Source organism: Pelecanus crispus, chromosome 7 (genome assembly GCF_030463565.1).
Source record: "Pelecanus crispus isolate bPelCri1 chromosome 7, bPelCri1.pri, whole genome shotgun sequence".
Classification (NCBI taxonomy): domain Eukaryota; kingdom Metazoa; phylum Chordata; class Aves; order Pelecaniformes; family Pelecanidae; genus Pelecanus; species Pelecanus crispus.
The window spans coordinates 29,517,390-29,589,478 of NC_134649.1; the positions used below are offsets into that span (position 1 = coordinate 29,517,390).

Sequence of the window (72,089 nt, forward strand, 5' to 3'; positions counted from 1 at the left end):
ACCCTGTACAAAACTTATGGCCTGTTACTAGCACAGCTAACTACCCAAAAAACTAGTTCCTAAGCCCTCCTCTTGCTGGTGGAGATGACCATAATTTACATGGGCCAAACTGCCAGTGTATTTTCACAAGTTCCTTTTAAATCAGATCTAGAAGAGGCTTTTTGTACATACGCAGTTTGCACATACACATTCCTCATATTCCTTATATGCACATTGCATTTGTACATATGTTTTAGGGTTTTTCACACTTGAACAAGAAGCATCAAACAGTGTAGTTTTTCTAACAGGAAATTCCTGGACTTGAAATCATTAGAAACATCTCAGTCAAGCCCCATAGAAAAGCTGCACTCCCTTGCCCCAACATGACAGGCAGTTCATACTGGTACCTTCATAGAATCATAGAATGCTTTGGGTTGGAAGGGACCTTTAGAGATCATCTAGCCCAACCCCCCTGCAGTCAGCAGGGACATCTTTGACCAGATCAGGTTGCTCAGAGCCCCATCCAACCTAACTTTGAATGTTTCTAGGGATGGAGCCTCCACTACCTCTCTGGGCAACCTACGTTCCACTTTTTCAAATAGCTAAACATTCTTGACCAAATGAATCCTTGCCAGCTGTGCCCTTTTAGGACTCAATTCAACCAGAGCTCTGCCACCAGGCTGAATGCTATCATATGTGTGGTCTCACCATTAATGATCAAAACTGGAACATGCATGTGTCGATTCCAACAAGGAAATGGCCCAGAGAGTTCAAGCAAACTCTTGGCTACTGCCTGTATATTTGAGCAAGCACTATTCTGTCATATGCCCAGAGGAGGAAGGGACTTCAAGGATGCAGTCAATCAACACTATTTTGGTGTGAACTGAGACCAAAAGGAAACAAAAGTGTTTCTTTCAAAATTCAGAGGAAGGGTGGATCAAGGAAAAAAATTCAGAGCAATCTTCTTTAATTAGATGCAATTCAACCTAAGGAAACCTGTAACACAGTATTGCTTGCATATGGTCTCTGGGTACAAGATTGTTTATATGAATGACTAACATTTCCTCAGTGTTATCACTAGACAGGAGAACCCTTGAACAGATTTTCCTCCTACTCCATTGCTTTCTTGTTTTTCAAGTGGCTTTTTAAAAGATGATGCTCCCCTGTGTTTGTATTTAACTGTCATCATCTGCCCCCACAATGGATGTTTTTCATTTAGCAGAGAGAGAATTCTTACTCTGAATGGGGTAATTTTTGGCCCATTTGAATTCCTGCTCCTTGCTCTACCCTCAGAAGCTCTGTTTCACACAGGTGAAAATGTTCAGGTTTCAGCTTTGTCAAGAGAAGAGTTGCCACCAACTTCTAAACTAAGCCCTGCCTGATACTCTCCACTCTGTAACTGCATTTTTCCTTTAGCTTCTTTTCTTCAAACACCACTAGGATATTTTGTATCTCCAGAAGGACACCGTGCTCTGTTAGATAGTGCTTCAAATTGAGAATACACTTTTTGTTAATTAACAATTTCATAATGCTCCTTATTTCTAAGTGGAGAAGAAAATCCCACTGCTCCATCACATCTGAAGACTACTGGACCGTTTTTGTCCCCAACACACATTCACAGTGTAATAGGGATAAAAAATACTCTCGCAATTAGCATTGTCAAGCTCACTGCATGTGTACTCATGACTGCAGGTGGCTGACATGGAAGAGCCAAGCACTTGGCATAGCTCAAGACTGGATCATTGGAAGACTATGCTCTGTCAACTCCTTGGAGGCAAGAGTGGAGGGAGGCTCTTCTGGGCTGCTGGCCCAAGTGGTTGTGTCTGTGCTCACCTGACAGGGAATGGCTGTGCTCATTAGAACCATGGAGGTTGTGACAAGAACAGACTGTGGTTTGTTGATGATGGGTTTTAATTTTTTTAAAAGCTGTAAATAAACACAACCATCACTAGATCTGATGTCTGACTGGTTCATACTGTGCATAGCAGAGGTTGTTGCAAAGCATAACAGGTTCTCAAAAAAAAAAAAAAAAGAAAAAAAAAGACCCTAACAGTTTGACTTCATTGAAGGAAAAGTGGCTTAATGTTAGCACCTGCAATCGCCTCAGAGCACAACCTTTTCTCCCCACACCCCCCCCTCAAAGAACAGAAACGGATAGCAAAGCTTTGTCATAGGCCATTTCACACTAGTGGGTTCAGCAATCAGAGGGTTCCTTTGTTACCTGAAGTAATTTTTAACTTTGCAATGCATTCATGTGGATCAAAAGCATGTCTTACTCTGGTTCTTCAAGAGAAAAAATATGGGTTTTTAACCATGACTACATCTAAAAAAATTTATGTCATCTGAAATAATTTATTCACAATATTTTCATTCTAATTAATTTCTAAACTGTTACAGAGGAAATATTTGCATGAGAAAATCTTTGTAGTTTTGGCTTATTTAAAAATAAACCCACCCATTCATGGTGTAATAATTAGTAAGAAGTACAAAGTGATCTGATACGCATTCTTCTGTATCAAACTGGCTTTCATTTTTAATCATAAATGCTGCCATTCTTAGCTCTTGAATAAATACAATTTACATCAAGCTCCCTAGGGGATGTACTCAGCCTTGAGAGAAGGGACACGGATCACTACTTTGTTCTCTTTTCAAAGGCCAGACCAAAACTCTTGCACTAATAGGAGGAAAGGTGTTGAGAACCTCATCACATAAATGCAGCAGTGCTTCTCCCTAAGTCTTTGGCATGGCTACTTTGCATCCTTCTGTAGTACATGAGGGCTATTGACAAGTATTATGGGGCACTCATTAATAGAAAAAGTGAATGGGATTTTTCAGCCTCCTTGCCAGATCACTGGCATGCAGGCAAAGAAAGAAGTCAAACGAGATGGACCACACCTTTTGATGCAAGATCCTGAAACACATGCAATTACTTTGTCTGTATTTGTATTGCAAGATTTTGAAGGCATGTGAAGTCGCAGTAGAGTTAAATTTTGTTCAGTATCGTGAGGAAGCAGTGCCAATGTTTACTTAGAAGCTGATCTTGATCATCAAACTGCTATCAGTTTAGTGACACTAGGTTTTACAACTAAGAGATAAATATGGCTAACAATATGAAAAAAAAGACTTTTTCTTCCCCTCTTGCACTGTATATGAAAGGCCACTTTAAAATACAGAAAACATCCCTGGTGTGTTCAGTTCTCAAGATGAACATTAGTCCTTAGGAATAGGAACATGTGCTGTAAGTCTGTATCATTAACTACACAAGTACTAAATGCTTCTGTAAGATGATTACTCTTAAAGGCTCATAAACTCATATAGATGGACGTTACATCATCACAAGTTCAGTAGGTGCCTACAGGTTAAAAATCACCACAGTTGATCCAGAGATATTGCTGGCAACACCCATCTGATAATGACAACATGCTAGAGAACGTGTCCACCAGAATAAATTTATCTGCTTGTGATGTTTGATAGCTGAGTTTCTTATCCAGGAAACCCAGAACCATTCCACCCGGTTTTGTTTGTAAGCACTTACTGAAGGCACTAAGGCAAAAAAAGGAGATATGAAGGAAAGAAACATTCAAAGTTTAGCTGGTGAAGGGTCTGGAGCACAGGTCTTATGAGGAGTGGCTGAGGGAACTGGGATTGTTTAGTCTGGAAAAGAGGAGGCTGAAGGGAGCCCTTATTGCTCTCTATAACTACCTGAAAGGAGGTTGTAGTGAGGTGGGTGTTGGTCTCCTCTCCCACGTAGTTAGCGATAGGACGAGAGGAAATGGGCTCAAGCTGCATCAGGGGAGGTTTAGATTGGATATTATGAAAAATTTCTTCACGGAAAGGGTTGTCAAGCATTGGAACAGGCTGCCCAGAGAGTTGGTGGAGTCACCATCCCTGGAAATGTTCAAAAAACAGGTAGACGTGGCACTTTGGGACATGGTTTAGACTAGTCTACCCTTAATTGGTTTAGTGTGGACTTGGTAATGTTAGGTTAATGGTTGGACTGGATGATCTTAAAGGTCTTTTCCAACCTAAACAATTCTATGATTCTATGATTAAATTATTTTTAGCTGTAAATGAAAACTATTATGTTAACACTGTGTACGCTTTTTCTGGAAAGGGCAGCCGGGCTTTTAATACCATTTCTTCTTTCTTCAGCTTTCAACGTGCCATTAACATCCTGAGAGAGGTGATAGTTCTGCACATCGGAAATATCAGAGCTGCTATTTGGCAGGGTGAATGAGTTCTTGTGAGAAGTTTCATGTTTTCCAGCTTTATTATTTTCAGGACCAGATTACTTATCTGAAGCTAGCTTGGTGTCTCTAAGTTGCAGATAAATAAGAAACCTTTACTTCACAATTTTTAACCTTTTCAGATTCTGAACTGGACAGAGAGTATTTCCATTAAAAAAATCCGTTGCATACTTGCTCCAAACTTTATCTATAGGTTTTTAAAAATTATGTCCTTTTATCATTTCCGTGTTCTTTTAAAAGCTGTTAAGTGCTTTGCTTCAGTGTTGCCATGGTTTAACCCCAGTCAGCAGCTAAGCATCACACAGCTGCTCGCTCACCCTCCTCCCCCCAGTGGGATGTGGGAGAGAATCGGGGGAAAAAAAGTAAGAGACAAAGGCAGTTTAATAGGACAGCAGAGGAAGAGAAAATAATAATAATGATAAAAGAATACACAAAACAAGTGATGTGCAGTTTATATACTGAGCATGACGTCATATGGTATGGAATACCCCTTTGGCCAGTTTGGGTCAGCTGTCCTGGCTGTGCCCCCTCCCAGCTTCTTGTGCACCTGGCAGAGTGTGGGAAGCTAAAAAGTCCTTGACTAGTGTTAGCACTACTTAGCAACAACTAAAACATCAGTGTGTTATCAGCATTCTTCTCATACTAAATCCAAAACACAGCACTATACCAACACTATACCCATGTAGTTAGCGATAGGATGAGAGGAAATGGGCTCAAGCTGAGCCAAGGGTGGTTTATGTTGGAAATTAGGAAAAACTTCTTCACGGAAAGGGTTGTCAAGCATTGGAACAGGCTGCCCAGAGAGGCGGTGGAGTCACCATCCCTGGAAGCGTTCAAAAAAACGGGTAGACGAGGCACTTTGGGACATGGTTTAGCCTAGTCTACCCTTGATTGGTTTAATGTGGACTTGGTAGTGTAGGTTAATGGTTGGACTGGATGATCTTAAAGGTCTTTTCCAACCTAAACGATTCTATGATTCTATGTAACTACAGATGTTTTCAGCTAGAGATGGCCATTAGCAGAGTTGTTTACTCATTTTACTTTCATTAAGAAATAATCCAGCCACCAAGCCAGGAAACATGAAATTAATTATTACTCTACCGTTAATTGGTTTACTGGTGGACTTGGTAGTGTTAGGTTAATGGTTGGACTGGATGATCTTAAAGGTCTTTTCCAACCTAAACAAGTCTATGATTCTATACTAGGAAGAAAATTAACTCTGTCCCAGCCAAAACCAGGAGAAGTGCTTGCAAGGGTTCTGTGTCCTTTTGAAATGGTTCATCCAGTTATGACCAGTTGTGGTGACACAGAGAGACATTGAGATAGAGATGGTAAGAGGCAGAAGTGGAAGCCTCATCCAGCAAAATGAAAAAGATGTATTTTATTGTGACTTAATAACCTGTTTGACTTGAGCCATTTTCTCTTCTTGTAGGCATTTTACATTTGAATCTTATACCTCTCTAGAGGTTCACAAATGTTAGGAAGTATAACTGATGTTTGGAGATATATTATGTGATGTCTGCCTTTCTTCACTGCCTGTTCTTTCAAAAATTTCATACATATGTGGCTTAGCTAATACAAACCTAAAGTCCCATGTTTCATGTGGCTTTACTGTTAGCTTCATATGGAAGTTTATACCAGCTGAATTTTGTTCCCCACATTTGTTGATAAAAAGCATGGCCAAGCAGTTCTTTAAAAAAATAATAATTAAAAAAAAAGTGGTAATAGCTGTAACAGCAAATCTGGCACTGGCAGGCAGAAAAATGCAGTGGAGGACCTCTAATTCCTATGCTACATATTGTGCTACAGAAATGAAGATCAACTCTCCAGAGAAGATTCAACCAGTGAGAAATGATGTACTGTTCACTCATGTTCATCTCCCTCGAGTGCCAGGGCATTAAAGGGAAAGCACCTCTGGTATTGTGTAGACATCCATTTACTGGTCTTGACAGAGCTGAGCTTTGGATTTATGCTGGTTGGTTCTGGGCTGTCTCATGGCCCTGAAGCAGCTTTGTCTTGAAATAGAATCGTATCAAGTGGGCAACTGCTTGTGCATGGTGGTGTTACTTGTTGGCTACATCTACTCTAGTTCCCATAGCGTGCATTGCAAATCAGCAGTGCCAGGGTGTCTGCTTCTCACAAGAAAAAAATCCTCACGTGCCTTCTAAATTGCAGTTATGATGGTTTCAGTGTAAATCAGTAGGTGGTTGTCTCATCAGCCTGTGGGCTACAGACAGAAACAGTTTAAACTGCCTGTCTGCCTCAGGTATGTCCAGAGCACAGCCCAGCAATGTGCTGGTTGATGACTGGGGCTCCCAGCTGCTGTCAGAGTGCACGCAGAACATCCAGGCTGAATTTCTTATTTTTCTTCTGTTTTTACATAGGAAAATACTTCATAGCAACTTTGCTTCTGAAAAATACCAAATGTAATCTGAGTAAATGATTTCTAATGTACTCTTACTATTAAGCAGAATTCTGCTCCAAACCCAAATAATCTTGGACTCTAAAAAGGGAGCCTAACTTGATGTCTTTCAACTCTAGAAGGGCTGTCTTTTGCCTGTTAACTTTTTTAATGACCACATAATGTTTCTTTGAACATAATCTCTCTTGTCTTCTAAGGCAATTGTGCTTTATGTTCAGCAGCAAAGGAAATTTAGCATGTGAAAATCACAGCCTTGTCAGGTATACCTGGCATGTACAGATGGAAGACAGCGTAAAACATGCTAAAAGTCATAATAATGTTTTTAGCATGTGTCAATATTAGTGAGCTTCTGTTGCTTGTTTGATGGGAGAACAGCATGCTCCTAATTTCTTTATGACAGATTTCTTGACAATTTCTAAAATGGATTCTTTCTTTGCTTCTGTTTCTCAGCTTCTCAGTAAAGAAAACATTATCTGTCTTAAAAAATTAAGATAATTTTCTTGTGCTACCAAACCTCTTCATGTTGTATTTTTCAGAGAGGGGATGGATAGAGTAGTTATACTAGACTTTGGTGTTTTAGCTGTTATCTAATCAATAAGGCCACCTATAAATCATCTTTGCTGGAGGATACTAACATTATTCAAACAGACATGCCACACCTACTATTTCCTTTAGCAGAATTCCCATTGCTGTTCCTAAAGCCAATTTTTTTTATGTTGCATGTAAAATAATCAGGCTAGAGAGTCACTGTTAATTGCTGAATTTAGGGGCTAGATGTTGGTACCTTTTGATAAAGGTTGCTAGGCAGCCTTAGTAGGTAAATAGCTGCTTCTGCAGAAAGAACTGATACTCCTTTCAGAGTGATTGTAGGAAGGAAAAAGGAGCTAATTCAAGTTCAGTTGTCACAGGTGTGCTTCAACAGTGTCTGTAGAAAGGACATGTTACCCTGAATGTGGGAGGTGTGCAGTAATATTGTTTACCACATACAGTTGGCAATTCAAATCCTTTGAATTTTACAAATTTTATTGAAGTGGTGGTGTGTGAATATGATTTATTGTCTGTGAATTGCAAGTTTGTCCAGAAGTGAGTGACTGTTTGAAGGGAGAAGAAAAGTTATGGGGAAGATTCCTATGAAAAACAGACCTGGAAGCTGCATCTGGTGGGGCCCATTTTTAATAGATGCTGAGCACCTCCCATGTTAAGGATATTCCTTTCCTTTTCAGTTAGGATGCAGCCTTCCAGGAGGTGTAGTCAGTGGGTTGATTCCCACCTCTGGTTTCCTTGCAATGGCTGCAGTTAGGGGAACATTGTGCTGGAGTCAAATCTAAAGAAGTAGGTGATAGTGGATAGTGGGTTTAACTACTGGTCTACACTGAATGTTTATTTTAAGTGAGGGTTTTGTTTTTAAGATGAGTTTTCTTGGGGAAGATGGCGCATCCTTCATGCTCAGTGACTGACTACACTGTCTGATGGTCCTGAAAAGGAAACCGGGTCAGCATCTAAGTTTGCAGACAGAAAAACATTCATCAGATAACTGAGCTGCGGAAAGAGTTACTACCCAGGATCTTGTCTGGAGCTTTTCCAGTCCTTCTTATTTGCGAGCTGAACTGCTCATCTGAGTGCTCCCTTACATGCCTTAATGAAAATAAGACAGAATGCTTTAAAAAGTTGAGATTGAATTTCTTAACAAACTGCATCATTTCTCTTAGCTTGGGCAGTCCACCAGCACATCTGAAGCTGGGAAAGGGCAGATGCACCCGGTCAGAAGTGCTTGTCTTGGCTGTTAGAGGCAGATTGCTGAATTCTCCATGGCACTGTAAAAGAGCTGGATTCTGGTTTGCGTTACAGCTTTGGGCCCAGGTCCACTGAGTTACACCAACATAACAGGGGAGTCTTCCAGCACTGAGCCTGGTTTGAGGTGCTGTAAGTTAACACACCTCACAGAGGCATGTGAGGAATTACTGGAAGCTTGTAAGGAGTAGCTTGCAGCACAGGCTTGGGAAATTGTTACCTTAACCTCTCCTCCCACAGAGAGGGGTGTTGCACTGCCATGGCAATCCACTGGTCACTGCTGTTCCTCGGCTTGGATTTGTTATTCATAGCAGCAACAAATAGATGAATAGAGATCGGTGAATGAACCTTTTACCCTACCTTGAAAGCTAAGGTAATACGAAAAGTACTGCTCTTGGCTTTGTGTTTGTGCAGTGTTCAAAATAAAGAGATTTTGGCCTAGCCAAGGCCCTCAGGGCTGCTCTAGTAACAGTGAGAAATAATGACAAACTGCATTGAGCAGATACAAACAACTGCCTTAGTAATGAGAAATGATTGCAAAGTTAAAATATGTACGACTAATCATAGAATCAGTCATAGAATCATTTAGGTTGGAAAAGACCTTTAAGATCATCCAGTCCAACCTTTAACCTACACTACCAAGTCCACACTAAACCAATTAAGGGTAGACTAGACTAAACCATGTCCCAAAGTGCCACATCTACCCGTTTTTTGAACACTTCCAGGGATGGTGACTCCACCACCTCTCTGGGCAGCCTGTTCCAATGCTTGACAACCCTTTCCATGAAGAAATTTTTCATAATATCCAGCCTAAACCTTCCCCTGACGCAGCTTGAGCCCATTTCCTCTTGTCCTATCGCTAACTACGTGGGAGAGGAGACCAACACCCACCTCACTACAACCTCCTTTCAGGTAGTTGTAGAGAGCAATAAGGTCTCCCCTCAGCCTCCTCTTCTCCAGGCTAAACAATCCCAGTGCCCTCAGCTGCTCCTCATAAGGCCTGTGCTCCAGACCCTTCACCAGCTTTGTTGCCCTTCTCTGGACACGCTCCAGCACCTCATTGTCCTTCTTGTACTGAGGGGCCCGAAAGTGGACACAGTATTCCAGGTGTGGCCTCACCAGCGCCGAGTACAGGGGAACAGTCACCTCCCTGCTCCTGCTGGCCACACTATTCCTGATACAGGCCAGGATGCTGTTGGCCTTCTTGGCCACCTGGGCACACTGCTGGCTCATGTTCAGCCGGCTGTCGACCAACACCCCCAGGTCCTTTTCGGCCAGGCAGCTTTCCAGCCACTCTTCCCCAAGCCTGTAGTGTTGCATGGGGTTCTTGTGACTGAAGTGCAGGACCCAGCACTTGGCCTTGTTAAATCTCATCCAGTTGGCCTCGGCCCATCGGTCCAGCTTGTCCAGGTCCCTCTGCAGGGCCATCCTACCCTCCAGCAGATCGACACTCCCACCCAGTTTGGTGTCGTCTGCAAACTTACTGAAGGGTGCACTCAATCCCCTCATCCAGATCATTGATAAAGATATTAAACAAGGCTGGCCCCAAAACAGAGCCCTGGGGAACACCGCTCGTGACTGGCTGCCAACTGGACTTAACTCGATTTAAAACTACTCTCTGGGCTCGGCCACCCAACCAGTTTTTTACTCAGCGAAGACTACACCCGTCCAAGCCATGAGCTGCCAGCTTCCCAAGTAGAATATTATGGGAGACTGTGTCAAAGGCTTTGCTAAAGTCCAGGTAGATGACATCCACAGCCTTTCCTTCATCCACCAGGCGGGTCACCAGGTCATAAAAGGAGATCAGGTTGGTCAAGCAGGACCTGCCTTTCATGAACCCATGCTGGCTGGGCCTGATCCCCTGGCTGACCTGCACTTGCCTGTTGAGTTCACTCAATATGAACCTCTCCATAATCTTTCCCAGCACCGAGGTCAGGCTGACAGGCCTGTAGTTCCCCAGGTCCTCCTTCCGGCCCTTCTTGTAGATGGGCGTCACATTGGCAAGCCTCCAGTCATCAGGGACCTCCCCTGTTAACTAGGACTTCTGATAGATGATGGAAAGTGGCTTGGTGAGCTCCTCCACCAGCTCCCTCAGTACTCTCGGGTGGATCCCATCTGGCCCCATAGACTTGTGAGCATGCAGGTGGCATAGCAGGGCACTCACTGCTTCCTCCTGGACTATGAGGGCTCCATTCTGGTCCATGTCCCTGTCTTCTAGCTCAGGGGCCTGAGTACCCTGGGGATGACCGGTCTGGCTGTTAAACACAGAGGCAAAGAAGGCATTAAGTACCTCAGCCTTTTCCTTGTCCTCGGTGACAATGTCCCCCCTCCCCCATCCAGCAAAGGATGGAGATCCTCCTTGGCTCTCCTTTTATTGCTGATGTACTTATAAAAGCATTTTTTTATTATCTTTTACAACATTGGACAGATTGACATCTTGCTGGGCTTTTGCTTTTCTAATTTCCTCCCTGCATGACCTCACAAGATCCCTGTACTCCTCCTGAGTTGCCCGCCCCTTCTTCCAAAGGTGGTAGACTCTCTTTTTTTCCCTGAGTCCCTGCAAAAGCTCCCTATTCAGCCAGGCCGGTCGTTTTCCCCCGCCGGCTGGTCTTACGGCACATGGGGACAGCCCGCTCCTGTGTTCTTAAGCCCACTCCTGCTCCCTTAAAATACAATCACACAAGTTAGAATTTTTTTCCTTTAAAACTCATGAGAATGTTGGCAGGGCCCATGAGTGCAGCATCTGCCAAAAAGGCCTGAACAAGGTCAGTTTAAATGGTGAACATTGTCCACTAGATCTGAGCTGAGACTGCTAATCTCACTTCACTGAAGAGACAAGCTGGCCCTCAGATACAAGCTACACCCAGCTTTCCAGCATATGTATTCATTAGTGATTTTAAGGAAAATGAATTTCCCTCATTTTGTCTCCCCTTGCTCATATCAGTCACTTAAAAAATATACATGGCTTGTTTGAAGACTTAGCCAGTTTTGGCATTTGTACTTACGCTGACAAAATGCTGGTCCATGCAGAGCATTGGAGAAACATTGTTCTGACAGCCCATTGAGTTTTACATTTCCAAACTTTCCTGGTTAATGTACCATGGGCTGAGGTCTGCTCCCTCCTCCTCTGGACTCCCTTTGCTGACGCCATGGCCCTCGGAGCCGCTCACTGCTGGCACACACGCCTGAGGACCACTTCTTGCTGGGAGCACCCCAGCACCCTGTCTGCAACACCTCCAGCAGCAACAGCATGAGAAAGAGCTTTGCTTATTTATAAGTCCACTTCACCAAAGGAAATTTGCATGTTGCAGCACACAGGTTTATAAAGGCAAAAGGGTCTTTTACAGAAATTATGCAAGCGACCATCCTAAAAAACAGGCAATAAAAAGCCAGATGGGGCAGGCCATGTGAATGTGTGCTCTTGGTGCAAAAAGGGGCTTTTCAACATTTTGACAGCAGTATGATGGTGCAATAGCATTCTTTTGATTTGCATTTTTATGTTAATGATGTAAGCTGCTAATGAGGCTATTCCTATAGCAATAATTTATCTTGGAAAATTTAAAATTAAGTATTTCCTGAAAAGCCAGGAGTAAATAAAAATTCCGCCCCCCCCCGCCACCATCCACTAGTCCTAGTTTCATAATCTTGGAGACTTTAGTTTCATAAGTAAAGCAAATCAGAGCAGAATGTGGAAATACAAAATAAGCATGCCAGAAACCCCTGGAGAAGCCTGTGACTTACAAAGGAAAAGGATGAGCTGAAAACATATCATAAAATATTGAATGCTAAATAATGCATAGTATGTAAAGAATGAAGAAAAAAAAATCTTTTCTGAGAATATTTGTGGAAGCTTTTTGTGCAAGTGAGAAGCTTAAAAGCAATACACACGCACAATGTTTCATGCTGACAGTTGAATCACTTGGAACTGAGTACAATTACCATTCTCCAACAGCAAAAGCCAGTAGATTGGTACCTTAATGTTCTCTAGACTTGTTTTATTATACTGTTTGCTTATAACCTTGCATTTTATTATTTAATTGCAGACATTCAAATCTATGTCTTTTTTTCCCCTCAAAACAGTCCCATTACATAATGCTTTAGGGCCAAAATCCCTGTCATGGTGCACTCTAGTTTTCTTTGCCTTACCTTGACCAGTCAAAAAAAAGTAAAAAAAGAAGAAGAAAAAAAAAAAGGCTAGTATAATAGATTAATATAGATACCACAAATTTGTAATAAATCCTTGTTAGCTCATTTTTTTTAGCTGATTGAGACCTCCCCCCCTTTATTTTCTCATTTTAAAAGGACCATTTGCTGGCATTTCACTTGTTGCTTGAGATTACCAGTATCTCATTCACTCATTTATTTGATCAGAGTTGGAAACCTTGAACTATCTTTTCTAATACATCATGCTTGAAATGAAAAATAGTACAGAGCTGAATAGAGCCGATTTGATCAGATAAAGCATCAAATTAACACCATGGAGTGTCAGAGTATCAATGTGCTTCAGCTGGGTTTTGGTGTGGCAGTATATTTACATTTGCTGCAGAAGCTGCTGAATTTGTTGCTGTCCTGGGAGCCACCTGGCAAGCGCAGCCTTGGCTGACTTGAGACACCGGAAGAAGTAAAATTTAGTGCATGTCATTGGCACATCTTGATTACTAGCAATCTTACCTTAGTGTGCCATCATGCAATATAATATTTATGGCTAAAGCCATACCTTGCACAGTTATTGTGTAAGTTAATAATGGCAATGAAACATTTCAACATAGAGTAATTCCCTGGTGAGCACAAATTCAGTATTTCTCTGCATGTACTGATGACTCTTCAGCGATCCTGCTGCATACCTTGCCCATGAGTAAGCTGTAATAGTGAAGATTCAGCTGTGCAAGACCAAATCTTTCTTCTCTGACTTCTTCCCAGCTTGCCCTTTCTTATTTCAGATTGGACATTGGACCTGAGCAATAATTGGGGTCAGTTGTTGGAAGCTCAGTGTCTTCAGTGGCAAGTGGAATAGAAGGAGGGATTCATTTACTCTAAGTAGTGTGGGAGGATTGAGGTAGAGTGGTTTTTAACCAAAATCCAAGTCTGATTTTGTAATTTTGAAGCAGATCCTGACTGGCAAGTTCTGTCACGATACAGCTTGCTAACAGCAGGAGCAACCAGGCTGGGAAAGGTCAGCCTTATCCCCCCCCAGACCAAGAATTAGTCTGTGGAAAGATCAGCAATAAAGGTCATATGTTGCTGCTGTATGACAGTTGATAAAGAGCAGGTTAAAACCTGCTGAGCTCTGTCACTTTTAGGGCAAAGTTAGTTGCCTACAGTGTGAGTTGGCACCTCTCTCCAGTGTTTTGATTAATTATTTTGGTCATTCGTTCGGTAAAAAATTTGCAGTGCAGTGCAGTGAACTGAAATGACCTAGAAATAATTCCCTAACACAACTTAATGCTCTGGCTTATATTCAGAGAGGGATTTATTGTTTTACTCATAGAAGATCCTCATCAAAATGCTCCTCAGTCATTCCAGGGTAGCTGTTTCCATCCCTACAGTACCAGCTAGCTTTATAAATGCAAGCAAATATTTTGTGACTTCCTGCTTCAGAAGTTGAGTGTGTTGGGACAGAAATTTTGCTTGTGAAGCCGCAGAAGAGGCCCACGGGACATTGCCCAGAGGTACAGCCCCAGCAGCAGGGATTGCAGCTGTTTTTCAGGAATCAGTCCTGGCAACACGAGAACCTCAGGCAGAGCCAGGCTCTGTTGCGGTGTGCTGATGCTGAACACCCCTTGTGCTGCTCTGAGGAGGAGCCTGTTTGGGAATGGGTGGCTGGTTAAAAGCTACTGCTTTTATCTGGCATTACTGCTCCTGCCATGGTGGCAGACCAGGTGGCTGAGCAGGGAGTCAATGTCCTGACCATATGGGCTGTAGTTAATTTTAATTGATTGTGTGCGGGGATAGCTATTCATCTGCAGGGAGGATTGGGATGTAGAAGTTGCTGTATGTTTGCATATGGTAGTGCCAGTAAATGATAGTGCCAGTGATGTCTGGAAAACCTTTTTGTAGACTAAAACTAGTCTCCTTTAGGATTTTTTGTGTTAGACTTGTTTAGATGTTACCAGGTTGCTCTAGAATAATTATAAAGAACAAAAATCGCATTGATGTAATGTAATAAGGCAGTGACTTGTTCCATTCAATTTTATTCCCCTTCCAGCACTAAGTGGGTGTCCAGTTTGGTAAAGTGTAGAGGAGACTCCAGACACAAATTTAATATGCACATTTTGGCTATTTTCTCCTCACTGTTACTTTAAAATGTTTGTAAACACCTCTCAGCTACTTATCTCCAAAGTCATGTAAGGCACCTATTCCAATATGACTAAAGCACCATTGCTGGCAAAACGCGTTAATTTTTATGCTTGTGACAATGCCTGATCCATCCTGTCCTTCTCTTAGGCAGTGTTGGACTCATTTTGCACCATCATGTACTTACGACTCACAAATAATTCACCAGATTACTTCAGCCTGTTTGATATTCAAAAAGAATAACTGAATAGTTGCCACTGATTTTAATGTGAGCCCATTTACAAACCTGGGCTAAAAAAAAAAAAAAAACAGCTGTTAAGTTGCAAAATAGTTTAAGTTCTTCCCCACCAATTTATAAATTTTAAACCAGGGAGCAAGTCTTGACTGAATGCACTTGTGAAGCGTGTGTGCGCGTACGCACGTGTGCAACCATATCTATCCATGTGCACAGGGGCTGGCACCTGGGGATTATTGGTTCCCTCTGCTCTACCTACCTGCTGAAGGACCCCTGTACAGTGAGCTCTTGAGCTGCAGGGCTGCTTGAGTTAATGACTTATGTGTTTGGTCAGAAGAATAGAACAAAACACAACAATACAGCTCTGTAGCTCTAAAAATTAATCGGATTATGTGAAAAATAGAGGAAAATTGCTCATTGTCCAGAAATTGTCAGCAGGAAAGAGTGGCAGAACTATTGACCAGCCTCAACTTGTAGAGGCAGGAATGACACATGGCAATACTTACATCAGCTTCTTAAGAGACTAAGCTCTGTGGAGGGACTAATACTATGTTTCACTTTACCCTGTTTAATTCCCCTTTGTGCTCAGATCCTCTTTTTTTGGTGGGTTTTTTTGGTTTTTTGTTTTTTTTTTTTTTTTTACTTTATAGGAAGACGAGAGGAAGTAGGCTATATTTAGACTGGGGAAAAAAGCAGGAAAAATTGTATGTGGGTAAACCGCTCCCTCCCACCCCATTTTTATCTGTTTTATTTTAAACATCTTTCTATTCAGTCAGTGCCACTTGTCATGAAGATAATCTTGACTGCTCTTCCTTGTAATCACTTTCTATCCATGCATGTGCTGAAGGGCTGCCTAGTCTGCCTGGAGGAGAACAGAATTACACCTGCCCTTATCACAGCCACTCCACAGTCACTGTGGCTAGCAGGAGAGGATAGGAAGAAGTAGTGAAGATACAGGCAATGATGAAAAGGTAGGGCAGAAGTTCCCACTGTACGTTCAGGGCCATCTCCAGACACTAGAACTAACTGGCCACATATATATATATATAGCATATATGGGGGGTGTGTTTTGGTTTTTTTGGAGGTAGGTGTTTGGTTTGGTGGTGGTTGCTGTTGTCATGCCCCCCCCCTCCCCCCAATTTATGATCCTGAGCAGTGTGAGAAGCTGAAGAAAGAAGGGGGCGGGGAGTAAAAAGACCCTTTAGAATATAAAGCCTGGTACCTTCCTTCTTGCTCTGCTTAGTGGGCAGTGAAACTGGTTAATTTGTGGTAGTTCGGCAGACTCACAAACACTAAGGTAAGGGTAGCAGCTACAGCTGGTTGGCAGCTGCTGCAGCTCACACTTAGCTCTGAGTTGATCTGTTCAGATTCCTGGGAAATAAGGTTTTTACATGGTTGCTTTCCTTATCACATCTGTCTCTGTAAGTAGCCATACAATGGACTTCAGTCTCCTTTTCATTGCAAATCTTTCCTGAAGTGGAAGGGACCAAGATGTAAATGTCCGAATGATTTAGTGCAACCCACTTTTCCTGCTCCCAGGCTGGGTTCAGTGGCAGCTGCAAAATGTGGTTACAACTATGAAGGGGCGTTGGCAGGTAGGAGTTGCCACCCTGTGCTTACTTCCAGGCTGAAGTAAGCCTGAGATCATCTGCACCTGAACGCATAGCTATGCCACTGGGTAATAACCCAGCCCCCCAAGAACCAGCCAACAGCAGGAGTTCAGTAATTTTATAGTTAATTGTAATGCTATTGTGGCCTGAGCAGAACCAAACAGAAATAATCAGGCTTAAAACAAACAAAAAAACCCAAGAGCAACATAGTGTTATTTTAAAATAACAGCACATGTAGCTGAACTAATACTCCTGACGAGCAAGGGCATGAATTTCTCTCCAGGCATCCTGCAGTCCTGTAGGGAAGAACTGACCTTATTTGCATTTTTCTTGTTGAATTGCTGTCGGGATTTCTGCAGCACGGCAAGAGAAAATTCCTCCAGGAGAACACGGAAATATCACAGCACTAACGCAATATCCTTCAACTCCTCAGCCATCCTCTGCCCCTTGCACTGCCAGCTGGCCAGCCACCCAGCACTAAACACCACTTCCACTTCTCTCCGATGCAACTCTCACCCTTTTTCTTACAATGTATTGTGAAAGTGGCAGGCCATAAATACAATACATAATGCCCATGAACTAAACATTAAAGATGGTTTAATTTTTCCCTCTGTATTTCAAAAGCATAGAAGTTGCTCCTTCCCCTATTTCCAGAACAATCTGTGATCTTCCCTACATGCTCCTGCCATTCCTCCCCAGCCTTTTGACAAAAGCAGAAGGATCTGCCCTCGCCTTGTACTTGCACATTTGAGTGCTCCTTTCTAAGGTCAGCATTTTGAATTTGAAGTCTATGATTTTAGACACTTCTATCAAGAGCATTTTCAATTCTAATCATGTTCTCTAAATTGCTTAGACCCTTTCCCAGCATGATGTCCTGCTCCAATTTTATAGTTAGATAATTAAATTCAGAGCACAGGAGCATTCAGCGCCTCAGCAGTATTGCATAGACACAGATGTAAGGCAGACTTGCTTGACATCTTCTCACACTTTAATGGCAGCTGATACAGAGAAGAATGATTTTTCTGTAGAAATGTATCATCTGTCTGTTTAGTATAAGGCCACTGTTTCAACAGCCCATTAGCTTCAGCCTGGGACCGTACGCTCCTCAGGCAATAGCTTAGAATCAGTGACTTCAGATGCTGCAGTTCACATCCCAAAGTATAAGCAGAAACATACCTGAGGAATGCTTATTTTAAAATCCAGTCTTTTTTCTAGGGCTGCTCAGAGGTCCTGGTCTGCCATCTTCCTACAGGAGTATTAAAGCAGCAGGATGCCAGGTAGGGCTATTCACCATCACCTTTTAAGCCTCCTGTATAATGGGTGCACATACCAACTAAATTATAGAAATAGCATTATAGATTAATTATACACATCATAAGTGTGATACAACATTTTGAAATTTAAAGGATGTGGTTTTTATAGATCTATATAAAAATACATGGAACATTTAGAACTTGCTTCACAAAAAACAACACACATTGGTTTTGTCCAATGAAAGACTGCAAAATTCTGAATTTAATGTATAATATAACCTTTATTCTTTTTCCTCTAAACTCTTGGAAACTTACATAACAATCGTGCTTTAATTATGACACCATTTATAGACATTTAAAATGCATCTTAATTTATAAATATTTTACATTTGGTCCATAGAACAGGTTGCAATTTACTAAATAATACTGTACTCTTTTAAACAGGCTCTGTATATATTTTTGAATATGTATATATTACATATATATTTTTATATAGAGATAGATTTGCTTGGTGTTCAGATATTTCCTTATTGCAAAAAGCATATATGATCATACAATAATCTTTTATTTCCAGGGCAAGTACTACAAAAAGATACAGCTATTCACAGTTTACACACAGTAGTTCTACAACACTATTTTGTGCTATATGATACGTTTGTACAGCTTTTTGCTAAAGAGCAGGTCTGTCAAACATCTGTAATAATTGTTTACAATCAAACATTAAATACTGCATTTTTCGTATAACAACATGGGACTTGATTACATTAAACAATAAAGAGAAAGTTGGAATTTTTATCCTTAGTCTAATGAAATTCACAATTATAACGTGTATATGTCATGTATAATGTTTGTGTAGGATGTATGGTTTTCCTCTAAATCCCAAAGACTTACAGGACTTTTGCATTTCAGCTATAGCCATTTAGGATGTAGCTTAGATCTCGTAGTATTTTACAATTGATCTATGTATGAAACAGTTCAGAATCTACCAAACATACTCTGAGATTTTATGATGTAATTTGAAATACATGTGTATTATATATATATTATTTCTACAATAATGTGCTTGACATTCTGAGAATAATACCTTATTGCAAGAACATGTTTGTCACCTTCAGACAAAAACAACGAAAAACCCAACATTCACAGTTAACATGTTTTTCACGTAGTAGTTCTACATAAATTGTGCTATCTAACATTGTACGTTGCACAAAAATTTGCTGAAAAGCATGTTTCATTGCACAGTTCTGTCACAGTCATTTACAATCAAACATCAACTACTGCATTTTCCATAATCCTTTGCATCTGTCATATAGCTGCCAAACGAGAAATACCGTACAGGGCTAACCACTGCATTTTTCCACACAGAGGAAAAACTTCCATGAGTGGAACAGACTTTTTAGCTATGTGGCAAATGCAGACTGAGCCCAGAGTGGAGATTTTTATATATTATTGAAATAGCTTTCCCTCATGCCTTCATCACCACAAATAATATGTAAATAAAAATAAAACTGTTTTCAAAGTGCTAACGATCCATATTTTATAATTGGCTTATTAGAAATTGTTAAAGTCCTTTAACAGATTAAAAAGAACAATTGTGAATTAAACCCTAAATTAGAATTACAACGATAAGCTTCAATCTTTAAGCCATTGTTTTCATTTCTATTTTGGTGGCAAGGCAGTAACAGTAGAATAATAACAGCATAATAAAAGCTCAAGTACTCTGAGCTCGAACTGCAAATACTTTATATTTCTTTTACTCCTGGGAATCTTTAAGAGTTCTTGGATATTACTTCTCATTTTGCTAAAAAAGTTAGAAGTCATATTTTTGCATTTAACATGTGATTCATGTAGTATTGACTCACAGAAGTATGTTCATTTATATGAAGTAGTATACATATTTTTAATGAAATTTACTATCTTGTTTGAAAGTTATCTTGAAAGGCTAAGTACAGACAGGATTTATGGCCATTCGATGCTGTATTACCACAAACAGCCATAGAACTTCATTTGCACTGGGCATGTTTATAAAGGCTGTATCTACTGTTAACTGAAGGAAGTCTCTTCCCCCTCAAATGGCCTCAACTCAAGCAAATTTTAAGGGCAAACTTCTTCACTGGAAATCACTTGTTTACAAAATACTTCATTCTTTTGTACAAAACAATTCCAAACTTAATTTTACTCCTGCAAAGTCAGAAATAACAGTCTTGGGATTCAGCAGTAAGAAATATTGATTAACTACTAAAAATCAGCAGCACAAAAATTCAAATCGTCGTGCTAAAAGGTAGATTAAAAAGGTCTTGGCACATCAATTTACAAATTCCAAGATATGCAACTATTATTGTGAAAGGATAAAAACATTAACAGTCTGTGGATTGCCAGAGAACACAAAACACTGTCAACATCTGAGCTCGCACAATGGTCGGATCATACCCATGGCGATTCCCTTATCGTGGAGATGACCTTTGTTCTTTTTTTCTTTTTTTTTCTTTTTTTTTTTTTTTTTGCCACTAGAGGTAGGTAATTATATTCTCAGACATAAATTTGTGGTCATATTCAACCATATTTTTTGTTTTTCTGGAGTAGTATTGGTACTTTTACAATACAGAAGTTTAGATGTAGGCTTCTTTGTTTGCAGAGTTGCTCTGTTGGGCCTGGTCTGGCCCATTTTCAGGATGAGCGATGTCTTCACTTGGCTGAATCATTACTTGGATGCGCTGTTTAAAGAACAACAATAAACGCGAGGCAGTCAAAAACCTGTTTTTTTTTTTTTTTTAAAGGCAATCCTAAACGCTTCTGCCTAGGCATTAGAGCTGAAATGAAAAATTCTATCTCCCAAGGGAGATAGACTTACTATCTATGAGACTACTGCCTAAAAGGCAGTAAGTCACATATACTAAAAAGTTTTAGCTGTGTTCTGAACATGACAATAGGAGCTGAAAGACCACATGCAAAACGGTAGATGCCACCAGGCATTAACAACTGAGCATGCCTAGGGAAAAGAAATGAGGAGAGACTGCAGCGTGGGGCAGGTGAGGAGAGACTATGCTGCAAGCCCACAAGTCAAGCATAGAGGCTGCAAGTTTGCAGTGGGCAGCAAGGATTCAAAGCTGGATCTCAGATGTGATGGTGACCTTCCCCAGGGAGCAGAAGGGACTAGAGAGTAGTGGCTGCGGCTTCTGGGAGTTACTACATCCGAGGATACAACAGGTAAAGTAGACTTGTATTTAAGATTGTTTTACTTCTGTCTTTCCTAGACCTTCTGTGTTCTCCATTCATGAAGCTTATCTGCCTAGCTCACATTCAGATGGAGAAAGAGAGCCCAGTTTTGATTGTCAAAGCCTGTGAGTGGTGTAGGCTCCTCCTATTATCAAGTGGTCATTTGTCAATGCTTTGAAAAATGATACCTTAATCCACAGCAAGACCGAGATGAGGAACTTTTACTGTGGTCTTATATAACTCTGCTCAAGAAGCAGCTATATTTTAGAGCAACCATTCTCCCTCTGCACGTAAATGTTTCCATAACACCAAGGGAAAGACATTCCAATTGTAGGAGCTAAGAACAAGCAGAGGGGAAAAAAAAACCCAGACCTTTTTTTTTTGTAGACTTCTTTGAAGCATGACTGAGTCTTTTAAAATTTGCTGAAGACAAATATTTAGATCAAGATCTGAGCAATTCATGTGGTATTACTCATCAATTCTGCTTAAGATCATCTGTCCCTTTGCAAAGATGGCTCTGTTAGCTGATTTTAGAATATTCCAGAAATTCTGACAAGTTCATTTTGACAATCTTTGGTTCCCACAGTCATAGAGGGCAGAGATGTATGTTTCAAATACTTGTGCTGAAAAAGTGTCTGTTATGCACAGAATGAGATTATTGGCTGGAGAGGGAAAACAGAGGATACACTCAGATTAAAAAAAATTAAGTATGGCAGTTGTATGTGATTACTAAACAGTGTACTGGTCAATAGCCTTATTAACATTTCACACTCCTTTAGCAGCATTTCTCCGAGGACCTTAAAATGGATTTAAGCCATACAATGCCTCTCTCACATGGGAAGTGTCATCTTTTAACAAATGGAGTAAGGAATCAGGGAGAGGCTAAGAGCACAGTGCAATGAGAAAAAGGCCTCTAACATTTTTCATGAAGTAACTGTTCATAGAAATCTCTTAAATAAAGACTAAAGGGAAGTGCAGCATAATCATAAAATATGCTCCCATGATTTTACATGTACTTTCTCTCAGCTGCAGCAGAACAAGGCTGCCATTGTAACTTAGAACAGGTGTAATGCAGAATGGGAGCTCAAATCTTTGATCACATTGCAGGGAGATGCTAAATAGGGTCACTGTGAGCAGACTCATGGGAACCAATAGTTATGTGGCTTTAGTCCTAAGAGTTTGATTCCAGATCCTTAGAGCATTACCTGCCTTGATACATGACAGTACGTCTTGTGTTAATAAGGACAAATTTACATATTTTGTGAAGTGCTACTTTGTTTTCTAGGTGTAAGGAGCTGGGATGCAAAGTGTCTGGAACTGTCAAAGCCCAGAGATAAGGACCACATTTAATGCAGCGAATGATGTTTAACAACAGATGGTACAGACACTGTCTTGTCTTCGTCTGTTTAGTACTTGTTTTTATGTTTTTCAGCTTGATGCAAAATAACTGGGCTAAACAAGTGAGGCCACAGGAAAGCTATAGTAGAAAATAGCTGCCCAGCAATCTTTTATTAGTGTGCACAGGTCTCACAAGATGGAATCATGCAGTCAGGAAAAAGAGAGACTTACCTGTTTTAAGGAGCCTTTCAGGGTTAGAAACATATATACCATATAGCCTGGTATCAGCACCATAGAAGACAAAGCCATGAACCAGCCAACCCCTTGGCCCCATTTTGGGAAAACATAACTTCCCATTGTGAGAGGAGTCATTTGGACAGCACTGAAGATGAATACTCCCTGCAAAATAGAGCAGAAAAGAAGAATTGGATGAGATTTCCAGAGTGTTCTGTGTTCAAGAGTTTTTTTGGATTGACTTGGACCTCAAGCCTGCCTTCACATCCAGGCAAGGACAAAAGGGTTCCTTTGGTCCTTGGTGATGTCTGCCAGGCACTAGCTTGTAGACTGGGCCTGCGGGTCAGTCTTCCAGATGGAGGTTGCAGAAAACAGGCAAATGTCAGCCCACTGCGCTGACTGATTCCCTGCTAGCTTAATTTCTAGCATGGAAATGTGTAAATAACTGAACTGTAATTCTGCAATGGTGAAGTTGTTAGTTAACTTTCTTATTTGAATAATACTATCAGTACAGCTCTACTGTACTGGTCACCGACAGACTCCTAGAGGCTCTGAAGAAATATTCTTTAAAGCCTGGATCTGCATTGACCTCTCTAATATCACCACCTAAGAGTGCTTGGCCCAGAGGCTTTGACATTGTTCAGATCCTCTGAACAAATGCATAATGGAAAATGAGGGCAGTCAGAATGGAACCTGTGGTTCAGTAAATGGCTACAGATTTGTCTCTATAATAGAACTTCCCTTATGAAATTCAAAAACCACTTTGAATTTTTCAATAACAAGAGATGAGGAGATAGTTTCCCAAGAAGCTTCTTACCAAAATTAATCTTAATGTTTCAAGTTAACACCATATTTTCACATACATAACCTGCATCTCAGATTATCCAGGTATGCTGGTATGGGGAATCCACTGGTACTAGCAGAATCCTCAGATAACCTGCACAAAATCAGAGGGAAGGGGGCTAACTGGGAAAGATGGGGGTCCTGGAGAATAATACCTGCATACACATGTATACTGTACCATTGATCAGCAGCACTTGTGGGTTGCTTTTGTGGTGTTTTCAAACAGATGACCTTCAAACATGGTATTTTTTCCTTTAAGTTCCCAAGGAAGACTTCTATCCTGGCCTGTTTCAAATGTCTAAAACAGCCTTTATCAGGAAAACCTGCTAAACTGAACCAGCAAAGAAGGAAGCTCATTCTGATCCCAGGTTCAGGCCTTGTGCAGAACATATTCCCAGAGAGGAGAACGTGGAGTGGCAGATTTTGTTAGCACATCATCACCACCTGTGAACTTGCACTGGACAACAAATTCTGCTGAAGACTTTACAAGACAGGAGAAATCTGCTAAGTTTTACATACAATGTTGGTCATCTTCCTACTATACCACTAGAATAAACAAAATGCATTTTTTACACCTTCTTGAACACTTGGTTTTCAGAAAAATGAAAGCTTTCTTCATCTGGGCAGAGGCAAATCAAGGAACCCTCAATATACACACATTGCTGTGCCTCTCTTTTGTGCTCTCTGTTTGCTTTTCTATGACCTTTGGCTACCTATATGGGTATATCAGAGAAATATCAGTGAGTGAGAAGTACTGTGTCATGTGTAATAGTGTCTACTTGATTACAGTTTTTTTATATTGCATCTGGATTGACTACATTATGTGTAGTAAATTTACATTTCTTTGCTTATTATTTCAAAATGTGCTGTATGGGCTTAACTGGATAAAGTTTAGAATCAGGAAAAGACTGTACTGTGGTTTCCAGTGCACAAAATCCTTGCAACGCTTGCCAGAAAAAACAGTAGCATTGCAGTATAAACTGGGTAATCTATTCCACAGAATCCTGTGAGAGAAGAACATCAGTTTAGAATAGTAATCTGTTACCAGAATAATGCCTGTGAAAGAACTCAGTTTACAAAGCACGGGCATTTTTGTGTATATAGAAAATTTAGACCTTAGAGACATTGCTATATTTTACCTAAGAATACAAGAAATGGTCTAAATTTGTTTCTTTCAGTCTTCTATCTCTGCCAGTCAAACTCCTGACTAGTTACAATTTCCAGACAACTAAAACAAATCTTAAAATTGCACAAGGCCTCTTAGGGCACAGGCTTCCTCTAATGACGCTGGTTTTTGCCTATTGCCTTCAATGGAATTGCTCAAATCCTGAAAAAAGGGATGAGGTCAAAATTAATATGAACCTGTGGGGGTGGAAATGACAATGCTGTAGTACACAGTCCACCTCATTTACATCCTTTGAATCATAGAATAAAAGTTTGTTTCTTACTGCTACAATGATAGGAGTGAAAAATGACCAGCAGAGTTTCCACCAGATGCAGGGTCTGTATCCCACCATCTCTTGGATGTTGTCATAAAATCTATTAACACCTAAATATAGAAATAAGAAACAGGATAGAAACGTATCAGATGATGAGGTATATTTGGAAGCTCATATACAGATCCCAACATAACTTTTCACCTGTCTGAATGGGAAAGAAATGTGGAAACTCAGAAGCACCAAGAATCATTTGTTCTCATTCTCCCACATCATAATTAATTAATTAGCAATGAGCAAACTTATTCCCACACAAAGGAGGTATGTACATCTGAAGGTCCGATGCAATAAATTGCCCTTGGCTAATTTCAACTCTAAGTTTTATTAGAACGAGAGATTTAGAATGGTATTTTACAAATTAAATTAAACCCTGCCCCCCCATCCTAGCGTTAACCAGCTTCACTCTGTACATATATGCACACCATGCAGAATTGCATATGAAATCAAAGAGTAGCCCTTCTGCTGCTGCTGTTACCCACTAGCACTCCATCATCTAAAAGGTATGTCTATCATACTATTTATAACTTCGTATTTTATTTCTTCATTACTCAGCTGGTGTATTTTTCCATTTGCATTTGCTGGATTCGTGTGCAGTACCTCACCCCTATAAAATGCTGTTCCATCCTCTTATGCCCATTAAAAGACAGCAGAAAGACTCCAGTTATCTGGCTCTGAATCAGTTTTGTAATACAAGCTGAAGTATCATGGGAGTAGGTCCTTGGACTAGCTAACACAGAACTACAGTCAAATGCACAAATACTCTGGCAAGAATATGATACATATTTATTAATCTTTATACCCAGAGCTTGTCAGTCCAGACTTCTGGATATTTTAGGGCAATTATGGAAGAGACAACTGACCAAGAAGCCTGTCTCTCACTGCAAGATCCTAGAGTGACAGAGTCATTTCTGGAAATGAAATGTCACAAAGTCCAAAAGACCTAAGTCACTATATTGAGAACAGCAGTACCTAACAACTCTGAAGATCCAGGCTTTCCAAGGAAGGGGGATGGGAAGAAAACAGAGGGAGATGTCACCTATTTAGTATTCCTGAAACACTTAGCATCTAATGACTTCCAGGCTTATACATGGCCTGTTTTAAAGAGGCAGAAGTACCTTCCACAAGCCAACTTTGAGTCCTCAGTGGAATTATATGCATATAAACCAAGGCCAATTTCACTTCCACCCTCAGCATGCGCACACACAAAGAACAAATTAGTAGATGAAGTATCCTTATGATGTGCAAAACTTATGGAAAAAATAAAAACATATTGTTTACCATAGCACCAGGATATCGAGATGCACTCAAAGAATACAAGGAACAAGAGACTCATTCCACTGGCAGAGTAGTAGTCAAAAAGCTTAAATACATAGATTCCACCCTAAAACATATAAGGAAGTGTTAAAATAAGTAGTAAGGACTCCAGTTTCAAGATAGATTAAAATGCAAGCTACAAACTTAACTGTGGTGAATAGGTTAGGGGCATATTAATGTAAATTAACTAAAGTTAACAGGTTAAAGTCTTATAACGCTTGAGGTCAATACTGACAAAAATTAGATTACTGCTAGAATTCAGTTAAGTGGTTTCATTTCACTTTACTCCTTTTTGTTCAATAATTCAATTATTTCCCTGAAATAGTTTGCGATCTAGTTGATCACAGGAAGCAATGGAGAACATCCCTAGCTACCACTTCTTGGACTGTAAGACAGATTGTAGAGATGCGTATTTTCTTGTCACCTGAACCATGAAGTAGGCCTCACTGCATCCACGGACTACAGGCATTTTACACTTCTAAGTTAATGCCTGCCGCCCGAAGTCTTTTAGATCGCCCGAAGTCTTTTAGATCGTGTCAATGATAGATCCCTGCCACTTCTATGGTTTGCAAAGATTCCTGGCTGGGGCGGGGGAAGGGGGAAACAAAACAGATGCTGTATGTCAGACATAAGATCACATTCTTCTACAGAACATACCTGAGTAATATTGGACAGCCCTATCAGATAGGAAACAATGCATACAACAGCAATGAAGATTTCTCTTCGATTGCGCAGTAACTTTGGAAATTCATCCACCAAAGCTGTTATGAATCCTTCCACAGTGCAGAACTGCAAGTAAAGTTAGAAATAAAATACAATGCAATGCACTACAACAGCACGATTACATTTAGGGGAGGAGTTTTCAATAGCACTCATCACTGGCCTAAGGCTGCATCCATTAAATGATAAATGAAAATTCACTTGACTTCAGTGGAAGCAGTGCTTCTGAATATCCTTGTTTCTGTCTGAAAAGATCTGTGCAAAAAGGTTTCCAGCTAGAAAAACACATTTCTAAACTATGAACTACAGCATGCACCTAATGAACATAAAGTACTTGTTCTTGTGCTAGAAAATGGTACACCTACAGTTGAAGGCTTTGACCCCTAGATCCTTCAAAAACTTACACTTCTCCTTTCTGTGATTTATTCACATACCTAAAAGCCAGTAGACACAAAAAGTCTAATCAGATTAGTCCTTCAGGGTGAAGGTGAGAGACGCAAGATTGATTCTCGTATGTAATAAATCAAATACTTTTTGTATCCCCAGAAAAGATTTTTGCTGAGGATGTGGTCTTCCAAACGGAGAGCATGGCCATACTTCAGATTTTTTCTGTATGTATGTATTAAAAATAAATGTTATCATTATGATGGCTGTAATAATGAAGAACAGAATGTATGTAAAGTTTTATTAATTTCCAGCAGTGCAATCAGAATTTAACCAATAGTTACAGCTCCTATAAATTATATCGTATGAAACATTTCACTGATAGACAGAAAATTAAGGCTGGACAGCCTGTAGATATATGTTCTTTTTAATAATATTAGACTACCTTCCTCAGCTGTTAGTTGCCTAGAGACAAGGTCTTTCAAGAATATTTTTGACCCAATTAATTTCACAGCAGTTTCCCCCCAGACTGAGCAATAGATTTTAATGTCAAGCCTGAAGCTTACTGAAAAACAAAGAAATAGAAAACAAATTTTCAGCTTCCTTTCATGTTGCAGGATAAAATGCCCTCTTGGTCTTTTTGTATTTTGGTTCACAGGCTGAAGTCAGCTTGGATTTATAGAAAATTATTGATTTTTCTCTACTGAAAGACTAGTACAGTACTAAGCTAGTAATCTCATATTCCTTTATGTGCCATGATGACTGTGCTAATAACTGTAAGGTGCTGGTTTGACAAATGCAACTGATTGCAAGTAGAGTAACACATCTGCCTATGATTGGTCACATACAAATGACCAAACATTTCAGCAGGCAGAAGGGACCTCCCTGACAAAGTCCTCAAAGTATGCTTTCCAAAATAAGACAGGGTGCTTTCTTTAGTGCTTACAATATAGTTGCTATCTGTATTAAAATTATTACTGATTAATGAATGCTTTTGTTGGACGTAGTCCTTTCTAGCATGTAAAATGCTTTTTTCTTGTTCTGTGTGCTTTTTTGTTCATTTTGCAATAAACACTTTTTTAATGATTGCATGACCATTATTTCATTATTTAATTATTTAATCTAAACAGTAACTCTGGAGAATATCTTATTTGGATTTGCAAAACCACTAGGTTGTACCTTCCCATTCATTTCCAGTTGTCAGATACCATCTATAACTCTTATCTAAGGCCTGAACCAATAAAGTTTTGATCCTCACCATTGGGAAGTGATTTCAGAACACGCTAAAACACAGAATGTCCTCAGTAATGATCCTACTGCCTCCTCAATTTGCTCCTGACATTCATATGCTTAAAATGAAATGTGTGATGCATCTTTTTGCTCCATGTGGTAAATTCTGAAGTTGCCTTTCAGAAGTATTTGTGGCATCTAAATCTTGTAAAGCATATCCTAAAAGGTATTTTTAATATTGTGATTGAACAGTTAAGATTTCAAAGAAAATTCCTTTTGTCTGCAGAATAAATTTTCTGCACATTTTGTATATGCTTCCAATGGTTCATGAAAAAGCAAAAGTGTCTTGATATCAGTTTTTGACTATCCCAGGCTCCTTGAACCTCTTAGTCTTTCCTCTCCTTAGTACCTCCTATTATTTATCCAATTATTCCAGAAACCATTCTGCACCACTAACTGCTGGCAGTGCAGAATGCACAGAGAGGCCAACCTTGTACCATACAGTTACAGAAAATTGGTCTTCGTTATTAATTTTTACACCAATTTTACCTGACTGTCAATTCCGAGCATAAGCAACATGGAGAAGAACAGTATTGCCCACAAAGGAGAAATTGGTAACTGTGTCACTGCTTCTGGATAAGCTAGAAATGCCAGTCCAGGGCCTGGTAGGAGAAACAGGAGAGAAAATGTCAATGTGATTGATTGGGTGCTGTGATTATTTGCTCCTGTTGATACCTAGGTTTTAGTTTTACTTGAATGAGTCAGCCATGGATGCAGCATCTGACCAGGGATTTCAGCTTAATCAGTGTTCACTGACCAGGAGGTCAGTGTATGTATCTTCTTTTAAAGTGAACCAAAAAAAAACAAACAAAAAAAAACCCCACAAACAAAAAAACCCAAAACCAAGCAAGCAAGCAAAATACTAGATGCCGTTCAGAAGCTGCTCCTGAGAGACACCTTTGTATAGCAAAGACAGGGAATGTTATCCTTTGCTAGGATTACATCTTCAGGTACTGATCAGCTTGCTTTCCCTCTCAAGTAGTTATTGATAGCTGTAATCTTCTGCTTTGCACCAAGTAGTACAGAAGAGAAACAAAGACAGCTCAGAAATGGAGAAGACACTTTCCAGCATTCACAGTATTCCCATTTACTATTCCATTCCATTAATTATCCTAAAATGCACATTTTAATTAACTACGTAGTAGTAAACAGACAAACCTTTTCATTTGTTCCTACTAACTGCTGACAGGGGCATAGTGTTGGAAGGGGAATACAAATTCTTATTAAAAAAGGAGTTCTTTTTGTTGTCGTAAGATAGCTGAAAACCAGATGATGTCAGGTTAAGAGGGAAACCTGTAGCAAACTAAATAATCACAGAAATAAACTTACTGTGCCTCACCTAAGGGGGTTCTCCGATTTGTCAGTTTTCATTAAAAGTAAGCCTATCTGTGACAACTCGTTGGACATATATAGCTTTCAAACCAGTGCAGCAAGGATTGGCATTAAACACTGGCATCATCAAAGTAAATGCAATGCAGATTTTGAAACAATTATTTGCCAGCAATAGCAGATATGATTGGAATGCCTTCCAAATGGCAGTAGTAAAAGCAAAATAAACTTAAGTTAAATATGTTCTTAATTTTACTCTGTTACATGTTCCACCAAAATGCACCTACAGCTTTTAATAATATTGTTTGTTTTACAAAGCTGTATAAAAGATCACAAAACATGTCTCATGGTGCTAAAATAAGGCATCACTTTCTGAGCTTGCTAGGAGAAATAGAAGCCTTAATTAAAAGGTCAAATTTCAAAATATCCTTTGCAATTACTGGCCACAGGAAGTCATGTGCATCTTTGAAAAGTCTATTATCTTAGATACCTTAAAATGTATTTAGGAGCTTAATATGACATAAAAATACTGTTTTGTTTGCAGGTATAGTCTTTACATAGTTACATCTGCATCAAATACATAAATCCAAGAAGCTTATTTCACACCCCACTGACTTTCCAGAGCATTTTTTCACAACAGTGTATGCCATCATAATTTCTTTGCTAATTTCTTTGTATGTGTAGCTTATTGAAGATTATTTTTAGGGCTTAAATTCTCTGCTTTTCTAACTAAGGGAATATTTCATCAATGGGATATGCTTGCTAGTGGAGGGGGGCGGGGGGGGAGAGAGAGAGAGAGACATATTTTGTCCACCAGCAACTTCCAACCAAGCTTTTGGTTATCAGATCCCTCCCTGTGGCCAGAACTGCTAAATGAGTATCTGGTACACCAGCTGGGTTAGGGCAACCATCTGCTCTGCTGCTTTAAGTTTTTTCATCTGGAAGGAAAGACACGGAATTGCAAACAATAGCATGCACATCTTACTGCTCTAAGTAAAATGACTTTTATAATAAAGGGTCCCATAAAATTGGCTGATAGTTGTAGGTCTGAACAGGTGAGCAGTGGATCTGCCTCAAAGGGCTTAACCTCAAGAAACAATAGAAGGAATTTAAAAACCTAACTGAATTTGAGTATATAGGCTGCAAAAACATAACATCCAAAAACATCATTCCTCCTTTCAGTCTGCTTTTAAGAATTTCAGTAGCAAGAGACTCATAATCTGATGTCACAGCTAAGCACTGAAGCAGTAAACTGCACTTCCATTCCCTGTAAGTAGTATTCAGTAGTATTCATTGTGTCAGCCCAAGGTGAGTCTCTGGCTGACCACTCTCCACACCAAAGGTTGGAGAGCACTAGGCAGGCAGGCAGACAGTCTGCGCGACATTAAATGATTTTGCTGGTGCTGCCTTGAGAGGTTTAAAACAGTGCTCTCCCTTTTGCAATCAGTAAGGGCGACTGAAATGACAGGGAGCTGAGGAATGTTTTGAGGGAGGGATTTTGAACAATTACGTGAAGCAGTTGGACACAACGTATAAACAAAAAATAACTGATGCCACTGAACAACTTATAGAAAAATACATTGGATACCTGATGCTGCAACATCTGCAATAGGCCTCTTTGTGACATTAGCCATGAATCCAACAATGGAGAAGATGACAAAGCCAGCAAACATGCTTGTGCATGAGTTTATGCAGCACACTATGATGGAGTCCCTGAAATAAAGGTAAGGTGGTTTAAGCAACAGGTAAAGCAATGCTACTGTTCATCAGCATATTACGCTTTTTTCCTGTGAAAAGACTTGATGATTTAGGATTTCGCAGTCTGGGTTCCATTTCATGCTGGACAAGTCATACTGTCTCTCCCATTGCTGTAACTGCAGTTTACATCTCATTCCTAGTTAGATATAACATTTAATATTCAGATTCGAGACTGCAATTTATTTCAATGATACAGTACACAGAAAGACAGAATCCAGCTCCAGCTGAGACAGGAAAGTGCCATTGTAATATGTGCAGTCATCTGCTTACCTGTAAACATTATTGTGGAAAGGGTTGTAACTTCCAAGGGCAATCAGTGAACCAAGACCCAAACCATACGAGAAGAAAATCTGTGTGGCAGCATCCAGCCAAACCTGATTGCAGGAAATAATTTTTTAAAAAAATCTGTTTCTGCACTTGAGGAGCAGGTCATATGTCTGAAAGGTGAACAGTTAGTAGTGAAACTTTTGTTTACAAGGATTGAATATTTACCTCAGAGTCTGAAAGCTTACTGAAGTTGGGAGTTATATAGAATAAAATGCCTTCCTTTGCTCCAGGCAGTGTTACACCACGGAAGAACAAGATAAGCAGCATAACATAGGGATAAGTAGCAGAGAAATATACCACCTGATGTGAAGAAACAAGACATTGTAAGTGTGGAAGGAAGAATGATCTGTGCTTGTTAACACTTCAGAAAATATTTGCTTCCTAAAAATACTGTAGCAGCAACTGAGGCCGACTTTTAAAATTGAAGCATTTATCAATGGAAAAGCTTGGTAAAAGAGGAGCGCTACTGCAGAATTCCCTAAACACCATGTCTACAAGGCAGGTGGCTGTTGCTGACTTTCCTGAAGGTGGAATTTAGTGGACTAGGATATTTTTGCACAAGAGGCTCATGCTTTTCTTTTTTTTTTTTTTTTGTATTCAACAAGGGGAACTCCCTAAAGCACAAGGTTTAGTACTGCTATCCTCCTTGTAGAACAACATCTGTTAACATTATTATCTTGCTCTCGGACAGCTGCTTTTGTATTTTTAACACCCTCTTCTCGCCTATGTTATAATTGCCCTACAGGATCCTGCTCTCTTGCCTTTTCAAAGGCCTTATAAAAAAGACACTATGAAGTCAGACTCAAAAGAACGTCAGCCCTTTTTTGCCACCTTCTTTGCAGACAGGAGAAATGAAATGGTTGGTCTGAGCTCAGCTAGGCCATATTCAACCTGCAGCTTGAAGAGGGTCACAGCTACAACTATCTTGTCAAAGGTTAACAATTCATTCTTTCAGTGTGAAAAAATCCTAGTTCTCTACACCAGGCCTGAGGTCTCATAACCCAAGCCTTAAGCTGCCACCAGGACTTATGGCTGTAGCTTTTCATTTCCCTAAGATTTCTTCCTGCCATTTTGGGGAGAGGAAGAGGTATATGCCAATGTCAAATGCTGTTGCCCTTTCATTCCTGAAGAAAGGTCTGTCAATAATATAGTTTCCTTTAATTCATTAGTAAATTGTATTTTGCACTGAGAAACCAGTCAGACTCCAAGAAAAACAGCATGCAAGCATGCCCATGGTAAGAACCACCTATTGCTCTCATTTAGCGTAAGGAAAGGAGGGAGTAACTCTTACATACAATACCGCTTCAACACTTACATATCTAAGCCCAGCAAGAGCTGTGCAATAAATGCATGCTTCTCACTGAAGCCAAAACACTGCATCCTCACTCTATTGCTATCCAAACTAGCTAGAATACTCATCCCAGGATCAAGCAGACATATTTTTAGGCAATTTTATACCTAGCAAAGCCAAGAAGTCTCTAAGTGAACATACCATCCAAGACTGTGGTCAGAGCTAGCTACAGAGGAGCCAGCTCTTTCAAAAACATGGTGCTGTATCAATTCAAGAAAGATAGAAATTAAATACACAGAGCTATTCCAGCAAAACTATCCCCAGTGCCTCTTACCTCAAGAATTTTCAGAATATTTGAGTAAAATGGGCATTTGTAATTGGAAAATATTTACAGTACTTTTAAATCTTACCTTTCCGGTCCAGCCTACCCCCTTCCAGATACAAAAATACACCAGAATCCAGGCAATTGCTAGAGTAATTGCTAGCGGCCATCGGATTTGTCCTGGTTTTTCCAATCCATCAGTCATTTGGTGCATGTTGCGTCTAGAATAGGCCAACAGAATGGTGTATTTGACAACTAATTCAGAAGATAGTATGTGAATGATAACAAGCTGATCCTTGCATATGCACAGGAATGATATAGGGAAAAATTATCAGCTTACTCCCAGAATTCGACCACGGCACTTGTCATGTTCGTGGTGTTTGCTAAGGTATAATTGGAGAAGCAGCGGTCAGTGTTCCATGGGTTCTCACAGTGTTTCCAAGGAAGAGTCTATTTAAGAAAGAGAGAGAGAAAAACCTAAACAGTCAAACACTTCTTAAGTAAGCATTACCTCTCAAGTCTCTCTCTCTTTACTAGAAACAACAGTTGAGTGGAGAACTAATATACTTTGAGTTCTGCAGTGCACTGATCTCCCTGGGGTGCATGTCTGCCACATAAGTTATTTAACTTCACATAAATTGCGTGATTCAGATGCGAAAATATTTCTTCCTTTCTTTAATATATTAGCCCAAATGCTTTGGAGTCTGATATGCCTCTCAACATGTGAGAGTATATTGAGTGTGCTACAAGAAACAGGGGCAGCAGAAAGGACCTCCTGGACATCCTGTTACCTCTTGTTGCTCTAGAGGTAATAAAGGGGTGATGGTTATTGATCAGAGATTTCCATTCTCCCCTCCAGGTCAGGGAACACTTAGAAAAATGTAAACTTTCTCTTTTCTACACGCATATTCTACATGTGTCCATTACATTAAGTTATCTTTCAGAAGTTCTGAGAAGCAGAACCTGTTTCCACATGACATCCATTAGAATGAATCTCATTTAGATACAACTTAGATACTCTTCTGATGGCCAATCTTGGAAAATCCTCTCACAGAAAATGTTGTATTGGGGTACTGCACATTTTAAATACAAGAGTAAGAGGCTTCAAGGGAATTAGAAGTCAATATTCATCTAATATGGGCCAGTGCACCACTTCCAGACTATGACTGACATTTTACATCAATAACAAATCTGAAGATAACAAAAAAAGAAATGATCATGTCACTCTCAGACAGTAATTAATGCAAAGTTGGTCAAGGGACAATCCTTTAAAGCCGAGAACAAGCAAGCATGAACAAAATTTGTAGAAGAGACAACAATTGAACAATAAAGCATTAATTATTGAGCCTTATGCAAGAATGCTTCCTAAGATGGCCAAACCCCACAAATCAGACAAGACCTACTCAGCTGACAAATCATCCTTGAGAGGACAAAAAAGGCAGCTAAAAATAAAGTTAAAAGGAAAGAAAACAAAGTAAAAATAACAACAAATGGAAGTTCAGAGCTAATCAAATCACAGACTTTCCATTCCATGGCCATTTCTTTAATAAACCCCTCCACTATTAAAACATGTTGCAATGATACTATTTTCCAAATAACTAACATTTGTGTGGCTGCTATTGAAAAAAAAAAAAAAATTCTAGTTATATAGTAGAATTTTTCTCAGGGGAACGACTGGCCTGTAGGCTCAAAGGCAAAGGGGTACTAGGACTCTCATTAGCATTGCCAGGACAAGTCCGAAGCATAAGCATGACTTGCAGGTGCCTGGCAGATAAAGCAGAGAAGCAAGGAGGCATGTCTGTGCCCAGACACGGCAGAGACAGGTAATAAGTGAAACTAAAAGGGTACAGATGAAAGAACTGTGGCTCTGAAGATTAAGATGAGGAAATTTAAACAAATCAGTAAGAAAGAGAAGCCTGTGGCTCCAAAATAACCTATCATTATGTTTCTCCGCTGACATTCTTGGAACGGAGTATTTTCCTCACAGTTTTCTAGTCTACATTTCTTGTGGAGAAAAAGAAATTGAAAAGGGATTTTTGCAAAATAGTTTTCCTTTAGTAAGAAATGGCTTATCCTTCTGATTTCTATGCATTTTGTGTTAACCTCGCACCTTTACAGTGAGACAGATTAATCAGCTATCTATATATATCACTTTGCTTTACATTCAACAGACAATTCCAACCCCCCTTCCCACACACACACTTACAGTGGTAAAGGAATTATACAGGTAGTATATGGCCCATGAAATAATCACAATGTAGTAAATATTTAGCCAAAAGGAAAGGACTGCAGCAGCTAGTCCCACACCTGTAAAGAAAACAAAAAGATACAAAAGAACTAACTATTAGCAATGTCTGTACAAGTGCCAGTTGAAGAGCTGCAGTTCAGAAGGACAAATACAACACATGGGGCAGATACCATTTACCAAATTTTGCAGAGGCTGAGTTAAAATTTTAGAAGTGCCGGTATAAAAAGGTCATTAATTTGGGTGATAGTTCAGTCATCCATAAATTTAATCTCAGCATCCAGTTCTCTGTGTGTTGCAGTAAGCAGTAACATCTGCTGCTGCTGAGATTTTACCAGTGTTTTTTACTTCTAGGGAAAAGAGCTAAATCAGCTCATTCTCTGAAACAGCAGTCCCACAGAAAATTCTGGCAGATGCATGCAAATTAAGCATGAGTTATAAGACCAGCTAGCCATTTAGTACACTGATCAAAGTGCTTGATGCTTAGTATAATGCTATTATGTCATCTCAGACTAAAGAAATGTCAGGGATTCCACAACGAGAATGCCTTGTCTTGTATTCCACATGGAGACTTCAGGGCTATTTTAAAATATTCAGGCTGGTGACAGTTCCCACATGCCACTAAACAGAAGGAAGTGCTCAAAATAATCCGTATAATGCAAAGCAAGGTCTATACTTTGCATTGTGCTCCCTACCAACAGCAGTAACTCGAGCAAAGTTAAAATACTTATCTGTAAAAAACATTTTCATCTCTCTGGGTTTTCACAGTACAAAATTTCCCAGAACAAAATCCACTCTAAACAAACTTTTAGCTCACCCTATGCTAATTGTCAGTCCTATGTGTGAAGTAATTTATAACTGAATGTGTAACTTGCTCCTCTACTGGTCCAGAAGTCAGCTCAGGAGCTCTAAAATGTCAAAGGATTTGGGATTAGAGGGTGAAAAGCACAGTCTGTGAGGTTTGTAGGTCTATGCAGAATCTAGATTAAAACCTTGAGGTTCTAGCAATGAGAAACCTCAAGCTAGCTAAAAATCTAAGTATGGAGTGAGCTGGTCTTAAGCAATTCAGCATGAAATTGCCATCTTTGAAGTGTCTGGCTTTTGAATTTCAATAAAGGGCAACAGGAGATATAAACCTCTGTGACCTCAAACAGAAACAATGTTTACCAAATTGCTGTGAACAGAGTTCCATACCTGCTCAGACAACTATTGCTAGATTTAATATGCTACTTTGAACAGTCTTTGTATGTTCCTAACAAAAAATAAAAGTTTATGAAGTTCAAAAATAAGTTTGTTGAGATCCTAATGCCTAACTCTTTCTGTTTTTAATGGGGAATGAATAATACCCTAATGTGTTTCAAAATTGTCAGTTACACCTCAGAAAATCAGGGTTTTCTGCAGAAAATTATGGTTTAAGTAAAAATATGAAGGCATAAAGAAATATCCTTGCCCTGTCACTTCATGCAATTTCTGCAATGTGAAATGAATGGAAGGTAATCCAAATTCATACCGTACCTTTGAACATTGGAGCAAGCTTCCACACTCCAAGGCCTCCTATAGATGTATACTGACCAAGGGAACACTCCAAAAGAAACAGTGGCACTCCAGCAAATATTAAAGTAAGGAAATAGGGAATCAGGAATGCACCTAAAAAGAAAAAAGAAAAAAGTCTGTTACAGTGGGAAAAACCACAACTGAGTTTCCACTGTTTCCATCCCTATTATGTATGAAAAGAAACCCACATTTTCTTCCTCTTAAGTGTAATTTTTCAAAAAAGTTAGCAGAAAGCACATGTACACTTCTGAACCAGTATCTCAAGATGTGAAAATAAGGGGAAAAATATATCTCCTCATCATTTAAATATTTTCTGTTTAAGTAAAAAGCTAAAATCCAAAATATTTATGTGTATTTTGTTGCCTTCATCTATCACAGGAGCATGCAGATAGCATAAAGGCTTTAACCAGAACTGGCCGCTTTCCAGCTGAACTTAGCCTTTTATGGTAAGCTCAGAGTCAGTATTACAAGCCGTATGCCATCCTCTCAAAAACTCAATCCAAAAGAGAGGGCTCTGAAGCGTTGGAGAGCAATGTGTTTTATTTCTGCTCTAATGCCTTATGGTCTTTTAAGAGCACCTGCCAACTAGAAGTTAGAATAAACTCCAGAGCAGACCTCAGAGCAGAGCACCACACTCCAAAATGGCTCCAACCCTCCTGGACAAGCGTAAAGCAAAAAAACCCCACCTATACAGATGAAAAAGCTATTCAAACCAAGTTCTGCTTTACTGATAATTTTTATGGTGAATTGTAACATACAAATATATCAGATGTTGTAAGCATGAAACAGCAAACATACCTCCACCATTCTTGCCACAGAGGTATGGAAATCGCCACACATTCCCTAAGCCAATGGCATAACCTACACAAGACATAAGGAAGTCAAATTTTCCTTTCCATGTATCTCGGTCTGGAAGATCCGTCTTCTTCTTCTGCACTTTTACTACCAAGGTTTTAGGCTTGTCATTGGTGATTGAAGCGTCAACTTCTGTGGAGATCTGTCCATCTGCCACTTTCGTCCCGTTTGTTGCCATGTCTCTGGGTTTCGCTGGAGAGGCTCTGGCAGCAGCCGGACGAGAGATTTCAGCACCAGTCCACGTGGACAGCAGCTTTGCGGCTCGCGGTTACCCAACTGGGGCGTTAGGGCTTCAGCGGGCAAAAACAACGCCCCCTGCCCCCCAAATGCTGGGCGGTTTGGGAGCTAGTCGGCAGCCCTGTACCAGCTTCTAGATTGAGCTGTAAAACACAAGATTGCAGAATTCTTATTTGCTTCAGCAGTATTTTAAGCAACTTAAAAATGTACAGTGACCAGAGACCTCGCTGCCCAAAGAGCTTTGCAACGAGGGTGTCTCATTGAAGAGCTTGGCTCTGCCCTTTGGATTTTTAATTAGTGACCCAGTAGAAAGCAGAGCAGAACTAACATAGTCCCGCAATACAATCTCCAAGCCACAGTTACTCATTTTTTCCTTACAGATCTCTTTTGAGTCTACAGAAACAAAATAATTCTAAAATGCAGCACTGAATTGTACACAGCATACAGCCCAAATTTTATATATTCATATATCTGTACAAAAGATGAATATAACAGCCCAGAACTTGGGCAATGAAACTACCCCATTTCATCATTCTGTGTTTAAAAAACTAAAGGGGAATTCCCATGATTGCAAACTTCCTTTATTTACAGGAAGTTGTGGCTATCAAGAAATCGCACTTGCCACCTTTAATAGTGAATTAAAAAAGTTATGAACAGTGTGTACTAATCTAAAAAACTTTTCTCTAAAACACAGTGTTTTAAGCTATTAAACAATAATCCAGGGCTTAATCCTGGGTAATGATGTTAAGTTTTACATATGGTTAAAATTAGCTGTTAATACAAGACAAATATTTCACTAAGCCTAAATTATAAACACTGTAAGACGACAGGCTGCAATAATCACTCCTCAGTTTCTGTCTCCTAATGCAGATTGCGTTCTTGCAGCTTTTCCAAAACCATTACTGGTAAATTTTCAAAATCTAAATAAAGAAAGGAAAAATCAAGGAAGCAAATATGCATTATGAAAAAATGACCTCGGATATTTCAGTCAACTCTGAAGTGCATGTAATTCCTGCAAACTTCCACAGCTCCACTTCAATTGGAAAAAACACAGTGAGATAGTGTCTATTGTATGTCTACTGTATGCCCATTCATAATCGATTTATTGTCTAGTTCCTCTTATTAACTTCTTTTACCATATGCAAGTCCCCAGTCCTCAAACCAGAGATCATAGCAAATGAAACACCAGTGTGAAGATACACATTATTGCAGTGTTAGCAACATTGGCCACAAGGTCATGCAAAGATCAACAATAATTTTATTCACAGATTTGTGTGAAGGCAGATTGAGATTATTAGCCATTCACTTCTAACTGTAAATTATGTCAAAAGAAACATGAAAAACATGTAAAGACTCTGCTATAAACAGTGCTTTTCTTCAACATCTCATTTCAGATCACTGCATGATTATAATGCTTATTACAAGGCCACATCCAACAATCAAAAAAAAAACCATTTTCAGTTGGAAGCTGAAGAAGAATCAGCTATAGGTATGCTGGGGTGAGGAGAGAAACAAGGATCTTACTCTCTGTTCCACTTCAAGATGGGACTCAAAGAGGGAAACTCCACTTATGTGCTTTCATATCCTCACAAGCCCTTCTGTGTACAGGTATCTCCGCTTCATAAAACTGTGCACTTAATTTTCCATATTTCAATGCAAGCCTATCCAACTTTGTGTACCAATTAATGTAATTTCTGGCTGCAGCCAGAAGTTTAAGCAGTTCAGGTAATGCATTTCCTTATGCACGAGGAAATACAGATCACTGTGTCGGTAAAATGGGGCTCCTGTTCTGAGGCTGGACTGAGATCACTTTGAAACTTTGACCTCCTACACGTTTGTGAATTTATGGTGCAGACAGCTCCAAGAGTGCACTAACAAATGTGTGGTTTGCCAGCACCACCTACTGATGAAGATACAGAACTGAAAGTGTTTCTTTTTAGCCAACACAAGCTGTACGAAGTTAAGGATCACCAGGGTGTTCTAGTACTTTTACAAACAGGTCCTGTACTAGATTAGATTTTGTTGTTTTGGAGTTTACATTTGGCCTGTGCTTTATAACCAGCAGGAGCTTCCAAGTACCAGAAGAGGCTGAGAGTGTTGAGGATGGCTGGAAAAAGAAACCCAAAACAACATTAAAAAAACCAAATAAACAAACACTACATAGAGACACATATATGCATGTATATCTCTTGTTCAGCTCATAATGAGGAAGAAACTCATCCTCACAGCTGGCAATCCAGGAAAGGATCTGTGCCGAATCTCAGAAGTATACAACCAAGCCAACAGGAACATGGATTGACCCCCTCATACCTACAAATAGGTTCTACAGGTAAGTGCTGGGCATAGAGCCTGCCCTTGCTCTTCCAGCCCTGTCAGACTCTGGAGACTTTTGGGTATGCATTAAAGCCTCTGTTGAATGGCGTGAATAATTTAGTCCAGTGTAAGAGTCCATGACAAAGATGAACCAGAGGGTTAGAAAATCTCCACGAATAAAGCAAAGAACCTGGGATTTTGTGAGTGGTCCTGGATGAAGGTGCCCAGACCTGTTTCAATACTACTGTAATGCTGAATGTGAGGCTGAAACTTCACAAAACACCCCAGCAAGTGTGCACACATCTGTGTCGAGGGTGAGAGGGGTTTGGCAGGCAGCCTGGTGCTTTTAATATTAGGAGATTGAAAGCAGCAGTTCAAACAATCACACATGGAGACATGCCTAACTCTCATACAGCACAACCTTTGGCAAACACCCCACTGCACACACTACAAGTATTCAGCAACCTTGGGCAGTGGCAAGCCCGAAGACTCAGCAGAGGCTTGTTTTGAGAGGATGGAGGTGGAGATTGACCAGTTTGTATCTGGCCTGCCCTACCACTGCTGATGCCATTATTCTATTTGGAGACCATGCTGAAGATTTTACTGTCAGTGGTGTCAGTGCATGAACATTTGTGCATATATGGTGATACAGCAAATCGGCATCAGACAATGAAAAAATGCTTTCACTCCATAGGCTTGAAAGTAGGGTTTTTTCCATGCTATGAAACATAATTTTCCCCAAGCCTAAGAAATAATAATAAATTACAACAATAGAGGTAGCCCCTAACCTCCAATCCACACTCTTCATAATACAGTAGTACTTCAAAAACTATGACTTATGTACAACAATCTAGAAGAACTGGCAATACAGCAGTAAAAATACTCAGTACATGCCCTCTAATCTGATTAGGCAATATCCCACAGCACTGGGATTTAAATTTAAAATTGGTCTGACATGGAATGGGACAGAAAGACACTTATGTAAGCTCTGTGGGTTGGCTTGGGCAAAATGAAATACGAATTGTAGTTGTCAGCCAGCAGAGCAGGTATGACACTTGCTATGCAATGTTATGCTTTGTGGGAAGTAGAGATATCTTTTAAGTATGTCAGTCTTTGCTCCCCCGGGTCCTTCATGCCAACACTGAGTGAGCTAGGAAGGGCACAGCAGCTTCCCACCACATTCCTCAGCGTACAATAGAGCTTCCTTGACTTCAGTTACTAGGGTTGCTCAGCCAAGAGGAGAAAGCCCTCTAAAACAGGGTTTTGGATACCATCTGGTTGTCCCGCATCACCACCACATTAGAGAAGAATGACTTGAGAGAGCCAAGCACACATAGCAGCCAAGGTAATAAGCACAACCAGGGAAACTGAAACAAAGACAGTGCCACTTAATTAATAAAAGCATTTTTCTCTCTCTTGCTCTGCATAAAAGTGTATTTGAAGAGTTTAGAACTGGCTGCATAAAATGAAAGTGAACACCAATATTACTATAATCTTTCACAAGTGATATCAAAAGGCAATAAAGAACTGTTGTTCAGAAGCACACACAGTCAGCAGGAAACCCCAGTTCTGTTAAATGATGAACCTCTGTTATGTTCAAAGTTCATTACTCCCTCCCCTCCAATCCATTGTGTTCCTCCCTCCCCAGAGTGCAGCAGCTCCGAGGGCTCCACACAAGACAAGACTACAGCAGCTCCATTCAAGAAATGCTCTTATATAAAATGCCACATTGGCTCCATAAAACTTTGAAGGTATTACTCCTCTAACCTGAGTGGGACTCCAGTTGAGCCCCCCGTGGCCACGGGCTATTCGCACCTACAATTCTATTTGTATTGGGCAATCAAGTCAAGAGAACACCGTGCATACGCTAAGTTTCATAGCAAAATATATATCCTGTGTCAGCAATGTCCTGGAGTGTATGAAATGGGATTGAAATATAGAAAATGTAAAAAGAGGACTGCTGAGCTCATTAGACTTCTGTCCTGAGATGTCCACAAGGAAAGCTTTGTCTTACTACTCTTTTATAGGAGAGATACTATTTGGAAGTAGTAAGCAAAATACTGTGTACATAGACAGTGCACACCAGGTGATAGCACGCATGCTGTTATACCACATATATAGCAGAAACCCATATGCATCGAAGAACGCTGCTACTAACTTTTCCTATTGGTACTTCAGATCTCTCATGAAAAATCTGGCCCAGTTATATAGACTTCCACAAAGTGCTCACTTTGATTCAACACTTTGTGCAATGCTCACTGGCCCAACCAGCAACCATGCCACCTTTGGTTTCTTAATGGGAGTAGAATTTTCCTTTATGTACAACTGCTAAAATGCATATTAAAACAGACCATCTAAAGAAAAAATCCCAACCAAACAAAGAAAACAACCCACAAAGAGACAGACTAATTCCTTTTCTTTTGGTTCACCTCTTTTGAACTTCCTTGTAGTCTCTGCTGTTCACAAAAAACCATCACAATTTTCAGAAGTGTTTCATAGTGCTTGTCCCCCTATTTAATTTCTTAAGATGGGTGTGCAGAATCTGGCACCACTGTGACAAAATCAGTCCTTAGTTGCACCTGCATCAGCATCTGATTCCCCAGCTTAGCGCTCCATAGAGCTCCGGCAAACCATGCTGAGCAAATGGAAACTGAAGCAGATTTGATTTTTTGCAATATGAAATAATAGCAGCAGCAAGAATGATCAGAGACAAGACAAACGTGGGCAGGAAAAGCATCACTATTCCAGAAGATGAACTACAGGCAATTTTATATTCACCACAAAAAGATGCAAAATCTAAATACTACTGTCCATATTTTCACTTTGATTTTACCTAAAGGAATTACAAAGGGTTTAGGTTTTGTGCAAATACCTATTTGTGGAAAAGCTTGGTAGCAACAGGGTCTTATTTGAAAAATACTGTTAGATTTTAGGTGAATTTAATGGCATGAGCCTTTCTGTAATGATTTTCTTGTGTTTAGCTTATGTAAACTAAATAGTGGCTCTTAATATTTTTACTGCCTAATAAAACATCACATGATTTCACCCAAATGTCCACGTCTAGTCAGTGAAGCACATTAGCTGTTCCAAAGATAATATAGCAACAAATGAAGGATATTAGCTGGATCTTAGTACTTCTGAGGTTGGCCCAAAACACAGAGTTGTATGAATTATCTAAATTAGATCGGTTGCTTGTCTGTAGCAGCTTGGTATTTTCAAGTTAAAAGTTTCCTTTTTCCCTATATAAGTCCACATTTTGATTTAAACATAATCTTCCCTTTGATTAAAAAAAAAAACAAACCAAAACACAACACACACACCCCCCCAAGATATAGAGGAATAAGTGTCACAGATCTAAGCATCTGTCTGATTACATTTGAACAACCAGCTACATTTCTTTCACTATTGACGACAGCAGCACTTGCAGAAGGAAATCCAAATTACACATCCTCTGAACACCTGGTTGTATGAACCGTATGTAGACATTCTATGCATCTCTCCACTCTTTTTTCTTAACTATTTATGCACCATATATTTACTTTGCTGAGGTATTTTTGAAAGCTACGCATACTTAAATATGAAATGATAACCCACAAAAGCTGCCGCATCTGCAGGTGGTGTAAACTGATGTATCATTGTCAGCTGAGAGAAGATGATGGAAAAATCTTTAGAAGGTATATAAAAGCATAAAAGATGCATTAAAAACTTACATGCTGCAGTACAAAGATCTTATTTTTTGAACAGTACTCTGTTTTGGTTGGGAAAAAAAAAAGTATGAATACTTGGTTGAATAGAAACAAGCTTCAGTCAGATGTACTTACGGTGTATTTCAGAGGCATACAAACATGTTCTGTACACCAGCATTCCTCCTCCACCCCCACAGTCAGCTCCTCTTTGAAAAAGTTACCCAAAAGTGCTGCTTGGACCAGGGTTTGTAAAAATACAGTAACACAACTAAAAATAAATATTGTCACATCACTTATTTGATGTAACAAGTATAGTCATTCCAGTAACAAGAGGCAGGGCTGGCCAAAAAATGTGGCTTTGATCAAATCAATAAGAAGGTATCTAAAAGAACAGATTTAAAGAAATCAGTTTTGAATTCTTTTAAGCAAGTAAAGATTGGTCAAGTTTGCATCTTGCAGTGGGATCCAACATTTGATATTGATACTTGCTGAATTTTTTTCTTGGTGCTGCCACATGCATAGTGACACGCTCTTATGCAACTTCTCCGATGTCTTATACAAGCTTGTACAAAGCAACTTTTCAGGAAATGGTTTAACTTTCATCTCTTGCCTCTAGTTGATTTTATGAAGCTTATAAACAAGAAGTCTTTAAGATGTTAGCTTCTTCTCTGTCAAATATGGCTGACCGTGATCAACAGGTTCAGAAGTTACTGGGAGCAAAGCAGCAGGCAACAGGCTGTCAAATGATTGCATACTCCTTGACTCCTCGAAGAAGTTGGATGACATAACAGATGCAAACTGTTTGTTTACAATATCTTAAGTATCACTAAAATATCATTCTCTCACACCTGATGCCTGGAAGGCATCAATTTGGGGGGAAGGGGAAATGGGATGGAAGGTGTAGAAGCTTCATTCCCTTGCCCATTTGTAAACATTTACAGATAAATTTTGCCCATACTGAAGAAACACACGGACACCTAGTCCTTCAGGCTTTAAGACATGACATGAAAACTCATCTGCTTGCTCCCAGCTCTAGCTACCCTTAAAGGAACAAATTTTCTCTCTAGTTACCCGGTAGAGCCTGCATGTGAAGAAAAGAAATAAAAGAGTTTCCTACAAATATTCTGTCTTGCCTCTCCTTAAGGTGTGCCAGCATTTCTACAGCACTTATCTGTGTCTCACGGGATGCACAAGTTGTCACAAGAATCCAAAGCAGCGATAAGGATCGCATGTATAACTATGGCTTGAAGACAGTCACACAATCAAAGAAGGAAGACCAGCAACTTTTCAATTTTCCAGTCTTCACATGCAAGAACGTACTGCAGGAACAAAGATGAAAAACAGAAGCCAAACGACATCACCAGAACTGCTCACATGTCTGTGGCATAGAGATCCCTTCTGAGATACCCATGTAATTTTTGCACCCAAGCCACAAGCATTCACTCCCCAAGTCCAGTTCAACAATGAAACTTAGATCAGCTTCTGTAGTGCATAGAGCTTTCCTGGTGTGAAATTCACTCTTGATGTAAAAGATACAAAGGTCTAACCCGCAGAAAGAGCTTGTCTCTTATAAAGGATTGCTATCAGGACATATTACAGTCAGATCCTTAAATAAGTATTTCTCACTTAACCCTCCACAAAAACATTTCACAGTTCTTTTTAAAGACTTACTAGCAAAGGTATACCTTTGCAATTATAAGGGATTCTGTAATTATCCGGAAAAATCCACAATAAAATACAAAAAAGAGAAACAAAGAAACGAAAGTGGCAAAACCATGGAAAGTGCTGGCCATATAGCCCATAGTAAGGTTACTTTTTGAAAGACAATGAATTTTGTTCTTGTTAACACCAGAGTAAAGATAAAGCAAAACACACTTGCACCACAAGTGCAAAATCATCCTGACAATCTTGGGAGTCTGCCTGAACCCTGTTTCAAGAATTGCAATATTTTCTTATAAGCCTGTAATAATTTTCCCATCTGGACCATGTATCAATTTTATTTAAAATAGACAATTGATTATGGAGGGAGATGCAAGGAGAGAGAAACTTTCTTCACTCATCACGGAATTATATCAAAACTGAGTAATTCATAATCAGTCTCTTAAAAGGCTTTTATACTGACTAACATTACTTCCTGGTAATCCTGGATTATTGATTAAACAATCAATCCTGGTGATTTTAACAAGGTTGTGGGTAGTTATACATTATTTGAGTATGTTATTACTCAGCTCACATTAGCACAACCTGCCCCAACTACTCTATATTTACACATTAAAAAATTTCCGGGCCAAACTTTGAACAGATTTCTAACAATTTACAACAGAACCAAATGGCCCTTACAATGTGGGATACTACTTGCTTAGACACTTGGTGATTTCTACCGTATTGAATATGGCATTTTCTTTGTTGTTTCCACTGTTGTATTTCTTTGCAATACAGTCTTTGTCACAATTTCTATTATTAGCTTCTAGACTGACTGCTGCAACAAAATATAATAATTACCATCTACTGCAACCACACATCTACTTCTAGCTTCCCCACAGTTAGACACTCAATAAGACTTGCTCCAGAGAAGCTGTCTAGCTAAGGACAGCATTCCCGTACTTCGCTGGACTCTTGTCTACTGATTGTACACCCATCCATCTGGAGTTTTGTAGAGCAGGGTAATAATCTAAGTTACTGCTGTATAAAAATGGGTTTGCCCATTGTTCTTCACATTAGTTGGGTATAATTTGTTAGGCCTAATTGGTATTAATAAGCATCTGCATTGTGCAAACCCAAAGGCCTTCCCTCAGAGCCCACAGTGGTTTTCAGTGTGGAAAATGCAACTGCTAGGAAATGTGGAGAGGTTCAAAAAAGGTCATGACTGGTGACAGTCAGCATCCTGGTTGATGTTGGCAGGTTCCAGTATCCCCTTGCTGACACCCAGGAAATAACACAACATACCAGACCCCTCTCGGCTACAGAAGCAAGCCAAACACAAGTTCAGTGGAGCAGTGGATTTACTGTCCTGCTCTGAACTGCAGAAATCACAGTCCTGCCTTACAAGTACTGCCAACCACCTGATTTGCTCCCCTTACACACCCCTTTCTTCCATCCACTCCTCTCCCCTTTACGACCCTCACCTCCTCCCAGGCAAACAGCCTGCCCATCTACATTTTCCCCAAAGGCCCGTTTTGCACCCTTATTGGGTATTTGTGATACAGTGCCCCAATAGTTTCTGCCTTGGCCAGAGCAGTTCCACTGAGTTACTGCAGGCAGGAGTTGGGCAGTTCTGACTTCCTGCCTTAAAGGCATTTACGCTTCTGCTGGCTCAGAGTTGCACAAAGACAAGACCTTGGAGACACACCAATGCAGGAAGCCAGGACAGAAAAAGGGAGCAGCAAGTAGAACAGAAAGGCAAAGTAATTTGCCCAAGCAGTAGGCTGGGGCGGAATTTAGAGCAGTTTCTTTGCCTGCCAATGCAATCCCCTAACGTTCAAGAATAATATTGCTAAACTTTTCTAATAGCCTCTTTTTATTTCCAGCATGTACAAATGATTAGGTATAAAAGATTGTTTGCCTTGTGAAGGCAAATAAAGGCACATAAAGAAAAGATCCAGGCACACTCCAGAAAAGATCACAGCCTCCTTCTATGCAAGGAGGGAAAAAGAAGAAGAAAAAACCCCACAAAAAACCACCCAACTCAGTGTAAGTAACTGCAGGTAGTGTTTGTTATTTAATTTTTACCCATCTGGTAAGTTGCATGTTATTTCTCTTCCCAAAGAAGAGAATACCTGATACGCTACAGCCACATTTGCTGGCAGGTAGCTATCTCTACGTAGCCTAGAGATGGAGGAGGTGGTGCTGCAGTGTTGCTTGAAGGGTATCACTGTGCGAGTTGGACTGGAACATGGCAGCACCCCTCTTAGTGAGACTAGAGAGCTGCTCAAACTGCTCCTTTAAAGATGGCTAGGGGTCTGAAGTCTGCACAGGCTGGTGGACACAGGACAGAAGAACTAACTGTATGAAACTGGTCTACCAGGCCAGTGCCCCTTAGCTCAGGCCAAATCTGCCACACCCAGTCCTGGGGCAGCCATGGGATTAAAGCTGCCGTGTCCCCAAAGACCTACATATTTCCTTTGGTGAAAACATGATATAAACCACTCTGCCTTCCTTCTCTATGTGCTGATCGAGTCTCCTGAGATTTTGGTTAGTTTGAGGTCTGTAAGCATCTCCCATCTGTCATTGTATAAATTTTTTTTTTTTTTTTTGAAGTGTTACTGTTTTGGGCAAGAGTAGTTAGAAACGTGTTGCTCCACATGTTTCAACACAGAATACATCAGAAAGAGCATCATTCCAGTCTGAAGTTTCCATATTTAATACTGGCACTGACTATTGATCACCAACCTTGAATGACTCCTGTTTTGTATCAACACTCACAGCGTTGTGCTGCTGCAAGAAGCCCACTGTTGAAGGGGGCGGGGGGAGCTGCAGCAAAACAAATTCTACCTGTTGCAAGCTGTATGTCCTGACCAAGCTTTCAAAGCCAAAATTCACAGAATCTGATCCAGACAACCAGAATTTCACTAGTGCACAGTGTTCCTCAACCTGTAATTTCCCATGTAACTCACCATACACAATCAGGACAAATTTAGACCAAATACTGTCTTAAAATGGATATCTAATCTGAAAAGGCTGTTGTTAACAGTTGAAAAGGCATATCTTCACCAGTGGGGGGAAGGAAGAGAGAGAAATAAAACTTAAACAGTGCTTACAATTCTTTTTATTAGCCTTGAAAAAAAATACACAAGTTTCAATATCATGCTTCACTATGAAGCCAAAAGGACTAGAAAAACAATTTCTGTAAAATGATGAAAAAGAAAACTTAAAGTCACAACATTTCAAAAGCTGTGGTTTAATCAAAACAACAGAGACTGGGCAACAAAAATACTGCATTTCTGTGCTGGATGTTTACCTTTGTTTAATGTACTCCTTCTGCCACCTCCAGTTTTTATGTTTGGGGATATCTGGGTTTGTCTTAAATCTGAAAACACTGCCTAGAAATGCCATGGCCAACTTATACTTCGCACGATGACATCTTAGCATATCCAAGATCAGATTTTCTCTGTGTGACTGGGCAAGTCACTTCGGATGACATCTAGAGTGGGATGTTGTCTAAAGCTTAGAGACCCACCCAACAGAGAGGATCCACAAAGCTCCATGCATCAGACTCAGGGCTAGAAATACATTTTGACAAACAGAGAGGTAATGGTCCACGCTTTTAGAGGCTAGGCATGCCACCTTCATGCAAGTCAAGCTTCCTTCAGTTTGTATCACTTTACTGCAATTCATCCCCGCCCCCCCCCCCTCAGCCAACTCCCACAAAAACCCTTATCTAACTTTAGCAGCCATACATAACACAGGCCTGAACTTCCCCAAGCCTGGTAGAGAGGAGGCAGCTATGGCAGATGCTCTGTTTCCTAGTTTACAAGCCTATCAACTGACAATAGCAGCTGTCAACACTGCTTATTCCAAACGATTCTAATTTTGGTGCTGCTTCTACATTTTAGATGATGGCTTATTTTAAATAGCCCTATTTTCTGAATAAGAAGAGACTTTACATTGGTGATTCTTACATGCAGTTATCATATACTGCAAACCAAACCAAACAAAAAAAAGACTGCAGACGCATGCACATGTTAATACAGTTAAGCCTCTTTTAGCAGAAACTAAAAGAAACATACCCTTTTGGAGGGGGATGCAAAAGGGAGAGAAAGAAAAGCCCTGAATCTGAGGTTACCCTTTTCAGACACAGCTCCAAGCTAAAGCCGCATTTTCTTTCTATTTTATTTTGTTTGATCCTCAAACTTCAGAGTGAAATACCATTTAAACTTAAAGGTTTGGATTGAACTAAAAGCAGTTTAAATGGAAACAAGAAATTCTCCACTCTCCCTTCCTGCCAAATCATGAATTTTAAACTGCAATATTCAGGTGCCTTAGCAAATCTATAAAACTTTCTGGCTTGAAGCGATAAGGACAAGACAATCAGGAAGCTCACTCTGAAGGTAGGAGATAAATGGAACAATTTGCTTTCATTTCACTGAAAAAAAAAAAAAAAGAAAAAACCCTCAAGATAAAATTGAGAATTTTGCAAGTGGTCAATTCATGAAAACCAGTCATTGCTGGTTTTAACTGATGGCTCAATTGCCTTACACCACCAATGGGGCAAGGTTTCACTCCTGTCCTGAATGACTTTTACATTGAAATTTTTACATTGAAATCCTGTCTCAAGACAAGCAGTGGGTCAGATTCTGCTCTAACAAAACACAAATGCATTCTGTGTATTTTGCAGCTATATATCTAAGCCCTAGTTCCCTTAACAACAATTCAGCAGCATCGCAGACTCAACTTTCTGTAACTAAATATCCTTTAAGGGATGCAAACCTTCTTTTATATTCTCCATACACTCATGGTAGGAAGTCTATAATAGCGCTCATATTTGCACTTGGCAAGGTACCAAACCTGAGGCTCTGTGTGCAGCCCCTACTCATATATGTTTCTTGTGCATCTTGCTGGCACTTCAGCTGCAGGTCCTGGGCTGAGACAACTCGGGATCCTTTGTTCTAGAGCAGTCGTACCTGTGTGGTATGGTCAAAAGAAACAGATTGTTCAATCTCCTTAGGCATCTCTTGTATACCCACTAATATCTCTTCTTGTCTGGGACCATTAAGAATGGCTAGCTCTCACACAAAGTGATTCATTTTAAGTATAGGACAGACTATCCACTTCACTTACTGCAGTATAACATAGACCTCATGAAGGAATTGATTTGTTGGTTGTGGCTTGTTTGTTTGTTTGTTTTGGTTTTTTGTTTGCTTGTTTGTTTGTTTGTTTTTCCCTTTTTAAACACACATTTATTTACAGCTAACTTACCAGAAGACATCCAGGTACCAACACTGACATTACTCATAACTGAAAGCCAACTGATAGGGTCATAAAGCCAGATAACACCAAATGTTGGTTTTGGTCATGAATCAAAGCCTGTTACTTTTACAAAAGAAAAAAAAAAAAAAAAGAGAGAAGATAAGATACCATCTGGTGAACATCAACAGCTAACACTGCAATCTGAAAACCAGTCAATATTCAGGACAATTTTCACCTCAAAGTCTATGCCCCAGAACTAGTGCTTGCCAGTTCTGGAAGACCTCTGTCAGTGATGCTGATCACACACTGGTCCAGCAGTTAATTGGGATAATTAAGCTGATCAGGAGAAGTAGAAAACCTGCAAGTCCCAGACAAAATATGCCACCTGGGCAAGTTAAGTGCCAGGTTTCTGGCAGGGGCCAGGCAAATAGGCTGTTTGTGGAGAAAGAGGAGGTGCTGGAGAAACATTGTTAGTAATATGCCATGCCTCGTCAAAATGAAAGTGTTAAATCTTCAATTTCAACCCACTGACTATTTCTGTTCTAAGAAGACAGCTGTTCATTCAAAGGCAGAAATTTAGTTACTTAGTAGTAGTCACTACAAGACACAATTGTCCTTAATCTCAAGGGGCATATTTTTCAGTATAAAGTCCAAGCTGGAGTCTTAGAAGGCAAACACCTTTCTCAAGGAGGCAAAGGAGAGGGTTACCTCTGCCCCCCCCCCCCCCCATTTGTTTGAATAGTAAACCACCTGAGCAAAAATATTATACATAGGAGATATGATTTTGCTAATTTTTCCCTGGAGAAGATTAGGTTAAGTTTGCCTTTTTCTAAAGGTACACAGTTCATCAGTAAGAAGCTTAAAAAGGAAAAATGTGTTTTCATATCAGGTAGGAGTACACATGTGGCTTACCTTGTTCTCAAGATGGACAAGCCTTCACCAGTCTGAAAGATCGCCAGCTTTATTTCCATCTGCCTGACCTGAACAATAGCACATCAGAAAACATTCTTCCAGATCCACACTTGGGGATTTGAACATTCATACTGATACCACTTTAATTCCATTTGACTGTCTAGGAAAAAAACCCAGTTATATATATTTAATTGTATCACACAAAACCTTATTTGCTGCAGCAAATAATTAGGTATGTTTTTTCCCCTTTTTGGAAACTGCTTTTTCTCCCTCTCAGACTTTTACAGCCTTGCAGTTGCAAGATTTGTGGCACTTGCCAAGGGTGAAAGAATCTAATTTGCTAATTCAATCATCATTTGCAAACTAATGACTGTAAGCATGTATAAAAATGACATTAAAGTATGTGGAACACAAGCTATGTTGATGAACACATTCTCAGAGTAAATGAAAGCACCTTTCAGCTGAAGCACTTAAAGTCTGTGAATATTTCTGGTTCAAGAATTTACTCTCTTCCTGGACAACAGCTGTATTATTAATGAAATGCACCCTCAGTAAGCTTGCCGATGACACCAAACTGCGTGGGAGCGTCAATCTGCTCAAGGGTACGAGGGCCCTGCAGAGGGACCTGGACAGGCTGGATCAATGGGCCAAGGCCAACTGTATGAGGCTCAAAAAGGCTAAGTGCCAGGTCCTGCACTTGGGTCACAACAACCCCATACAATGTTACAGGCTTGGGGAAGAGTGGCTGGAAAGCTGCCCAGTAGAAAAGCATCAGGGGATGCTGGTCAACAGCCAGCTGAACATGAGCCAGCAGTGTGCCCAGGTGGCCAAGAAGGCCAACAGCATCCTGGCTTGTATCAGGAATAGTGTGGCCAGCAGGAGCAGGGAGGTGATTGTCCCCCTGTACTCAGCACTGGTGAGGCTGCACCTGGAATACTGTGTTTAGTTTTGGGCCCCTCAGTACAAGAAGGACATTGACATGCTGGAGTGTGTCCAGAGAAGGGCAATGAAGCTGGTGAAGGGTCTAGAGAGCAAGTCTTATGAGGAGCAGCTGAGGGAACTGGGGTTGTTTAGCCTAGAGAAGAGGAGGCTGAGGGGAGACCTTATCCCTCTCTACAACTACCTGAAAGGAGGTTGTAGTGAGATGGGTGTTGGTCTCTTCTCCCATGTGGTTAGCAATAGGATGAGAGGAAATGGACTCAAGCTGTGTCAGGAGAGGTTTAGATTGGATATTAGGAAAAATTTATTTACTGAAAGAGTGGTCAAGCATTGGAACAGGCTGCCCAGAGAGTTGGTGGAGTCACCATCCTTGGAGGTGTTCAAAAACACGGGTAGATGTGGCACTTTGGGACATGGTTTAGTAGGCATGGTGGTGTTGGGTTGACGGTTGGACTGATGATCTTAGAGATCCTTTCCAACCTTAATGATTCCTAGTTTTGCTTTCATAAAAAAATAATCCAGCCACCAACTCAGGAAACATAAAATTATTACTCTACTGCCCTCAGTTGGTTTAGTGGTGGACTTGGTAGCGTTAGGTTAATGGTTGGACTAGATGATCTTAAAGGGCTTTTCCAGCCTAACCAATTATATGATTCTATAAATTAACAATAAAAATACAGCTCAAACTTCCTCCCCTACCTGGACTGCACCAAGAACTCCAGCTGGAGCCTAACTGCTGGTTTAAGGCAGCAAATCACTCAAGCCTCCTGTTGTAACAGGAGGCGTAATAGGCCATCTACTTCTCAGTTACAGGAATCTGCTTCAGATTCACCCAAGAAACCACATTTTTTTAGTGTTTCTCTTTAAATTTACTTGAGCCCCTTGAATTCCAACACAGATGAAAGCACATATATGGATGAGATGTGTTTGTAAGGGAAATAAACAAACAAAAAACCCCAATGTGACCCAACAGCAACAGTTATATAGGATTCAATTCTGTGTTTTAACATTGCTTTGGTCAGATCTATAATTGATATTTAAGCCTACAACCCTCCAAAATTAGCAAGAATTCAGTTTCAGGTGCAGTCCTTAAGAACATCTGGAAATCCCACTCTTAATCACCTATAAAATATGCCTGTCACCAAGCTCTGCTCTGAACTGGAAGAGAGGATCTTCACTGGAAAAAGCCATGCATACATATGCTACAGAGCACATTTATGGCATTCAAGTATTAACAAATGACCCCTATTTTCAGGGTGTCCAAATTAGATTATTGTGCCAGAATTTCTCAAGTGGAGAGCTGAGGAAAGTGTCCTCAGGCAATCACAGATGCAATAATACTCTCTCAATTTATTTGAGAAAACAGCCTGAAAATTGGGACAGTCATATTTTCTAGCCAATCAAGAAAATATGTATTCTCAGCTGCTTATGGATAATAGATGAGCAATGTTATTCATCAGCAGGCTTCCAGTCTCCCAATATTATTTAGGCTGGATTAGCATCTATTCCTCTGCTGCCACACCATAGTTCATGTTCTACTCCATGCTTTTGCCTTCAAAGATTTTATTTAACCCTCCCATAGGGGCTCCTCAGGATTGATGCATTCTACTTAAATTATTATCTTAGTACTGCCTAGACAACCCTTCAAAGCAGGAGCAGATTTCTAGGTAAACACATGAAAAAGATGTATTTTCACACAGGAACAAATTAGGGAAATATTGATCTTCCATGATGCCTATGAGTTCTCTCACCAGCAATAATTCCTTGCTGCTAGAATGTTACATGTAACAGCTTTTAAACATTAAAAATCAATATAGGATCATTTGTCTATTTTACAGCAATTATAAACTGAAACCTAGAAAGGTGAAAGGGCCACAACCACGCAACAGGAACTGATTAACCTGGAATTGGAACCTAGTCCTCTTCACAAAGACTGTATTTCACTCTATACCATAAAGATTTCCACATCAGTCAAAATGCACGTTATCTGGAACTAGAGGATCACATGGTTGAGTGGCTGTAAACATTTCAAAGTGCAACCTCCTCCATACAGAGGACAGTATGGCAGTCTATGATGGATAACGTTCAAGTTTTTGAATGTCACTAATTTTGTTGACTATGAACTTAAAAAGAATAGCTTACATAACGCCTGTCCTTTTCCTCTCAAAAATCAGAGTGCAGTTCGCAGTATCCAAAAGATTCGTCTCAACAGTTTCCATGTATTTGAATGAGCACTTTAGTAGTAATTGGGTATCCAGATTCTTGGGGAGCTTTTAGCATCTGAAGTTTGACTATCTCTGCTGTAAACAACTTGACTCTTCACCTGCAGTGTCTGATTGTAAGAGGGACAGGATGGTAGTAAGCCAAAACTCAAACCAGTATGTAGTAAAACTTTGCATAGAATAAACATGGAAGAATCCTGAAGGACAGTCAGATAATCCCAGCACCAGAACAGGTTTCAAATGCAAAGCAGAATGAGCCTCCATTTATTATCAACTGTTACAATCACCATTTCTGCTTTTCTAACATTTATTTAATGTAGCTAATTGAAAGTAGTTCAAGAGTAGACTGAAGTCAGGATGATACCACTTCAGACTACTTCACTGTGGTTAAGCACAGACAAGGAAGATTCAGAGTGTACTGGTAAAGATTCCTTGTATCACGTAAGAAACCAGCAAAAGCTATGGAAAGTGTTTATCTACACTAAACAATGCAGTCCAGCACCAAGACAGTTAAAATGGCTCAAAAAGCTAGCTCGGCTACTGCATGCAGCACAGTTGAATGATAAGCTCATCAACTTACCCACTGTAGCATTTCTAGTACCCAAGCTAATTTGCTGAGTTAGGTTTATTTGCTTGACTATGCTGGCACTGGTAATTTCAATGCTATTTGCATCACTGCGGTATGTGGCTTCTGTTGCCCTCAATTAATATTTGTCAGTTTATCATCACAGTGTCACAGTTTAGCATACTTTAGTGATACCATTGAGCGGTATGCTGCTGAAAAACAATACAGAGCGCTATATAAATACACTGAGCCAAAGGAAAAGTAAGCTTCCCAACCTGTGTTCATGGAGTAGGTAAAGGACCAACCATTCCACATTTGCTTAGTGCAATCTGATGCTGTTCCTTATGAAACTACTGTGCCCATTCACAGACTTCCTGACTATCTGTTTATTTCATCACTTTCGCATGCCATTTTCACTAGCTCCTACCCTGCTGAGAAGCAACTGCCACAGTAGCGTGTGAGAGAGGGGAAAGGGAAGAATTAACTCTGATGAAAACAAAATAAAAAAAAACCTTGTCTAATCTCACAGGCTATGATTATATACCGTGCTTTTTATCTAAAACCTCTTAAGTCCATCTTGTGCTTTCCTTCTCCTACCTCAAATCTAAAACCTCTTAAGTCCATCTTGTGCTTTCCTTCTCCTACCTCAAATATCTGAAATTTCTCTGAATTCCTTTTTTTCTAAGGGAAGTTTGCCATTCCAAGCAGTATTCAGATAAAGAAAAAGAAACATGAAGAATATTTTTCTTCTCCCTTCTGTCCATTATGCCATGTAGAAACAGCCTATTATTGGATGCAAGTCTATGACATGATTACTGAACCAACTCCTAGAGGACCACAGATTATGGTGATCACCAAGAAGTATTACTGATATCAACTACCAAGATATAATGTTTGAGGATTAAAAAAAAACCCAACCTAAAAATCCCACCTTATTCATAATCACTAAGCAGACCTGCATGCTCTTTGTTGCAGTATTTAGTTCCTGGTTTGGTTTTGTCTATACTACATAAACCTGACAAGTATTCCACACATTTTCTCCTACTCTAGCTCATAGATCATACAGTTCTTTAGTCCAGTCATTGCAAAATTTCTCATTTAAGACCATCCACTGTATTGTCTGACCCACTTGATTGAAAAGTGTTGCCAAGACCTGTAAGTAGGAACCCTTTGTTGGCATCTAAGGAGGTAGCAGATAGCCACGGCTAAGAACCTTAGTTTCTCAATTGCATTATAAAACTAAACAAGTAATGCTGAAAAGCCGAGTAAGATTTCTGTTAAGAATGGGCTTTATATTTAACCAACAATTATATTAAATGTGCCATAAAAGTTGATGTACTGCTGTAATTTATACACACACAAAATCTACTTAATCTGAAATTAATTTAGTATTTCTTCACTGTCTCACTGTTTTAGATTATTTCCTTTTAAAAATAGTAACAACAAATATGTTCAGACCAAGGAAAACATTGAAGGTGGCAGGACCTTTCCAGGTCCCAAATATCCCTCATAACATTGCACTTTCAGGTCCTACTGAGCCAAGAGCAGCTTAATTGCCTGCAATTGCAATTCTAGCCACTGCAAATCATATACAGCTCTCCCATGAAAGCAGTAAGAGCTAAGACTTAATTAGCATCCCTGATTAAATAGCAATTCATACAGCCATTGTATCTTCCAGCTAGGGAGCACAGTTCTCTGAAGAAGCAGTGAAGGGGGGGGAAAAAAAAAAAAAAAGAACCAAACCACAACCGAAAACCAACCCCCTGCCCCCAACAACAACAACAACCACCAAACCACCACACACACACACACACACTCTTCTCCCTCCAACCCAAAACCTCACCACTACCTACTGTCTTCAAACTTCATCATGGTCAATGTTCATTATTTATGATAATGGCTACTACCAGACACACTTTGAACACACCTAGGCAAAGTTCCCATTTACAAGCTTGACCTGTCTGAAAGATTACAGACCCAAACAGAAATCATGGTAATTATAACAACATAAAGCAGTTCAGAGAGAGCAGCACCAGATACTAAGGATGAAAAGGCTCCCACAAGCAGTCATGTTTCAACAGCCTGCAGTACTGGGGGAGGAAAAGGGAAAAAAAAAAAAAAAAAAAACACCCACAAAAACCAAACCCCACACCCCACCCACAAAACACCCCAACAAATCACCACAACAGAAAACTCCTACATCATTGATAAAAGTCTGAAGAACAAGCATTTCTGAAACTCAGATCAGCTCCTATTCTTCCCTTCTTCCACTTCATACTTCTGAAACACATCACAGGAGGAAGAGATTAACTCCTTCTTGGGACAGCTGGTATTGCAATTCTTCACCCCGCTTGCTCTTTGGGAATCCTGAAGTGATGGAAAAAAGTGAGCAAGAGCAATACTAAGAGACAGAGTATATATCCATACAGACATCCTCTCCATGTTTGGATAGGACAACCATGGCAGCAGCCAGAAATGACTATAAGCTGTAGTAAGAACGAACTAGGGTTTTGTCGTGTAGGAAATACCTTAGTTTCTGAATTTCTAGTGCCTGCATATACTTATTCACCTATTGGTTCTGTTCAAAAGGTGCTAAGCTCCCTGTTATCTTGCTAGATTTAGGAAGATCTCCAGCCAAAGAGGTGCAGCATCTGACTGCATGTAGTAGGTAACGCAAGAGGAACAATACTTATCTCCACACAGCTCACACAGTGGCTGTGCTCTCCCCAGGCTGGAAGGATCATGTCAGCCCCTTGTGAAGCCTGAGAACATGCTCATTTTATGATACCATGCTAAGTGGGAAAAATTTACAAGAAGCAGTGATGAGACAACAAAGAGTTATGGAAAGGGAACAAAAGTAATTTAGGAGTTCATGTGCAATGACCATCAAAGAAGAATGAGATTTTAACAGGATTAGAGGTGTACAGGTGCCAGAATTAGCAAGGTGGATCCTCTACTATAGCACAGACTCTCAGTTTTCAAATCCTGAAGACAAATTTTTGGCTTTTAATGATAAGGCACAGGGTCAAGAACTGATGTATAGGTGAGGTCCTGGGTACCACCTTAACTACTCTAGGGGAGCACACTGAGATTTTGGAAGCTTATCTCTTAGACAGTGGAGAATTACACTGCAGCAGTATTCCTTCACTCACCAAATTAGAAATGTTAGATAAGTGAAATAAGTCTGTGATGAGGATAAATACACTGCAATATGACGAGGCTCCAGGAAATTAGCCAGACAGACAGAACAATGACAGATGGGACAGAGAGTGAGTTACTGTATTTATTGTTTGAAATGTCATTTGGATACTGTTCACTGCTAATGTGCCTTCTAGGTTTTGCCAAGTCCTGTTCCACCGGCCTTCAGAAAGCCAGAGGTCAAATTTACATGTAAAAGTCTGAATACTCATTCATATTTGAGCATTCCCTACCTACTGGTAAAAAGCACTTTATTCTTGAGTAAACCTTCTGGAAAAGATCTGTTCTTTGCAGCATAGCTTAACTGTCCATCCTTTATGCGCTACATACACTCCTGTGTTTCTTCTAGCATTCCTCATTTCTGCCTCTTACCGCATTTCACCCTCTTTTCTTTACAGAGATCTTGGGAGTAGCACACATTCCTGTAGAACTGAAGGAAACTTTTTCCATCACAATCTCCTCTTACAGTTACCACCTACTAAATATTATATAGCTATTTGATATCAACATTCAAAGTATTGCTTGCTTCATGATGCTCGACAGTCTCACAAGTGCGGTTTGTCTATCATTTCTCTAACTTAGTCAATGCCACTGGTTCTATCTGAGAAAGCGAATAACCAAGATTTTTGGACAAAGGCCTTCACAGTCCCAAAGAACTCAAGGCTATCATTAGGCATACAAAATAACTTACAGACGAGTCTGAAGCAGTTTCAGTTATTTGCACTGTAATACATGACTGCTCAGTTGAAGAAAGAAGCTTGGAACAACATATGGTACCAATTACCTATATCCTCCTGTAAGCAATGCTTTTTCTTTTCAGATACAATTTATCTGCACTGCTTGGCAGCTCAACTGTCTCCCTCTTCTCTTGAGGAATACTACCACATGCAGATGCTATTTATACGCTAGGCAAATTATTTCTGCAACCATATTCCTCACAATAAGCCTATCCTTGTGTCCCATCCAAAAGGTAAGTGTCACAATTTGTGACTGTGAAAGATGCCTTGGCGCTTTTTGAAAAGTAAATCCAGAGCCTTGGCAAAATTTCAGCTTTGGTAATTGCATTCATTCTCTCTGTAGTTCTTCTTTTCTAACAAACAGCTGATGAATTCTACCCCAGATGTGACTGGTAGCATATCCCAGGTTCCAGGAAGCTGTTAAATCAAAGAACAAACTTAGTAACGAGCAACATATTTATAAGCCTTATTTCTCATGTATCTGCTCTACAGGTATTTTTATGCTCTTTTTCAGCTCCTAGAATCCCAGCACAACAATAGCTACACTAAATAGAAATCACAGGAGTGATTTCCCTGAGGACACTTTCTCTTTGAAATGTTGGTCAGAAACCCAGGGAGAATACCAATGGCACATTAAAGCTCATTTCCCTCAGTCTAAAGCAGCAACTTGGTAGTTTCCAACCGTTAGCTGAAAAGAAAGTCCCACAGCCACATGGGTAATATTGCCAAATACTAGTTTCTGACAAACAAATCTGAAAGGGAAGCAAAAGTCCTATGTATTTTGGAATAATGAATTTGGCATCATTTCCCTTTGTACTTTTTTTTATAAGGTGCATTGTCATATTTAAAAGCAAAAGTACAACAAAAAAATGATTTGCAAAAGTCAATTACAAACCAGCTTCCTCTAGGAAAAAAACCAAAAAACCCAAACCTGACACACACAAAAATTGCTACAAAAAGTCCCCCCAAATGACAAGCATTTTTCTATCCTTGGGCTTTGGCTCAGGTTCTATTAACTTCAAAGAATTTGGAAATGAGTACAACATGCTATGAAAAGCATTTCTTTAAAAACAGAAAAACAGAGACAGCAGTATTATGAGGTACCGTGTTTATTGTACGTTAATGGAACATCCTTGCTCAGTTTATCAATTTCCAAAAAAGCCCCAAACATGTGAATTTTGTAGTGGCAGCTCTGCAAGCTCACCTGAGATCTGAAAGGGAAGAGGTGTTCTGAATAGCTCGTCACTTGTCACCAAGCCCCAGGCTGAACACTTGTCAGTGTCATGTATTGCCAGGTACTCAGCAATTTGTTGCAAAGGAGAGTGCTGGATGTTCAATAGCCCTCCTGAACTAATTTTTCTTACTTTTTGAAAACAATTTTCTAGGCCATCTAGCTAGGAATGTCACCTTCCAAATGTGAAGCAAATAACTGCTGACTTCTCGAGATCTAAGAGAACACAGCTTTCTGTAGTAAAGTATTACTTTTCTTTTTATTAAATACATACAGCAGTGATGACACAGGCAAAATATGGTATTTTTTCATAACTTAAATCAGTATTTGATGAGAATTACATATTTTCCCTCTTAAAAAAAAAGTGCAGAACTAGATTTAAACTGAAATGGATAAGATTTGCTTTCAACTAGTGAGATTTAAGCACATGCTTGATATTAAGGTAACACCCAAGAAGTTTAACATAGCTGAATCAGGGCCATATACAAGGCAAAGTTGCTCTACCCAGTAAGACTGATTGCCAGGAGATGTGGGCTGGATAGTCATCTCTGCTATGTGTCTCCTAAGATGTCATAACGTCCCTCAGTCTTACTTCCTTGTTGTTATTAGCTGTCCGACCACAGCAATCAAAAAGCTGCGTACTTGAGCAAGACCCCATTGAAGAAAAGGCAAGTATGGTTCTTCACCCTCCCCCACAGTTTTTCTCTTCACAGCTATATTACTTATGTGGTATACCTGAAAATAATATTAGCTGGGGGCTGTTCTGTATTGTTTGTTTTACTTGGGTCTGCATACAAATTGCTTAACCATTCTGTTGTTTATGAGCAAGCCAAAAATAGCTCCACTTCTTGCCTCAAATTTCTGTCTATGCGGTGGCAATACCAGGAGAAAAGTGTTCATGAAAGCAAAGAGGCACGGTTCCAAGAGCGACCTGCAAGGAAAGAGATGGTTCCATTTATTGGGAAGGGCTAAATATCCTTGTTTTGCCTCATTACAGATGCTTCAACAACAACAAAAAAAAGCAGAGACCGTAATAACTGGTTCAAGGCTTCACAGCAATTAAGTGAGAACACCCTAGTAAGCACTTAACTTTTCTGGTTTCTGTGACTAGGAAAACTAATGGAAAAATTCAAAAGATGATCTTACTTCAATGAATTTTAAGATAAAACAAGAGATAATATTCAGTACCAACATTTCTGGAAAAAAAATGCTGAACCTAATGCAAGACCTCTGACCAGCAACACACCCCTCCTTGCAGAGCTCTTAGATAATAGCTACAGGCATTTGGAATACAGCAGAAAAATCCCTTTCACTCCCTCCACTGTCCCTAATAGCTGGATGGCAAGAGAAGGACAGGAACAAGTAGACGGCAGGCAGAACCTCCTTACCTGCCACAGACAATCTCAAGGCAGCTCTTCGTTCACAAGAGGCTGTTACAACTTTGTGACCAAACCACCACTCTACCCCATGAACAATGAGTTTATAGAACTCAGTAATGTAAAGTTGTGATTTTTTAAATTATTTTTTCTACTTACTGACTAAAGGCGACTACACAATTTTCCAGTGACTCTCATTCACCTACCAAGACAGGAAGCAAAGCTGTCTGCATTTCACCAGAGTAGCATTTGGCTTTAGGAATGTTCCCTAACCACTTTGTTTCTAGGTTTCAAGCTGGGAACACTGTGGTCCTACAGAGCTGCAGTATTTCTAAAGGAACTAAAACTGTCCCTCACGCTTCACTCCTGCAAGTGCAGTCATCCATGGATCTTGTGAGCCCTTCGCCTCACACCAAGAGCTTGACTGAAACTCTGAAAGTTTGAAGTAAAATGCTTTTCCCATTATACAGGCCTCAAAAGTCTCAACTGAAATAAGACAGTATTGATCCCACAATTCTTCCAGCCTCAGAAAAGGGAGGCTGAAGAAATACAAGCTCTTTATGGGAATACAGTTAACCTTGGAAGAGAAAGAATTCAAAAGACTGAGAACTGTCCCAAAACAAATACTGACCTATATAATATAATAGGTTTTGTTTACTGAGGCATGAGCAGATACTACTTCACTGATTTAAGTGAATAGGCTCAGTGCCAAAGCTATCAATGAAATTATATCTGCTTATGCTGCTGGGAAGTTCTGCTCTTTGCACAGCATTCAGTGAGGTGTAAAATGAGGACTTACTGTTACTTGCTTGGACTGATTTCAAAAGCAATTGCTGCACCTGTTCATACCAACACACACACACACACATATTAAATTCTTTTATTTTTCCCAGAACTCAATACTATAAAACCTGCACTGAAATAATAAAGCTATGATTTACATTCCTACACATTTATTATTCTTTACTAATCACCTCCTTTCTAAAATACATTAATTTTCCTAAAAAAAAAAATAAAATCCGTTTCTGCCTATTAGACAATAAGCAATTCATAGAATCATAGAATTGTTTATCTTTGAAAAGACCTTTAAGATCATCAAGTCCAACCGTTAACCTAACACTGCTAAGTCCACCACTAAACCATAGCCCTAAACACCACATCTACACATCTTTTCAATACCTCCAGGGATGGGACTTAACCACTTCCCTGGGCAGCCTGTTCCAATGCTTGATAATCCTTTCAGTGAAGAATTTTTTCCTAATATCCAATCTAAACCTCCCCTGGTGCAAGTTGAGGCTGTTTCCTCTTGTCCTATCACTTGTTATCTGGTGTCGTGGTTTAGCCCCAGCCAGCAACCAAGCGCCACGCAGCCGCTCGCTCACTCCCCCTACCCCGATGGGATGGGGGAGAGAATCGGAGGAGTAAGAGTGAGAAACACTCCTGGGATGAGATAAGAACAGTTTAATAATCGAAATAAAGTAAAATAGTAATGATAAGAATAACAATATAATAATGATAATAACAATAATAATATACAAAGCAAGTGATGCACAATGCAATTGCTCACCACCTGCCGACCGATACCCAGACAGTTCCTGAGAAGCAATCACCGCTCCCCGGCCAACCCCCCCCAGTTTATATACTGAGCATGATGTCATATGGTATGGAATAGCCCTTTGGTCAGTTTGGATCAACTATTCTGGCTGTGTCCCCTCCCAGTTTCTTGTGCAGCTGGCAGAGCATGGGAAGCTGAAAAGTCCTTGGCTAGCATAAGCAATACTTAGCAACAACTAAAAACATCAGCATGTTATCAACATTCTTCTCCTACTAAATCCAAAACACAGCACTATGCCTGCTACTAGGAAGAAAATTAACTCTATCCCAGCCAAAACCAGGACACCTGGGAAGAGAGACCAACACCCACCTCACTACTACGTCCTTTCAGGTAGTTGTAGAGAGCGATAAGGTCTCCCCTCAGCCTCCTTTTCTCCAAGCTAAACAATCCCAGTTCCCTAAGCCACTCCTCATGAGACTTGTGCTCTAGACCCTTCACCAGCTTTGTTGCCCTTCTCTGGACACACTCCAGCAACTCAACGTCTTTCTTGTACTGAGGGGCCCAAAACTGGACACACTATTCAAGGTGCAGCCTCACCAGTGCCGAGTACAGGGGGACAATCACTTCCCTGCTCCTGCTGGCCACACTATTCCTGATACAAGCCAGGATGCTCTTGGCCTTCTTGGCCACCTGGGCACACTGCCAGCTCATATTCAGCCAGCTGTTGACCAGCATCCCCTGACCCTTTTCTACTGGGCAACTTTCCAGCCACTCTTCCCCAAGCCTGTAGAGTTGTACGGGGTTGTTGTGACCCAAGTGCAGGACCCAGCACTTGGCCTTGTTGAACCTCATCCAGTTGGCCTTGGCCCATTGATCCAGCCTGTCCAGATCCCTCTGTAGAGCCTTCCTACCCTCAAGCAGATAAATACTCCCGCCTTGCATCTTCTGTCTGCAAGAAAAGAAATATTGCTGTATTGCACAATACTGAATATGAGCAACATATCCTGTCTCCTTTGAACCCATAACTTCCAGGTATTAACCAGGAAATGAAGACTCCTAAAGAATAATGCACAGAAGTTAACTGTATACCCCTTTGAGTGTAATAAAATAACAAGTGGCAAAACAAGTCAGATTTCTTCACAGACAAATATTAGTTCTTATCTGCATAGCACAGATAAAGTGTTCTCTCCACTGATTTAGCTCTAAGCCAATCTAGAGCAGTCATAATGGACTTAGTCCAAATACACTGCCAGACTGCAGGGACTGTGCAAATGGAGGGCTTGGTTCTGTTAAGCAGTGAATATCCTCAGCTTCCACAGGGAGCTCATGTTACTGTGAAGGAAAAGGGCATTAGGCTAAATGGAGCAAATTTTAACAAGCCTAAACAAACAAACAGCACACCGTGCTATAAAGTTATTGCAGTAAGGACAGAAGTATTCATCTCCCTATAGCTATAAACATTTGCTTTCAACAATCAACTTGGAAGAAGCAGAGAAAGAGAGCAACGTGAGTGACATGCATATAATTTCTTGATTTGTTCAAATCTTTCGATAAGCTGTTCAAACATAGACAAATAAAAAAAAAATCATCCCACACAGTGCACATGCACTCCAAAGATTCTTCCCAATCTAAATTTTCTATGACTGCGTACCATGAAATTTCATGACATCCACCACATCTCTAAAGGTGGCACACTGCTCAGAGATCCTAGGAGAAGAAGGAAGAAGTGTCAGGCCCAAGTACTGCAGCTTCTCTTGCTGAATTGTGTATACTAAGACAGCTGCTGTGGATAAAGCTTTCCATAGAGGAAGGCAAAATAAATTCTGCCTTTTTTTTTTTAAATAGAGCAAATAAACTCCAAATATTATTTCCTACTTATGTAAATGTTTACTGAAGTGCCTCCAACCAGTAGAGCATAGGCTACATTAAGATATCACCAGTTTTAGACTTCCATCATTCCTATCTTCAAACCATAGGACCTTTTACATGGCTACCTTTTAAAAGGGACACACCAGCATGTGTATCATACTCTCATAATGATGTTACGGGATAACTAAATTCCGGGCAAGGCTGGCACATTGTTTAAGAAGGCAAAATTTTTCCTTGCTTGTCACACTTCAGAAGGGCCAGTGCTACTTTGTACATTTTTGTAGTCTGTTCTCTTTTTTCAGGTTTGTTCAGAAAAAGAAAGCTTGTGCAATGGCTATCAGCAAGTCATCACTTACCTCAATGAAAGATAAGGAGAAAATGAGGAAAGCTGGTTTCTCTTATGTTATGGAAGCATTTGTGGGTATCAAGTGGTACAATTAAAAAGACAGAAAAGATTAAAGCTTGTCTATTTCTTACAACTAATATGTAAGAAAACACTACAGTAGCATTATTTTTAAACAATATATGACATTTCCAATTCATTCATAATATTTGCAAACAGAATGTTAAAGACTTATGTTATTAAGAGAGTGTTGATAAAATATCACCACTGAATTGTATTAAATTATGTGGCTCAATTTTTCAAAGGAGCCAAAAATACATGTGTGCATTTCAGTGGGATTAAGGTGTCTACTTTTCTTAGACTTTTAAGAAAATAAAAAAAGTACCTTGAATGATTAATGTCTACTTTGGTTCTGAAAGACTAGGTTTAATTATGTTTTGGTCTAATGGCTGACACAGACTAGGAAAGGAAAGATGTAGATGAGAGCAGGAAAGGGATTACATCTGCCAATCATATCCACAAATAGCACTACCATTTTTAAGATCCATTGGACCAAATCTTGAAGTCTTTTATTAGCAAAGAAATTCCCCTTAACTGAGAATGTTCCACACAAGACAGTACTCCGTACCTGGCATAATTCAGCTACTGAATACAAACTAACATTTCTAACTCTTCCAGTATTCAATTCTTATTATGCGTAACATACTCCAGTGCATACAACAGCTCTTTTTAGGGCTTATCACTGCAAGATGACAAAGTGTCAGCTTTAAGCTACCCTTGAAGATTCCCCCTCCCTGTAAAGATGCCAATCTGAGATTCCACGAGCAAAGGCATGTTCGTGTTCTATCACATGTCAGCAGCTATAAACAACAGCCTGAAGGGTGCTTTTTTTCCTCCCCCCTCTCCTGTAAACAAAGGAAGTCTTTATTCCTGTAGTAGTAGATCTTTCATGAAAACTGTGAATCTTGACTGCTACATGGCAGAGATAACTCATGCTCCTACTAAATAAAGTTCCCTGGAAATAAACCATGATGTCAGAGACATTTATTTGCAAGACAGTTTAGACATCCTCAAACACAACTCATTCAGTGGTATATTATGCATTTCAGATTCCTCTGCACATCCAACCAGTGATGGAATTTCACCTCTGATTTTAAGAAAGCTGTCACTGTTATTCAAACAAAGCACAGAGCCTTGTTCTAAATTGAATGCAGATTATTTTAGTTTGCTATTCTAGAAGTGGAAATATTTTGCGGAAGCAACAGTGACATTAGGTAGCTGGGACTGAATTAATCCTATCAAAAATAAGTTGAAGCAGCTTTCTTTTGTGATACCTATCCTCCAGACAGAACAATAACCAATTCAGCTTTCCTGATGAAAATAAGGACCCTCTCCCACAAAACGTCATGGTGGTCCAGCTGTCATCCAGTCAACATTTTATGCTTCCCATAACCATGTCTAAATGCACAGCACTGCATTGTCCACTACTGTAGGTGTATCAAAGTCAGTGGAGCTATGGCTTTCTGCAAAGATCCCCTGGCTTTCTCATTTACACTTCCAGCATCTCTTCCAGCTCCCTCATTTCCAGTACAAGAGCTTCCTACTGGAAAAGCAACACTCATTTCTAGCAGCTGTGCACAAATCCTCCATCTTGAAGGCAGGAACATCATGGAGAAAAACTGCTGTACATTCAGAGCTAGGACCACAGAATGAATCTTGTTACAGACACCCACAGAACATAAACAACTGCACAATTACTTCACACACAAACACAGCTAATGCTTTAAAAAAAAAAAACAAAACAAAACCAAAGCAGTGTGATCTTAACTAGCCCAACCCACCAGAAAAGACAAGTGAGTGTAGCAAATCTACAGATAGGCTCCCAATGTGTTTCACATAGAAACCAACTCAGCACAACCATTGATAATGTAAGTACAGCAGAATGTATGATACCCATGTAAATCTTCTTACACCAGCCATTTTCTGTTGAAGTGCATGAATACAGCGTTGATGAATAAAGCTATCTGGAGACAGCCATATATTTTGCTTTCAGACACAAGATAGGCTGACACACATGCCAGATGCTAAGTGTAATAATCACTTGTGTTCCTCATTCTGACCCAATGTTAGTCAAAACAACAATTCTTAGGGTTTTTGTTGTTTGCTTTTTTTTTTTTTTAATGGCTACAGCATTCCTCAAGTTAGAATTTTTTGCTTGCTTACGCTCCTAATCCAGAAGCAAGCAAGCAGCAAGTCTGAGGTACTGCAAATTTGAGGTTGTTACCTGCTGCTATTCAAAGCTCTTCACAGCTGCAAGCTCTTCTCTCAGACCTGACTTCTTCAAGGGGCCCAGTGCCAGAAATCCCACACCTGCTGGGAAAAGCTAAATTACTTAGAGCAGACCTGCTTATTACCATCCAGCCAAAAAGTAGCAGACCAAGTGGAATAAAATGGTGCATGAAGGACAAAAAAAATGCCCACCGTTACATTCCTTGGCCATTCTTTAATCCCAAAGGGTCCAAGCAGGAGCAACAACTCTTGCAGCACCAAGCAGCAATCATTTCAGCACTGCTTCTTCCACTGTTGCCAAAAGCCTCCTATGTGCAGGCAGGGAGTTGGGCCTTGATAGTTTTCATGTGCTTTCCAAAGAGGACACCAGAGGATAATGCTAGACTCTTTTCATTGTGGCCATTCCTTTGTAGTGTTAATTATTTACATGTCTTTCTATCCACAAGGGAAGTACAACTGATATATCTTTGTGCAATTACAGCTATTTTTCCTCATTCTGTGCTTTAACAATAGAGGCGCATTTGCTAACAGCTTAGCTGTCCTCAATCTGCACACATTTATCACCCCCTAGGAAGAAAACTGCCCATAAATCTGCACACTTTTTGTTTGTTTGTTTGCTTTACTAGATGTTTACCAGTGTTACCCATCATCAGTGTGATTTTTAAACTGTCTGCACGGAGCGAGGAAGCAGCTAATCTTGACTGTAAATACATGAATATGATTAATCCCCACAATATGTTGTGGCAAAAAAATAAGCTGCAATAGCTTTTGAGGGAGCCCGAATACAATGCATTTCAAGACAACATCTATATAACCTTTAAAGAAGGAAGATTCCCCTGCCTTCCCATCTCACCTCTTAACATCAGCACATCAGCCACAATACACATGGCTTTTAACTAGCAGGTATATGGACATTCACATATTTAGCTGCCATATCTTAGGCACCTCTCAGCAATTCTTTCCTTTAACCACTTGAAGCAAATCATGATGTAAGCAGCTCTGCCCTTGCAATGCAATTTTGTTGCAATTTTCTACAACTTCAAAAATAGCAGCAAGAGGAAAATATAGTGGCCTCATGAAAGAAAACCACTATCTTACAGGATTCACTCAGAAAGCATTTGTTCCTCAGAAATAAAATAGCTTTTGTGTTACTCAGAAGACAAGGCAGCAAGTCGTTATATAAAGAACAAAAGAACAAACTGAATAGGGTTGCCTTTCTAATATTGTCAGTGCTGGTACAGATATGATCTGCAAATAATAGTGTGTGGTTTGGTTTTTTTTTAAATAGACTTTAAAAAAATTAGCTAGGAAATTTGTGAAGTTTTTCAAAGGTCCATCTAAACATTTCTCAAGCCCATATTTGTCCATTACTAAACTGCTTTGGCTAAGATTTACATACTCTTCTAAAATAAAAACCATTCTTTGATAATTTTCATTTAAACCTTCCCCACCACAAAGATTTTATCTTCGTAAGCCACCCATTTATTTCCATGTAATCTGCATAAAGACAGACAGAAGCGGAATATAATGCCGAAGCTCAATTTTCAATGTAAAAAAGTATAAAGCTATAATAAATAAATTCCAGCAGTCACAGTTCAACTCCCTTTTGTGGGAGGAATTATACTGAGACAAATCAAAATGTTCCATGGCCTCTCTAAATCGTTTTTGAACATTGTCCTCAAGCACCTCCAACTCTTTATTATTTATATCAAACCAAATTTCCATTGAGACTACACTAGTAGTATGTCATCAGTCCGTAACTCTGTCAAGTCCCTCGGAGACCCTTGGCAACCACTTTCGTAAATCTAGCGCCGCCTTGGACACTCTTGTTGTGCAAAATCAAAATCATCCTTATGCTCAGTGGAAATTGATATACTTGGAATAGCTGAATGCAAATGTGGGAAAACAAATCTTCCCCACAGTCCTCTGAGTGTCACTGTGAAGCAGAACCATCAATCTCCTTTTTCAGCCAGCCATGAAGATGAAATTCTACCACATGTATCTATGCACTGTCAGGTACTGCTGCTTCCTCTTGAAGGCTTAAAGGCTGCTATGAGCACTTGAAAAGGGAGTTCTGAATGATAAACCACAGACAGTCTCCATTTTCTTGTATTTGAAAAACCAGCAAAACTCTTAGAATCATAGAATGCTTTGGGTTGGAAGGGACCTTGAGAGATCATCGAGCCCAACCCCCCTGCAATAAGCAGGGATTGAACCTGTGAACTTGGCGTTATTAGCACCATGTTCTAACCAACTGAGCTAACCCGGCTGGTCCTCTACTCCTTAGAGGACCTTGATGCCAGGGCCAGATTCACAACTAGTAAAAATTACTGTTGATCCATTCAAGTCACTGACCTTTCCCAAGGTAAGTGTTTGGCTCACTTTCTGCTGTTTTCTTCAGAAATACTCATTCTTATTCTCTTCTCAACTACACATGATGATTATTGGAACATTATCATATTCAATCCAGCAACCATCTTACATGCCAGAGCTTTTGTGGGTTTTGGTTTTTTTTGATAGGATAGGGAAGGGGGTGGCAGCTGGATTTCTTATCAGACCTGCACTCCTAAAACATATTCAGCTACAGGGTGCTAATAGTTACTTTATAATCACTCAATTCCTACAGCTTTAGTACAGTAAACAAGGTAGATTTACAGAATGTTGTACACTAGATGCTACACAAGACCTTCACAATCATCACCAGCTTTGAGAATCAGTGGAGTTCAACAAGAAAAGCCACCTAAGGGATAACATGAAAGTTGATATATTGGGTAACCTAGGTGGTTTTCCATAGGATAGCAGCAGATTCCCTGTCTTTCACGTAGGTTTGTTATCTAGCCCCTCAAACTCTACTTTGTTCAGAAAAAAATGCAAGTTGAAACGATATCGTACTATAGACTCAGTCCCTGCCTTTAGCAAATTTAGCACCATTTTGACATTGAAAATTCCAGGGGACAATGCAATAGACTTATAGACATCATAACACCACATGTTTATTATTTTTATATAAGCATATTCACTGGCATTCTTTCATATTCATGGGCACTTTGAGCCAGCCTGCTGTATGTATTTTTTCATACTATGCCCATACTTAAAAGCTAGGTATTTCTTTAAAATCATGATAGTACCAGGACAGTACCAGATAGTCCAAGGACAAACAAGTGACAATCAATAAATGTGCCACTGCTACCTGTTCATTCAGAACCATATTACCACCTTGTTATGGTGACAAGACATTTCCAGCTGGGTGCACAGCGTAGGCCAAAACACGTTACAACTGACATTCAGTTCCACTGTGTTCGCTTTCATCCTAACTGAAGCACTTTCTAATCCAAGCAATCATCTTAAACATAATGGGGTTTTG

The 72,089-nt window shown here is 39.9% G+C and overlaps 1 protein-coding gene across 1 annotated transcript; it reads right to left on the reverse strand.

The window, feature by feature from the left end:
- Positions 1-20,440: 20,440 nt before the first annotated feature.
- On the reverse strand, positions 20,441-38,525 carry SLC6A1 (solute carrier family 6 member 1). Its single transcript, XM_009490029.2, has 14 exons — positions 38,291-38,525; positions 37,454-37,585; positions 35,900-36,000; positions 34,034-34,143; positions 33,782-33,914; positions 32,246-32,380; positions 32,024-32,127; positions 31,584-31,708; positions 29,156-29,268; positions 26,930-27,061; positions 26,237-26,339; positions 24,911-25,011; positions 22,617-22,784; positions 20,441-20,545 (listed from the first exon to the last, which is right to left on the reverse strand). The coding sequence occupies exons 1-14, from the start codon at positions 38,523-38,525 to the stop codon at positions 20,441-20,443; spliced, it is 1,797 nt and encodes a 598-aa protein (XP_009488304.1).
- Positions 38,526-72,089: the final 33,564 nt, after the last annotated feature.

What these genes read in the sequence shown, in the direction of transcription:
- SLC6A1 (XM_009490029.2), bottom strand. Translation starts at nt 38,525, where the DNA reads ATGGCAACAAACGGGACGAAAGTGGCAGATGGACAGATCTCCACAGAA. An exon ending in CTGTGGCAAGAATGGTGGAG is followed by an intron (nt 37,586 to 38,290) that starts GTATGTTTGCTG and finishes TTTTCTTTTTAG; the next exon opens with GTGCATTCCTGATTCCCTAT. An exon ending in GGGTAGGCTGGACCGGAAAG is followed by an intron (nt 32,381 to 33,781) that starts GTAAGATTTAAA and finishes TCTTCACATCAG; the next exon opens with GTGGTATATTTCTCTGCTAC.